The 72,089-nt window shown below is 38.2% G+C and overlaps 2 long non-coding RNA genes across 2 annotated transcripts in view; both read right to left on the bottom strand.

The window, feature by feature from the left end:
* Positions 1-4,641, bottom strand: part of LOC146322958 (uncharacterized) — a 22,274-nt gene extending 17,633 nt beyond the window's left edge. The window contains exon 1 of the long non-coding RNA XR_014771279.1: positions 4,479-4,641. This is a non-coding gene — a long non-coding RNA (uncharacterized LOC146322958). The remainder of the gene's footprint in view (positions 1-4,478) is intronic.
* A 38,903-nt stretch (positions 4,642-43,544) lies between these two features.
* Positions 43,545-70,134, bottom strand: LOC146322957 (uncharacterized). Its single transcript, XR_014771341.1, has 2 exons — positions 70,057-70,134; positions 43,545-43,612 (listed from the first exon to the last, which is right to left on the bottom strand). It is a non-coding gene; the product is annotated as an uncharacterized LOC146322957 (long non-coding RNA).
* Positions 70,135-72,089: the final 1,955 nt, after the last annotated feature.

The raw sequence follows: 72,089 nt of genomic DNA, 5'->3' as shown, positions 1-72,089 counted from the left end.
TAATGTATTACTGATGCCTCCATATGACCTCCATAAGTAAACAAGACCATTAGTGATGAGACTGGCTGTTTCTATATAGTTATTCTTAATGCCTGCCACTGGGAAATCAGATGAAACAAGCCTGTGTTTACATTTTTCCAGTCAACGTTACATAAAGTAGTAAAAGAAGCATGGGGAGATTTTATGCTATATTTTGTGGTTATTACAGTAGAAACACTACATCACATTGCACACATATATATATATATATATATATTTATTTTTTTTTTACAAAAGTCTGTATATGAAACTAATTCAAAAAATACATTTTTTGTCCTCAGTCAAAAATTGTAGGCTACTTAATAGGCCAAACCTCTGTGACCTCTCCAGCTCTGTAACCAGGAATCATTATTACTTGAAGTGTGTATAAGCTTACTCTGTTGGGTTGTTAAAAGAAAAAGGGTTAAGCAAGAAAAGAGACATTTACCAAATGTAAAGGGTCTAAGGATAGAAACAGTTATAACTAATGTTATTTTTTGACAATAAAGCTTTGGAATGACTCCCTTATTCTTTTGCTGTGTGTGCATATGTGTGGGTGGGGGTTGGGGTGGTTTGGGGGGGGGGCAGCTTTTCTTAGATACAAAAAGCAGGGGCTTTAGGAAAAAAAGGTTGGCAACTACTATCTTAGGGAATAATATATTTGCTGTCTAATCTATAGCTTCCGGTTTCCAGAATTTAAGTTTAGTAAACATTAGAATATACATCAGAAGACACTGCAAACCTTGTGGCTTGTAATGACATCGCTGTCATGAGACGACCAGAGTATAGGGGCCGTGGCCTTTTCGTCTGGTCGGCGTCTGTCATCTCCAAGATGGCGCCGCTTCTGCCTCGGCTTTATTTGCATTGGCTTTTTGCATACGTCTGCGTTGCTGCAAGCATCCTGACTCCACAAATTCAAAACAAAGGGGAAGAGCCAGGAGTGACACCACAGTCCTGCCTCACACAGATACATTCAGCTCAGGGGGAATGACGAGGCTGTATCAGTGCAGTGTTTGGATGCCTTTTTAAGCGAGCAGGCAGTGGGAGGGTCTGATATTCCTGGGGGTGAAAGGGTTAGAGGGGTGTGTGTGTCTGTGTTACCAGTCACCTGCTGCTAAATCCTATTAGCCAGGCCTGGGGGTTAAACCAACCATCACCATTAAAGGCCTGTCAGGGGAAAGCCCACAAATAATAGGGCTGATCGCTACAACTCACAAATAATAAGGTGCTTTGATAGAAGATAATCAATTAGTGATAATAGGAAGAGGCTTGACATTCTGGAAATGCCTCTGAAAGGGAAAAAATAGTGACATAAAGACAAAAACAAAACACTGGAGAGAAATGAGAATTTAGACTTCAGACTTTATTTTAAGGTCTGCACCATTAAAATCACATAAAACAGATTTTGGGGGAAATTTCCTCCTTTTTTTTTTACTTTATTTTTATTTTTCTCATTTTGAAATTGACAGACTGGGATGTAATATAGACCTATAATAAATACTGAATCAATATTTAAACTGTAATTTCTTGACCATGTGTGCACACGATGTTATGATCTGTTAAATATTTGCTTTGATCTTTACTATTCAGCTGTTATTGGTGATGTGTAGGGCTACAAATAACAATTATTTTCAATATGAATTATTCTGATGATTTTCCTGATTAATCGTTTACTCTATAAAATGACAAAACATTGTGAAAAACGCTCTGCACAATTTCCCAGAGCACAAAGTGACATCTTCTAATTGTTTCTTTTGTCCAACCAACAGTCCAAACCCCCAAGACTCCTCATTTACAGCCATAAATGTCAGTAAAGAAAAACAGCAGATCATCACATTTAAGAAGCTGGAACCTGCAAATGTTTGACATCATTGCTTGAAAAAAATTTGAACGACTCATCGACTAATTGTTGCAGTTCTAACAATGTATTAGTTATTCATGAGGTAAAAAATAAAGAGTGGGTTTCAATGCTAACTTCAGGTCACATGTTTGCTCAGCTGGCCAAACTTTGGATGTTTGGACTATCTAATGTTAACTTTCCTCAGTTATACTGCAGCAATTTTTCACATTAAACTCACCACAGCTGTATTCAGACTGTGAACAAACAGTAGAGGTGTCTGTTGACTTTTCAGCGAACTCAAGGACAAAACAGTGCTCTCTTTGTAGGCCTTATCTCCTCTAGGAAAAAAACTACATATGAAAGTCATAAAGCAGATATTGTTATTCGAGGATTAGAGTGTCAGCCAAAACATTTCCATATGTTTTCTAAAGCGAGGAAAACGAGGTGAGAAAAAATTGGCAAAGCAAGTGTTAAATGAGATGAGAAGTGACAGTTTACATCTCCAGCCACAATTAACACGTTGATGGCGTTTTTCGCCGGGCCCCTCACAGTGATAATGCCTGTTGTCAAATCTGTTTAGCACGCCAAATCTCCTGGAGCCTTCAGCTAGGCAGCAAGCTTTTGACAGATTGAAGGTTCAGAGATAGGCTATCATGACAGATGGAAGCTGGCATCGATGTTCAGCTCTCGCCAATCACAGGGGACCTGCCCCCCTTATTCTGCGGGGCGCAGCTCCGCAACCTTCCCCCCTCTGATGGGAGCAGGGGATGGCATTGTTAAGCAGTGCATCTGTGAGACTCAGTCTCCTCTGATGGAAGCATAAGGCAAAGAGCTCTCAAGCAAAAGACGGCCACTGCTGTAAGCGCATTTCAGATATGATGGGAGGCTAGCTCAAGGGAATTGTGGAAGAGAAAAAGTTTGAAACATTTTGAGGAGCAGAGGAAGGACCCAGGAGAGAAAAGAACGACTGCAGCAAGCCTCAGCTATTCAGTAATGCCATAATTAAATTTGATTATTACCTAAATGCTTTGCACAGTCACAGCACAGTGGAGAAACATTTTCCTGATCAGTCTTTAGATCTGATTAGCAGAATGACATTTTTATTCTGACCAACAGAAATCGCACCTGTTAAATACTCAATACTGAGAGAGGAAATCAATTTAGATAGCCTTGGCTTGTGTGTAAAGTCCTCCTTAGAACTCATACTACAGTATGATTACCCTTAATGAGATCCACCTGAAACAGTGGCACAGGAGAAACTCATTAAACTGAGCTTGTTCTAATCAGACAGGCTTATATGGATTTTGCAGACATCAGAAATTGTTCTGAAAAAGAAAAATACACCAGGGCCTCTGAAACAGAAGAAGGGATCCGATAATTAAGTGTCTGCCATGCGCTGATGATATCACGAGTGTTAATGATCACTATAATGACAGTTCACGCTGCACCCAGTTGATTTACAATACACCTACTGCGAGGCACCACTGCGACAAACACTGCAGCAAACACACCCAAGCGAAAACAGTTTAGTGTAGACTAAAAAGCCATAAGTTAGACCCAATAGGCACTTTCACAGAAAGGAATTAAATGCTTACTTGCACAATAAAATTTCTGCAGGTAGATAACTTTGAGATGCAGTGTTGTTGGTTTACTTGCTGGCAGACAGCCCTCTAAGTTGTTTGGTCTCTCCCTCCCTGTTTAGGCGAACACATTGTTGATTCAGACCCATCATGTTGAGGCTTGAGGTCACCCTGTCTCAGGCTTGGCTAGTTAGCAGCAGCCCACCTGATGGCCCAGAGGAAATCACAGCAGCCGCACTCACAGGAGAGGGCCTGACAGCCAGGCCCCGCACCAGAGAGAGGGGTCCAGCCAGGGGGGTGGAGAGAGGAGGGTCAGTACGACGGGGGGAGGGAGGCAGAGGGTTCTAGAGAGGAGGGGGGGTCCTTCAAACATAGGGAGGGATGAGAGACGGCTAAAGAGGGCGCGATGGTGAGCTGTGTTGTGATCGCTGCTGCATTAAGTGAGAAAGTCTCGTAAAGAAAACGTTGAGAGGCCTCAATGATGAAAGATGGATGTAAGAAGAGAAACAGCATGGATAAAGGGACTGATGCTCACTTGCTGGGTGGTATACTGGAGCAGAAAAAGAGAGGTGAGAAATAAGGAAGATAGTTCCTGGCTTAAAGCGATAGTTTGGATTATTTGAAGTGGGGTTGTATGAGGTACTTTACTATCATCTGTATCAGTGTACAAAGCTAAGCAAGGTACTGGTGGGGACAGGGTCAGCTGAAACGAATTTTAGCTACGTAGAAAAAGTCGCACCTAAAAAGATCTATGGCTGCCCCAACTAAAGATTTTCCTAGTGGCCGAGTAGTTGCCAGCTTAAGCCATTTGTCAACTAGTCATATATTTTTGGGCCACAAAGTGAGCCGCATGTTAAATACTAATGGCTAAAAGGGGCTTGACTCTGAATGTGCCGAAAGAACCAGCAGGAGACTAAAGACATTCATTTATTTCAACACAGACTGCTTTAAAAGACAGTAATTAATATTTTCCAACTTCACAAAAAAAAAAAAAAAAAACACTTGCAGAGTAATCAACACAATGCGTGATGTGTACTTACAAATTAAGTCGCTTAAGTTCCAAACTCGCTCCTCAACAGCTTCATGCCGCCTGTCCCACCTGAACACACCACGTCTTCACTGTCCCTGGAGTCACAGTCCGATTGGAGTCACGGTTTCGTTGAATCCCCTCAGATGCTATATTCCCTGTTAAACCAGCCTCCTTTTCTCTGCGACAAATGAATAAACAAAAACGTGGTCAACTAAGACTCCTGACTCCTGAACTCAGTGGCAACCCTAAAAAGATCAGTATCATTTTAAGTGTACCCTACATTTGGAATATTTTCACCGCCGTATCTTCATATCATATCATATCTGTCTATCTCCATCAGACAGCTGGAAAAATCTGCTATTTTACATTGCAGAACATGGAAGGTGTACTGCTGCCTCAATGTGTTTGTTTGTTTGTGTTATTGTGCTACTTCTGTGTTTTAAAAAGGTTAGTTCAGTTTCACCGAGGTCACACAATTACAGAAACTAAAAGATCAAGGAGGCGGTCAACCAGCAACTCCAATGTGTTCTTCGATGTAAAATGACTGTTTTTGCCAAAGGAGTCTGGTTGAGAATGACAGTGACATTTGACTTATATAACAGAGGTTTCCTGTCAAAAAAAAGATAAAGTGGTGAAAATATTCTAAATATAGCATGCACTTAAACAAAAATACATATTTTTTTAGGTGGACCTTGTTATAAATGGCTAAAATCCATTTTGCTGCTGCTATTCCTCTCTGTTTCTTAAAACTGGGGGCATATCGACTGCCATCTACTCAACTGACTATCCATAAGTACCTCATACAACCCCACTTCAAACAGTGCAAACTATCTCTGTAAGCTGTACAAAACGGAGCAGAGCAAGGTCAAGTCAGTGTTAGAGAGTGATGAGGATCTTCATTCACAAAGACGGATGCTTGATATTTTGGGAAGAAGGATTTCTGTTCAGTGGTGTATATGGATCTATACGGGGGGCTGGTCTCGTGGTCTAGTTGTCTAGTTTTTTTCAACACCTAACAGCAGTTTCTGCTCAAGCAGAAGCAAAACTGCACTGTGTAAATGAAGTGAGGCATCAGTGTAAGTTATCCTGGGGCAGTGATGCTGCTCTTGCAGAGAAAACGTTGGCTGTAAAATGCTGTGATGAACAGCAGACATTTCCAGTTCACAAGTCTCCCAGTCTCTCCTGAGAGTCTGCTTCATCCCTATTATAGCCAATAATAGCCCATTGTAGTCATATGCTCTTTCTCTTCACTGTGACTGAATGAGGACACATTATTTACTGAGAAGAGACAACAGCTAATACGCCGCTGCAGAAAACTGCTGACGGGAAGAGGGCAAAAATCAGAGGTTTTCCCTCCTAGAGGACGTTACACTTCTTTATATTTATATTTATGTTTAATACCATTCCACTATCTTCCAATACACCTCCAGACAACCTCCACAGTCGCTCTCACTGCAGGTTCAGGTACAAAATGGTAAGATGAGGGGATAGAAATCAATGTTTTATTTCCACTTTCTACAGTTTGTGTACAATGACACTGTTAGGAAAGATGAGAAGAGATGAAATAGGCCTCTTCAAAATGGTAAATATTAGGGCTTGGTGATATATTGATATATTGATTGATATAGTAATCAAATTGGGATATGAGACTAGATATTGTCTTAAATTTTGGATATCATTATATTGTGATATGGCATAAGTGCTGTATTTTCCTGGTTGCAATATCGATATAAAAAGTACTTGGTCAAAAATATTGTGACATATGCTTGACACAAAAGCTACATAATGCTTAATGCATAACCACACTGTTTTTTCAGATTGAAAGTTAAAGATTACAACAATTTCAAACAAAATGCTACAAAATTATGCTTCACAAAAAATGTCTTCTTATATGGGTAGGCGGCTTAAATTTACCACTACAGTTTGTACAGGTCATGAGCAGTGCGCAAATTAAAATGTAAAAAGGAACTAATTAAATGAGTCTTTTAATACTCGTTAAAATGTAATGTCAATGGTTAAAGGCCCTCTCTTCTGGAGCATTTTAACAGGGCAATAACTGCAAAATGCAGATCAAAACCTCGCTGTATCCATGTGCCTTTGAACACGGTTTCTTTAGGTTTTCATTTTGTGCTTATGTCCAAAGGCATCCGGAGACAAATGCCTCACCACAAAGTCATACACCATTAATGCAGTCAGTGGTGCTGTAGCCTCAGAATCTTATTATCTTAGTTGGTTCAGCCTCATTAGCTGTTCTATGCATATTAATGGATGGGAAATGGAAAACTATACCCCATTTAAGAACAAAACATGCTCAAAGTACTCGCTGCTTCGAGGTTATAGGACATAACTCACTCTGCAAATTGCTATCATCGGGCTCCTGGCAGAACCCTGCTGTTTTCTTTACCCAAAAGCCCCTGGTTCCCTCGCAGAGACAGAGTTTCATTAACCTGCACTGCATTCAGATGCCATTATGGCTCTAATTATGGCACATGCTCTTGTGAGGAACTGCCTGGGTTATCGAAGACTTTTATGTCCAGCTGTCCTGTCGCCAAGGCCAGGGTCGTCCCCGCAGCTGCCCAGCAGTTCCAGATAGGGAAGATGTGCTAATCTCAGATGCATTGAAGCTGGCTTTGTAGACTTATGCTGGCTTATCTATCATGGTCACGACTGCATTAGACGTAAGACCTTAAGTTTGCGGGCACTGAAGTAGAAAGGAGAGCAAATTAAATTCTTCTCATCTACCTCCTCAGCTGTGTCCAGATTGCATCAGTCAAAAGAAACAAAAAAAACAAAAAAAAAAACAACTTGTACTCTTGAGGATAATACCAGCACCTAGCAGTGCAGAGGTAGCCTTTATGTTCTATCTATTTGCCATAATAGAAATGCTGTAATCTATTGTAGCAATCTGCATTTAACGATAAGAAAAGCAAGATAATGATAGCGTGTTTGCCATTCTAGACTCAGCACATCTGCCAACAGACCGATGGAGACCTTAGCTTGGGAAACAAATAAAACCTCTGTCCAGTGTCTCATTATCCATGAAAGTATCTCCTCGGCTTCCTCTGTCTAATCAAAGAGAAAGGAAACACAGGAACAAGCTGAAAAATTCCAGCATGAGGGAGATTGAAACGGTTCCCTCAGCGTTGAGCATTGCTCACTCACAGCAGATAGTGAAGGTAAGAAGATCCTTTGGCAGGTACTGCGGGCTGTCAGAGCTGTAGATGAGCTCTGCTGCTGGATAACATCTTGCCAAATGCTCGAAGCTTGTCAGTTAACAGTCTGCCAGAAAAAGGTGGACAGCTACTAACCTCTCGGAGAAAAAACAAAGACCAACAGTAAGTTCCAAGCCCAGAAAAGAAAAGTTTAGAGCTCCCTGAGGGCAATTACCAGTATTGTCACAAAGGTGAGCCACTTTGACATGCGATGTGTTTTAATGCATTTAATGCAAATACTGCAACAAGGGTGCATTAATGCTGCCTGTCAGACACTTGAACAAAAAGAGAGAGCCGAAACAGTTCTTCTGTTCGGAAGTCACTGGTTTTAAAAGTGATTAGATATTGTTTTAAAGGTCCATCCTTCCAAGCATGTAGAAGAACCTACAGTGGCTGCAAAAACTCGTGCAAACTGTGAGAGGCCAAATCTGGAACCAGTGTTTAAAACACACATATGCACAAGACCCATAAACACGTAGTTATTTGGGAGAAATGTTAGAGTGGGGGATGCCCCATATGTATAGTTAGGCAGTGCCTTGTTCAATGACGGTTCAATATGGCAGCCTCAGTAGGACTAAGCCACTCATTCTAAGGGAACAAAAGCACAATTCTTATTTTAAGGTGATAAGACACTAATGAAAACACACTTATGAATATTATATTCCATTTCTACAAAGACATCAAAGAATACAAATTTTGTTTGGTTTAACTTCCTCTTTTTGTTTGTCAGCTGCTTTAATAATTCATAATCATTCTCCAAACAGTAACATGGTGTGAATTACAATTTAAAACAACAAACACAACAAAAACAGCAGCAGGAAAAGGTAGTTTAGTTTAAACATCCAACATCCAATTCTGTTGGCCAGTGGACACTGCTGGATCAATGATGAGGAGACAGGCACCAGTTAAATGGTTAAACAATACTTACAAAGTTAAAGGTTTTCTAGAATAACAAACTGTACCGGGAAGAACTGAAGTCTTTACACACCAACAGCAACACAAATAAACAGCACAAAATTGTGAATATTTTGAAATTTCGATGCACCTGACTATTCACATCTAGCACGAGGCATTTTTCCAAATAAATGACTAAGCTCCTAAAACAAATCACACTGTGGCTAAAATGATGTAATCAGCATCAAGTGATGATGAAAAATTAGAAATTAGAAAAATAAAACAGACCTGGGTACACTAAAAATTGAAAAAGAGAAGAGGACTTGGTGTTGGAGTTTCATTGCTTGGTTTGGGAGCTCAAACTGTACCACAGTCGCTTTGCGATGGATCTCATTGCTGCAACATTTGACTCCAAGTTCGAAGAGGCAGGAGTCATTTCAGAGAGTAGATTGACCTGGCGCAAGAACTAGCTGTATGTCCGAGGTAAGATATATTCACAGTGTGCATTTGGTTCATTCATACTCTTCAGGAGGGGGTTGAAAATCTAAACAAAGACATCTTCTGCCAACTGTTGAAGCTTAATAAACACTCTGTCATCATACTGTAGCTCATTTGCTATTCCTCTCCATCATTGTCTTTGAAGTCTCTGTAATTCTTTTATCATATAAAACAAAGTTTTGTGAAAAAAGAGAGCCACCACAATAAATGTTAAAAGAAACGTATCTGGTGTGCAACTGTGTGTCACTCTGAGAATCAGCACCTGTAGAGCTTTAAGATACCTTCAGCTAATTGGTTTTGGCTTGCTGATTAAGATGCTAGCTTTAACCATCTATACACTACAAGCCCAGTATGAGGAGCAAAATCACATAAATGGCTGCTGAAGAAAGTTTAATGTGGATCAAAGAGAGGAGACCCAGATGTTTTTTTCAGGAGTTGGTGGACCAAACCAAAGAATACTAGACTGCTGCTTGACAGGTAGCAAGAAAGAACAAGAAGCCCATGCTGTTCTGTTTCTGTTGGATTTCTAATTAGGCATTTGTTTGTGATCGATTTAGCTATAAGAACCTGATAAGCTGAGGCAGTATGATAGTGGATTGCTGTGAGTGGAAGTCTTTCCATCTACAACTGTTGCTGAATGCAGCTTTACCAGAAAATGCTGACAAAGGTGAATCAAGTTAAGGATTTGCAGGCTAATTTTAAAGACCCCCTTTGACATCTTTAAATTGGAAATGGACACCTTTTTGCTTTATCTTTTCATTATGAAATTATTGTTGTTTGCATGGTGTAATGGCTATACAACCATCCACATTTTGATTGGTTCTTGATGAACCTCACTTTCCTCACTGGCTGTGTTTTTCCCAGAAAAATTCTATATTATTACAATGAAGCGCACACTATTACAATAGCTTATGCCTGCTCCCAGATTCTAAGTGTGTTCCCCAAATAGTTGCCTACAGCAGTGCATTGCACAGGGTGGGTTATGTTTAGTAAAGTAAGGGGGAACACATATCAATGTGGAAACAGATTTTGCACAAAACCTGTTGTCTGTGCCACAGTGGCACAACAATCATACCACTTAAAAACACTAGGGGGCTGAAAAGTTGTGTTTCCACTTTAAGACATAAAAATATTTTTTACTTATATCCCTGTAGTGACTGTAGAGTTTGAGTGGTTAAACTTCTCACCTTGCTGCAATGATGTGCAAGTGAACTACAGATCACAGGTTAAACAGACTTGTAAATTTCAACTGGACACTGCAGCTCAGCCTCTCATTAAGTCACTCTTTAAACAGGATTTGGGTTACGCTAAAATATAAAATGTTGGATGAAAATAAAAATTTTACTCTCAGCAGAAGTCATCAAACTGCTAAGAGCATCACTGTGTGGCTCCTGGTGTAACAGATTAAACCTTAAAGGGAAGGTAAAATATGTATAATGTACATTACGTGTGATTTACATATTGGTTTTATATATTAAAACTCTGCAACTCATACCAAACTATCTAGATGGATAAATAGCATTACAGGCAAGAGAAAAAAATGTATTTTGATGTGGGGGTCCACTGTCCCTTTAAATTAGAAAACTTAAAGTCAGGGCACCCTGTAGCTCAGTTGGGAGAGCTTGTGTCCGATGTACAGAGGCCCTCAGTCCTCTGCAGTGGCTGCTGGTTCAACTCCCACCTGTGGCCATTTCCTGCCTATCAACCCCCACCCCCCACCCTTTCCTGTCTGCTCTTGTCTTGTCCAATAAAGGCAAAAGCCCAAAAAATAACCTTTAATACCGGAAAACAGTCACAGTAAAGATTTGACAGACCACAGCAGCATTAGTATGGACAGTGTAATTTTGCTCTGTAGTACACATCTAGTGGAAGGTAAAACTGAAAAAAGTTCAGTGTTGCAGCTGCAGTATACAAGTTCTCCTGGGAGAAGCTCAGAACCCCTTAAAGGTGCTAAACAGCATTTTTTATTTACAGTGTACAGGTAGGTGTAGTTTTCTTTTTTCAGCATATTTAATATCCAGCTGAAGAAGTCCCATGAGATCTCAAAGGTGACCTCACCTGTAAAGCAGAAGTATCTCAGGTAAGCTCAACCCCTGCTTTCAATCAATCCTATCTATTGTCGAAATAAAGTAATTTATCAAGTTAAAATTCAAAACATTAGCTGGTTTTGAGCTGCTTACCATTGCTTGCTTTCCTCTACATCATATCACTAATTGATTAATAATGATAATAATAATGAATAGATAAACTGATAATGGAAATAATCATTATCAACTTTCACTTAAAGTATTTTTTGTCACACAAATGGTATGTGACTAATTCATGTTTCCATGGACTACAGCAATGAATCTGACTTATTGAACTATTTTAATATGGCCACAAGAGTGAATAGATCTCAAAGGCTTTACATATAGAATATGGCGAGTGTTATTGATCCTTCAGCATGAGCAGGATGAGCCCGTAAATCTGTCTGTAATAAGTCTGTCTGTAAACCACTCCAGTCAACGCTCAACATTTGTGAATATTTAAGCGGTTTAACAGATCAGCTGTAGTAAGAGGATGCCTTTCTGTTCATTTCCTTTCCTAATAGAAACAAGCACTTGAATTAATGTGGCCTCATGATTGAAAACACAGTTGAAGTGTACACGCTTGGAATGTGCAACACTAATTCCAATAAACTCCTTCCCTAAATAATCTAAATAATTTTGCTTTAATTATAACCACCATAACAATGAGCCACAGTGAGATAAATAAATAACTTCACTGTCCTCCCTGGAATTGTGCTGATGCGGAGGCCTGCCTAGGCATTATAAACCTAATTAGCAGAAGATTACTATGCAGTGTGCAAGGCTGTGGTCCAGAAAGACATCATTAGGTCTTCTGATGGGGATATGCCTTCAGCACATTGATTCTTTTTCGCTCCAAGAACAATGCAGATTGCAGACTTTATAATTGGGCTTTCAGGTCACTTGTGACTTCACTTCCACCATGTGTGGCTGGTGATCTCCATTCGAACAAAAGAAGCCAATAACAAAAAGACATTCCCGCTGAGTTCAAGAAATGAAGAGGATGTTCATGGATTATGAGATGCACCAATGAGACTTGGATAAATAAAAACCATGCGAGCAATACATGCTGTAGGACTACACAACTGTTCTACAGAAAAAATGCTAAAATTTTAGATCCAATCAGATGTTCTAGAAAAAAATAATTTAGCATAATGGATCTTAAAGGGGCTGTAATTTTAGCAATTTGAGCACCACAAGCTGAGTGCCATTTAGTTCCAATATATTCAAGAGAAGGCAGACATCTCTATGGCCAATATCTCCAAAACTCTGCTATTCACACCAAAAGAGTCTAGATGGATGAACAGTATTACAGGTTGGAGGAAAAATGTATTTTTGATTTCTGGGATGAACTGTCTCTTTGAAATTATGGCTCTTCAGTCTTTCAATGGGAGTTACTGATAAAAGTGGTACATCTTCAAGCAGTCTGTTTCAGCAAACATAGACGTAGCGTGTAAAGCAGAGAGAAACCAGTGGACATTAAGGACATTGGACTACAGTTGCAAGAAACTCCGACTAGGAAATACACAATCCAGACTCCAAAAACCTTCTACTTCTTCTACCTTCTTTTATGGCCACAGGCTGGCCATAATAACGCAGATTTTGCAACAGAATCTGAATCCAGGGTAAACCTGGCACTTCTCTCCTCCACCGACTATTTTTTTGTCTCCCAGAATTTTGTGACTTACATGTACAGGTGGAGCTTGTGGTGTTTCATAGACTCATTGTAACATAATATGAGGCAGTCTGCAACTATATTGGTATCGAGGGATATCCAAATTCTGGCATTGGAATTGGATCAAACTGAAAAAAGTGGACTATATATCTTTAAAAAAAACATTAGTTAAGTATAACTCTTCTGTGACATTGAGATTTTCTGTCATTAAAGCGTTATTGACACTGCAGGTTCATCTTTGCACAAGACAGGCATGGAAACTGATACGACTATGCCTAAACTGTTAATCTTACCGGTCAAACACTCTAGTTTTCTTTAAGTTTTTGGTTTTGACCCAAGAATTGTTTACAAGTTAATTTAGCATACCATCCATTGATCCATTTTCAGCCCAGGTTTCCTTCTCATCAGCTACCTTATGTCCATCAGCTCCTCCTGGGCTGGTGGGACACATAATCTCTCTGGTGTTCTGGGTCTGCCCCAGATATCTGAGCTGCTCAGCCTTTCACAAAGAGACAGCGCAAAGATGCTGTGAAGGAAAATGATTTCGGCCACTTATTTTTGGATCTCATTCTTCCTGTCACTACCAAAAGCTTATGACCATTGCGGTAGTAAAGCATTTTCTGCTCCACCTGGCCATTCAACACTCCGATCTTACCCTTCCTTGTGAACCTGCATGTTACCTCAACACATTCACTCTGGGCAGCAACTGACTCCCAACTCAAATGGGGAGGTCATGGTTGTGATGAAATCAACAAAACAACATCATCTGCAAAAGGCTGAGATCTAATCCTGTGGTTGCCAGGCTGGACAGTCTTCAAACTTTGCCAAGCATTACACCCAAAAAGAAAGCGAGTTCCTGATTTGTTGAAAGATTTCACAGCCACCACGGTCTCACTCCAGTTACACAAGGAGATGGCTTGTTGCAATGATCCTGCAACCCTCAACAACTCCCTCAAAAAAACATAGAGAGGAATATGGTCCCAAATAAGTCAGCAGAGTAAATGGTTGGCCTCTGTTCCACCAAGACAGAGTCAAAGTCTCTTTTCGGGCACCATAGCATAAACTTTCATGTGGATTCATGTGATATAACTACAGAAGTGCACCTACTGAGTTATCATATAAATGGCAACAACCACCACAATCTGCCAGTCCAGAAATAAATGTCCCTGACATCCGTGCAATACTACTTGTCAACCAAGATAACCCAACAATATTATTCAGCATCTCAGGGTGTATCTCATCCATATCATATCTCATCCATATCAGGTGTCTTGCCACGGCAGACTTATGCAGTTGAATTCAAGAGTTCCCCAAAAGCCACATTCCCAACTAAAGTCCGAGAAGCACAATGAACATAAAAACAAACTGTTATGGAGCTGCAGATTGTTTAAAATGGGAGCTGACACAAAATGCTGCTGTTACTTCAGAAAAGTGCAGAGCTGCTAGCCCTACTCACAAAGTTGCTGTACTTTTGTAAAGTACTACTCCTCAAGCAGGGACTTTCAGGGGGGTAAAATAATGTTCCCAGAACTTAATGTAGACCTCGGCCCTTGTGGTGGAAATGAGTTTTTCAAAGGTTTGTAATCTCTGGGGATGCACTGGAAACATGGCTAAAGTGTTTCCTCCACCACGCAACAATATGCCAATTTGAAGTCAGCAGTTCTTGCTGAGAACAGCCTGGGCAAAACCCTGGACCAGAACCAATGGCCAGTCCTTTGCTATGGCTTCCCTTAATGGGTTTTTTGCGTATTGAAACCCATAAGGCCTTCTTCTTCAGCTTGAAAGTGGGTGGTTCTTAGGTTGTCACCGTGACAGGTACTGACAATCTTCTGCCCACAAGTGAGAATACTGCCTCTGTGATGGGGGCTTCAAACGAGGGTCATTTAAATTCCATGTACTTACTCCATCTTGGCTGTTCCTCCCAGTCACCCCCCTCAAGGTTTGCCCATTGTTACCCACATGAGCACTTTAGTCCCCGGCAGAATTATGGGGTCCCTATGTGGCAACCTTTCCAGGTGTCTATGACACCAGTCTTATGCTAGAGTGAGATAATCATCCTGATTTGATTTATGCACCTCTTCTCTGCTGTAGGTCAATTGGGCACTTTTTGAATAAAATCATTAACTCCGTCAAAGAAAATACACAAACACCAAAATCACAATTTTTGCGCTAGTTGCCTAGGTTTTTGTTTTTTGTTTTTAATCTTGAATGTGAGGATAACATAATAACACCGAAATTTACACTTCGAGGTTGTAAGGCTATATGAGTTAAAAAAAAAAAAAAAAAAGACTATGATAACCATAAATATTCTAATGCCCTCTTCTATCTCCTGCTTGGGTTGCGTTTTGTTTGCTTACTTTGCATTCCTCTATGTGTGTCCATAAGAGAGCTTTTTTTAATCAGCTTTGCTCGCTGCCTTCCTATCTGGACTCGTCCGTCGTACGCCTGTCTCCTGCACCTCGTTCTCTCTGGCTGGCGTTTGTAACAGAGCACTACAGCCCCATTTGAGGTATGATAATCAGCTGATTAGCCAGCAAAGTCCTTTTCCCAGAGGCTCCTTTGTGTGCAAAATCCTCACACTCATTTGACATGTGGACATCATCAAGCTGATGAAATGCAATTGTAATGAACAAGTGAGGCATAGCATCTGCAGTGGGACCCTGAACGAAAAGGACCCTTCCCTCCTGACATGCTAATGCTGAAAGCTGCTCTCTGCCTGTACTCCCGGTGGGTCCCTCATGGAAATGTGAAGAGATGCATATTCAAACCAGCGCCTTCTGAGGGGGCTAGATGTACGGAAGAGAGAGATGGGAGAAAAAACCCTGTGTGGACTTGGCCAAATGTTAATTCTGAGACAGATTATATTGCATCACGCGCAGTAATGATCTGACAGTTCATTTGTGAGGAGAGTTCAGGATCTGAGGTTTAATGCTTGGGTGGACGCAGGTGCTGAGCCCCAGCTCCTCAGAGCTGTCAGAGGAAGGCAGGGGGCTGCTGTCAAATTATCCCAGTTAAAAAGGCTGAGGCGCCTGCAAATATGAAAGACATTTAAGAAATTAATGCATTCGTATTCAACACATATTGCAACAGTGTTTCATTAGAGGTGCTCTAGTCATATTAAAACTGACATCTGACCTTTCACATTTCTCTGAGGCACTCTGGAACATTCTTATTACATACATGCTAAAGTCAAAGAGAAGGTAATTGTGATAACTAGCAATAATTAAACAAACTGACATTTTTGCACCATCATTTTCCCTTTTATTTCTGTTCTTTGGTACTTCACAGCAGAATGATTACAAAAGCCATGTTTGTGTGAGTAAGTTTATTTTAGATGAAAAGATATGAATTGTGAAAAATCTGGAGGCTATGAGACTATCACTTACTGCCTAAGTATACCATCATTTCATCTCTTAGTTGTTTTCTGTTATCAAGGAGACTTATTGTATTACCAGTGCTGCTTTGTTACTGCATAATCTTGCTGTGATTATGATAAGCACGCATAATGGAGACAAATTCCATACAATTTCCCTGATCAACATTTTCTGCTTTCATGCATAAAACATTCATCATAAACAGATACAAGGAGGGAAGTCATGGAGACTATCAAAGTCAGGATTTCATAAATTACAGCAAGACAATTTCTCAACACCATCCTTCCAGCTGTGGTGTCACACGGCAGCTTGCAAAGTTTATCTGAGTAAATGAGACTTTTTGTAAACAAACTAAATCTTTTGGATATTCCAGAGAACAGAGTTGTCCTGTGAAATGTAGGGCTGGATCTAACTATCATTTTCATTATCAATTAATCTGTGGATTGTTTTCTTGATTAACTGATTAGTTGTTTGGTTTATAAAGTGTGAAAATGGTGAAAATTAAAAAAAAATGTTTCCAAAAGCCCAAGATGATCCTCAAATGTATTGTTTTGTCCACAACCCAAAGATATTCAGTTCACTGTCATAGAGGAGTAAAGAAACCAGAAAATATTTACATTTGAGAAGCTGACTGCAGAGAATCTTACACATGAACTTAATAAATGACTCAAAATAATTAACTGATTATCAAACTAGTAGGAGATTAATTTAATAATCAGTTGATAATTGATTAAATGTTGCAGCTCTAATGAAATATAAGTGCAGTTGCTAGAGGTCGAGCCAGATAAACAGACTGATGATCCCATACATATTGTTCTATATGGATAGATGTAGGTCATTACACCTATGGCCTCCAGCTGAGCTGCTGTGTGATGACAGGACCTCTGGGCTTGGACCTAAGAGACAGAGCAAATGGGCAGTCAGCAGGCCCCCTGCTTTCTGAGCCTTTTGGGTCGCTGAGGTGTCAGGGGCTGAGGGGGTCATAGACCCTGAAATCTAGCCTCACACACCTCAACACTATCCCTAACCCGGTGTAAGCACGACTAGACCCTAGGCTCTGAGGTGGGCTTCCTCCCACCAGGTGTTCGGGATGGCATACATGTCTTCAGGGTATGGAGTGCCGCTGGCCGCCCAGGACTACACATGGTGCTGGGGGTCAAACATGGAGCCATGCTGGACCAGCTGTCGCTTTGCTGTTCGCCCCAGCTCTGAGCCAGGCCCGCTGGAGAGGGCCAGATGCGCACACTCAGTCACTCTTCTGCAGCTTACAGCAACATGGGTCTCACTATCTGACCTCAGTGCTTTGGCATTATTTTAGCAAGATCATTGCAGGAAAGTGAGCAACACTACCATGGGAGGAAAAAAAAATCCAACTTTGGTTCTCCACACAACAGCACAGAAAGTGTGCAAACACTTCCTTAGTATTCCCCCAATAATTGGCAGGGTCACTGTTCTGTGTTCCTATTCAGCATACAAGGGCATCCATTAATTTGAAAAGGCTAAGCTACCATGCTCACACATGTACGCACCCAGATCACAGACTCGGCACTGCTTTGGAAGCAGCAGCACTCCATCTTCTGTCTAACTGCAGCTAAAAGCATGAAAGCAGCAGTGAGATTTCATTTGGCTAACTGACTGAAGGCACTGAGGGAGTAAAGCTCGCTGGAGAGATTTATACACCCAGCCTGATGTCTCCTGCTCCCTATAATAGAACAAAAGCTTGTTGTCTCTTCCAATTACAGATGTCAAAACGCTTATTTTGAGGGTTGTGATCTTTTCCCTTTTAATCTGCAAAGATAAAAGGTCTCAGCTTCATTAGCATGTGTTCTCTCCCCCCAGACTCAGATTCCCTGCAAGCAGCCAGCTCAGCCTTACAGCCTATTACCCACTCTTGGGGCCATTAAGGTCTAACATTAATGATGTGTAATTAGCATATGATGACAAATAATAACAATGCACTCCCATTCGATGTAATGGGGGGTAGGATAATAACATGGAATCCCACTGTTTCAACCCTACATAAAGCTCACAATATCTATGTTTTATTGCCCACTCTGTTGTTCAAAGGTATAATGGAGTGGGATGTAGTACGTGTGCATAAATTATTCAAATTAATATGTTTATCGAGAAAATCACAATTACAATACATCAATAAGTCAAAGTGCTTAATCTGCACAAAGCCCAACTCTAGTTTAATCATGCTCAGTGACAATGGATGTAAATTTGAATATATTTCTGAAGGCTAGAGCTTTTTTATGTTTGTGTGAGAAATACGTGAGAATATTGTAACCTTAAAGTCCACAGAAATCTTTATATCCACTTGATTAGCCAAATGAGCAAATGATTAGGCTTCTTTACCTCTCTTCACATCTTACCTATATCCCTCATTTATAAATTCTACAAATGAATCTATTAAAGTTAATGACAGCGAAAACTCGAGTTAAATGGAGGGGTATTAGTAGACAAGTGATATGCTTAGAACAGAGGCAAAGCAATCAGAAGTGACAGACCGTCTTCAAACGGCTCTTCTCATCCATTAAACAGGCTGCCTGTTTGTGTCAGCTGTGGGTCTGGAAGAAAACCATACAATTAAAGAGACCCCGCATGTTTACGCACACACATTCATATGCAGCTCCAACATGGAGCATCTTGTATTGTGTTTTGTGTAATGCAGCCCACACTACTTTTTTTTTTTTTTTAGTTTTCACATCTGTCACAAAACAACCCATCACCAATTATACTGAAGCACAAACACGGCCGTTTTCAAATTTGTTGGTTACCTCCTGTAAAGAGGATGGTGGGGCATCTCAGAATCAAACTAATCAAAGCACCTCAAAAGTAGAAACTGAATGAATATATTGACAATCACAAAAGTGAGGTGCTGTTGAGATAAACAAGTGTGAGATGTTGTGAGACATCCTACTGTCTTTGTGTTTTAAATGTGGGCAGTAAATCGGGTTAAAAAAAAAATTGGTATCCTTTTCTCAACCATAAAAATCCAGCATGGAGGGTCGCTCTATATAATTGTTAGGGTATTCTGTCTGTAGATTACTTGAAAACCATTACAATGCTAATAACAAGTCTTTGTAATTCAACATAAGTTATATCCAAAGAGTGTCAAAGATCTCATTGAAAATATTGAAAAGGATAAAATACAAAATATATAAAGTGCATGAATTAAAGAGTGCAAATAGAAAACGTTATATTTAAGCTGTTTCAAATTGAATTTGCTCTCTGGAAACACAGACGTTCTCTGTTTTCAAGCGAGCAACGCAGAGCTATTCGAAACCCTGTTTACAGCACCCAGATCTCAAATTGACTTGCTAATGTTAACTTTTATTCCGTTGCCATGGGTTACCATGTCGTGTGATTTGACACCGAGCTACAGACACTGCTGATTAGTAGCATCCAGTTCTGTCCATCTCTGTGCATCACTGAACCATCTGGTCATTTATTCACTAATAAGCCCCTAATGGCCCAAATATTCAGCGGCCTGTCATTGTGACATGGCAGAAAATGCCTACATCTTTCAACTCGCCTTGACATGTTGCTTGTTTCACATCAAAACTCGTCATTTACAGGAGAGAAACTCAGAGGGGTAAAAACTTGACCTAATCTGCAGTGTTAACACTGAGGCAGGGAGCTTTGTTATCTGCTAGACTGACTGAAAGGATGTTAATGCATTCATCCTTCCCCACTTCAAGATCTTCTTTTCTGCCACAGGGAGAAGGATATGAGTGCTGTCAATAGGAATTTGATTATGCACACATTGATTCCGCGCTCAAAAATGAAAGATTATGCACAGCCCAGACTGCGAGATGGTGTGAGAGAATGCAACATGCGGCTCGTGGTTCTGCAATGTGTTCACGTCCAACCTGTCATTTGTCGCCCAAAACATTGACTTTTTGCCATAAATATTTCCAGATGAACAAAGCCAGCTGGGACCGTAATTGGTGACATGCAACCATAAATTTAACCTTTCCTGGGACACTGGTGGCAACCAATTAACTAGCCATTGAATAAAAAATATCCTCAATTATCTATCTCATTATGGCTACGTTGGCCTGCATGTACAAAGAGCGAAAAGAGAGAGAGAAAAGAAGATGGGCAACAAAAACAAGCTTCCATTGATTTTCTTTTTCCTCATGTTGACTTTTTATATTTTATATTTAAAGCTATAATAATGTAACATTGCTGCATTAAAGTGTCTAATAATGCTAGACATATGTTATATACTTTGTTGAACACTTAAAATATCACAAATATTTCAAACAATGTTCAAATTGTCTCAATTCTAAAAAGACCACAATTCAACTTTAAATTTTACGATGATTTGATTTTCTTTTTAGCACTGACAGCTATGCTATTGCTAGATTATAAAGTCTTGCTTTGTGAAGATCAACAGATCATTTTATTTATTTTCAAATTCTTGTTTAAAGCTACTACAAGGAACTTTGATATTTTCTTGATTTTTGGAGGCCCCTGTGGACAAAAGTGGTAGTGTTCTCACTGATATAACCACAAAATGTAACATCAAAATTATGTTAAGAAAAATGTGCTTCTTTTTAACTGGCTTCTGTACTAGTCACTGTAATTTTGCCTAAGAAAATGTCCACAAAGACTCGTTTAATCTGATTTCAAGGAGTATCTGACCAGCATTAAGAATAATTAACACAAATAACTACAACAAAGCTGATCTTCTCGTGGATGGTCTTGTATTCTTATGTTGGTCATTTAGAGAAAACAGTAATAAACTGAGACTGTTTGAGTTACCAGTTAAATACACCTTGTAGTAATTTTAAAAACACTTAAAAAGTGTAGCTGCAAGCTAATGTTAAGCCATGCTATGCCATCTTCGACACTGTGTTGAAGTGTTTTTTGTTGTTGTTTTCCTTCTTACATTTACTGGATGCTGGAAAGAGGGTGGATGTTGAGGAAAAAAATAAGAGAATTGCTGATACTGCTTTTGGTTTCAATACATTTTCGATTTAGTTCATTTTGACTGATTTCAAAATCATGACACCCCTCAGTCAAACCTAGAGAATGCCATAATTAACTCAAAGTAAGGCTGCATTTTCTACTAACCGCTATAACTTCCCGCAAAACACAGGATACATTGGATAAATTTTAGACAGTGAGGGAGGAAGTGTGCAAACTTAACAACAAAATGTAATACATCACCTCATCCATGAAGCAGCCCATCCTCACCAGATAAACATTGCGTGTTGTTCGAATATACAAGCAGCTTATTCCGACCAATATGTCTATTTATTGATAGGTGGCGCCCCCTCATGGACATAATAAGTATGAGAGGAGAAGTAGGAGGACATAGTCCACATTTTGGTCGTGCTAGCGACATTGCTTACATACGTACAATAGTTTTTTTAACCCAAACCCTGATCTTTTCCTTTTCCTAACCAGCAGCTTTATTGCCTAAACCTAACCAAGCAATACACCATACAACTTAAACCACATGTGTAATGCAACATTACTTTTTTTAGCATAGCTGGTAAGCCTGTTGCTGCTGGTACTCTCCACCAGTAATATATGTTGTTTTGGGAGCAGCTGGCAATTGACCTATTATGTTGTGTAGGTATGACATTGTGTTGCCATGAACATTATTTCTGCCTAACTTCTGCATTTATGCTTAAGTATGAAGACAACAACTCCCATGATCCCATCCTACTTTACATATCATCAAACTATGTCTTTTGTTATTGTTTTGATGCGAGAAAGACCCCTAGCTGCACAACTTACATTGTGTGCATTTAAGAGCTTACAGTGGATAGAAATTAATTTCTAATTTATTATAATCATGGCAAGAAGCATTAAAAAGTAGCTAAGGCAATTTATCATTATCATCATTTATCTGATGTGTGAGAAAACATGAAGGCAACCAAATTGCTGTAAAAGAATAAACACTTTAATGCAAAATTCTAAATGAGATTCTGAAACAGCCCTTTTCTCTATCATTGGTCTGATTGGAGTGTGAATGAGCTTCATGTTGACCGACTGGTTGCAGAACCTCTCTGTCAACTTAACTAGCAGCCCCTGGATGGTGTGAATGTATACTTAACTCCCTGTCACTTAGCAAGGCATGCACCCTGAGTCTCCATCAAGACGAGCTAAGTAAGATGGAAGACGAGCAGGCTTTGGCTGGAAAGGAGACGGGAAATGCCACCTTTGGTGAACTCGCCTGGAACCAAAATCTCTCGACTTATTTGAATGTTGTGCTAAGGGTGAGAGGATACAGAGTGTGTGTCTTTTACACACTTAATATAATTTCTATTGTAGAAATGTTAGGGTATGGCTGTTGAGGGATTTACTTCGCACTTGAAGCATTCACAGGAAAATCCCTATTCTAGCTCATCTTTTCCCTTTTTAAATCTCCTGCCATGCATTGGCATTGCAAACTACACCACAAGCAGAGGAAATCAAATCATCTATGTCTTAAACCATCAAGCTTCATACAGAAATAAAGTTGAAACCAAAGGCATTTGATACAGGAAAGCGAGGGGAAAATGTTTTATGTATGCAGCACAGATTCTGGACTGAATTCGAAGCAGACTATATATTTTGAGCCCACTTTTTTTAGCACTTCTAATTAGCCAAAGTATTCAAATACAAACAGTCAAGCCTGTCTGATGCCACTGCAGATCTGTGGTCTAATTTATGTAAACCTGTTCCATTATATAGGCTGCTGAGAGTATCATTAAGGTTCGGCTTGGTTTTGGGGGCTCTTTTAGAGCAAAACCTAAAATAAAGCACAGCCAGCTCGTCTCATTTGCTCCGTGTGTTGGATGTGTATTCTAATGAACGGCTTACAACAATGCGACCTGCCAGTGCAAATAATTAACCTTAAGTGAAACCAATTACATACTTTTCTGCCATCGCAAAACGCCTGCAAAAGCAATCATGTATAGCTTTCTCTAGGAATGTTTTGCTGATAAAGAAACTAAGTAGAGGATTCTGTGCTATTCTGTAGCAACAAATGAACACTGAGAAGTCTCTTTATGCTCAGAGAGATATCTAAAGAGGAAGAAGATAAACAACAATTATACTGCTCTCCCTGTCAGCACAGCATGCCTCGGGTCAGTCCATTAGAGATCACTGTTTGGTGCACTCTTGTGCTGGAATAAGAAGTGCACCCGTTTGCGGCCAGGCTTTTGACTGGCAGTTGGGACCTGGAGACTGTGTGTGTGTTGTGAGCTGCCTGCGAATGCAGACGGGGTGGTGGGGTGGGGGGGGCGCTATCCAGACATAAACTTCCGCTGTCAGCATGGGCAATCATGGCACTTCATTGTCCAGCAGCATCATTACAATATGGTTATCATCTGAGCTTGAGTCTGACACCTTCTCCAGGACCTCTCCAATCACCCCCCATAGTAGGCTTCAGTACCAGGCAGTCAGGGCAAATCTCTGCTTTGTGCTTGTCTGCCTTAATAGACTGGATGTCACTTCTGCCTGTGGAATGTGCCCGGTCTTCAGCTGTCAGTCAGAGGCGCGGGTGTCAGGCCGGAGCGTGGCTGGAGCCGTCTGGATTAGAGGGTAGTTACCATAGCTGTCAGATTACTGACAGCCTGACACCCCCTCTCCCAACTTCCTCTTATTGTTTCTTTGTTTCTCTCAAACATCCTCCAGATGGGAGAATTACCAACCAGAAGAGAGAGGAGAGAGATGGAGAGAGGGGGTGAGGAAGATACAAAAGCCGAGGCGGGTTTTAAAAGTTCTATGCCACGTTAGCTTTGTGATGAAGTAAAGCGTGCTCGGTAGATTCCCATAGAGAGGGAAGGAAGCGAACAGAGAGGATGAAAGAGAGAGCATTACACCTATTCCCACCTCTCCTTGTTATCTTTGGTATTCATGTCAAGATAGGTGATTGTGTTGGTCATTAGTGTTCCTATACCCAACAGAGTGTCTTAGTTAGTACCTTTGAGTAAAGCTCCATCTTCACTGAATATTCACCTCTATGACTGTACCTGTCTCATTCATCTGGAGAAATGTTGGAAACGTTCTTTAATTTCTCTTTTCTTTTTAAGACAAATGAGCCAGCTTAATGTGGAGATGTAGACAGGCATGATAAGAAAAATCACTTAGGCACTCTAACCTATAATGAATTATGGAATCATCCATGGTTTCTGGAAGTATTTTAATGATTGAAGAAGCTGTGGGCAGGCTACGGGTCAGCACTTGTCTTTACATTTCTCATCCCTCTCATTTCAGTGACCCCGCACGGGTGACACTGGCATGCTGCCATTTTTAAATGAGCACTGGACTAACAGCAGACTGTACATGAGAGAGGGAGAGAGAGAGAGAGAGAGAGAGAGAGAGAGAGAGAGAGAGAGAGAGAGAGAGAGAGAGAGAGAGAGAGAGAGAGGTGAGGGCCACTGACATGGAAATCCACATCTCATTGTCTGCTCAGCTTTCCATTTAAGAGACAGCATGAAAGGCAGATTCATCTGTATGTTAAATAAATGATTGATTCGACCAAGTTGGGCAAATATTTACAAAAAGTAATTTTCAGCATAGTTTTTGCAACATTTTTTCACTGACAAAAACAAGTAATTTATGATGACAAAAACTAAATTATGTATATAAAATCTACTGACGCTAACATTACCAAATAAACACAAGACAAAAATGTTAGGGAAGGAAAGAGCTGGGAAGAGATCAGAGAGGTTAGACGCACAAAACTGGATATTTCTAATCTATTCTTTAAGTCAACTAGCATGCACTTACTGCGTGTCTCAAAAACTGTACAGAAATGTCAGTGTTTGGAAGAAAAAGAAGAAAAGAAGCATGGACAAATTTAACAAATTTAGATGGGCTTGTTACTTGTTGGTTTTGTTTCGTGTGAAAACAGCAGACAGATGCATCCTATCCCCTGATCTATGATCTAAAGTCACCTGACCTTATAGCAGCACAAGACAGTTCAGGCAATGTCAGCTTGCTTTTCGTCATACCATACCATAAACTGTTTATCATATAATTACTTATTAACCACAGTCAAAATATTTGGTTAACATATATATCTAACACAAGCTGTGTTCTCCTTCTAGCAAATCCTACTGTCTAAATCATATATAAAATTGTACCTTACGCGTAAGAACAGAAGTCACTGCTGCCCTCTAGTGGTAATAAGTATGAACAAGTACAATCAGGGATAATGGGTACAACAACAGATAAAAAATTGACAGTTTCAACTAAAATAATCTAGCTACAATAAAATAAGAAAGCTATGGGTGCATTAACAAGATAGTTAAAGCAGACATTTAAAAGTAACCAAAACTTACTTTCCCGCAGTCATTGGTAAAGTAATTCACTTTTGGGAGAAGTAACTAGTAACTACATCTACGGATGCACAATAAATATCAGAGCAGATAAATGATCAACTAATATTAGCCTATCACAGCTATATCGACCTATAGCAGTATTAAAATACACTTTGTCCGACATGATTTGTGAATTTTTTTTAATTTAGTTGTTTCAAAAAATAAAACACCAGTTAAAGTTGTCTCAGTGTTCTGAAGCCATTTTGGACAATAACGTTTAATGATAACTTTAAAATATCCTTGTTAATAACCATAGCTGAGAAATCATTGTTTGTGTGTTTGTGTTTATGTTTACATTTCAGGAACGCACAATAAATATCAGGGTTGATAAATTATGGGAAATTTATGTTATTTATTATTCTGAAATTTATATTCCAGCTATAATAATATCTGATTTGACAGATTATATCAAAACATTTCATTTGAATTCTTGACCAAACTCTATAAACTCTATAAAATACAAAGTATATTTCTGGAAAAAATTGTGCATCCCTCACTGTAACTAAGTACAAAATTTCAGTAACTTATTCTAGGATGAGTACAGCCTATTTAATAATGGGAGAGAAGAGCAGAAATGCATCATACTAAATTTTAATGTTAATAACAGGTTAACAGATTATAATGAGTTTGAAATTTCTACAGAAACATTTAAATAATGTATTACACCTCATCTGAATCTGTACTACTGTAGAAGTAGTCAACTAAAATCGTATGTTAATTAGTCAACTAAAACTAAAACAATTCAGATAACTAAAATAACAAAACAAATATTGAAAAACAAATCAAAATTTGCTGTCAAAATTAACAGCGCATGGCAAGACATATAGAAAACAATTTCTATATTGAAATAATAGATTCCTAACCTGCCCCAACTTCCAACAGCCCCGAGCAGCCAACTTCAGAAACAATTACACGGATGTAAAATGAAAGGAAATGAGGTGTTATGTTTGTAAAATACACTGATACACCACTTCAGCCCCTGGCCGTCGAGTTCTACCATAAAAATAACCAAAGGCAGATTACAGTTTGCCCTGACCTCCAATCTCCTCTAACAAGCCCGGCTACTAAAATCAGCTGCACCGTCATGTACGGGTAAAGATAATGAGGGCGGCTGCCTGAGGAGAGACCGAATGCAAAACAATTATAGTTAGTTACAGGAGCACAGGTTAATATTCTCTCATGTCCCTCTTCTCGCGCACATTCCCTTTTGTCCTACATCAATCTTAATGAAAGTTATGAGACCTGTCCGCAATGATAAGCAGCCACTCAGGCGTACTCTGTGTCAAGGCTCCCACATTATGCCTCCCCTTCAGCCTATGTTTTGCATAGCCTAAAGCATCTATTAAAATCCCCTTGTAAAATTCATAAAACAAAAATGTGGTGGGTCAAGTCTAGAGGGAGCCAAAGTAAGCTGCTTATTAGCAGGGAGTCGAAAACACAGATCCAATTACAGATCCTGAACAAGGAGCACTAAGAATCAGCATTGGGGAATAAGTATTTTCCTTTTTCTCTCCCCTTCAATTGGCCTAGGTACAGAGGAGAGAGAGGGAGGTATCAGAGAGCAGGATCCACGAATGGTAATTACAGTGGGAGTGTTTAGTGCATGAAGCTAGAGTTGGAGCCATTCAAGTACAAACTCATGTAAATCTTCACTTTGCTTCAGATAGTAAATTGGTCGGGTTTAAGAGGAATCCCAGAAGGAGAGGAGGAGAGGGGCTGCGCCGAGAGGAGCCATGAGCTCCAGAGATATGTAAAGAATCTCTGTCTGGAATTTAAAGGGCTACAAATTAGACCAGACATTAGCCTTTTTCTTTTACAGAGCCAGCAGAATGTGAATGAAACAGAATAAATAACTATAAGACGGCTTTTCCCCCCTTCTTATAAGATGACATTAATCCTTTCATGTGCAATGACAGCTTACAGGGTCTGACCCTCTCCCCAGACAGCCATATAAAGCCAGGAGATTTCTTAAGATCCCACCACGAGCATGCTTCTGTTAATAAGAGGTCCTGATAGAGGTCTCCACCCCACATTTAATACTCTAGTTTACACCAACTCACCCCGCTCAACACGCTCAACAGATGGCTCTTGTTAAACCAATCAACAATATTGTGAGATTTAATTCCATTTCATACGTTTGCTCTTAATTTGAATCACTCCATATCTGTAACAAGCGGACGGCACTTTTACATTTTTTTCTTCCTGGCTAGTGAAGGCTGAAGTGTCTCTCAAGCGTACAAAAGCGTGAGCATTTGAGCCCTTTGAAAGAAAAAAGATCAAAGGCGGCAAGTCCTCCTGCTGCTGCTGGGTTTAAGCTGTAACCAGCACAGACCCCGCTCTCCACATCTCGGATAGCGCATAGTGGTGGGTGGCGAGCTGACTGATTGCCAGGAGTGTACTGTCAGCATCACTCTCTCCACAGAGGACCATGATGGGGGACAGTGTTCGGGCAGCCCATGTGGATCACCTCACCCCACACCAAAACCATCAGCTCTGCAGAGAGACGGTGGCAGCCTGCATCTCCTATAATGACCTCAGTGGGTAATGTGCTACACTAATATCTAGACAGGGTAATTCATTTGCACAAATGGACAATCCATCACGTTTTTGCAGACAATGAATTCTGCGCCGAGCTGAATGGATGCCGCATTTGGTTTTCAATACATTCCTGAAAAATAATTGGGTGTTTTCAAAAAGAAATCAATAGGAATACGCTGTAATTTCTATAAGTGATATTTACTAAGATGCAATATTAATGCATTTCCAGAAGTTAATAACCTCATTTGAAGGTAGGAGCAAAATCTAAGATAAATTATTATAAATGGGAAAGATTCATTTGAACATAATTTAACATGCAATTCACTGGAAACCCAAGCAGTAAGTTGTAATTGTATGAATAATTAGTCAGTGGTTATAGCTACAGTATACTAGACCAAGACTAATTTCATCAACCTGATACTGGGTTCAATACGCAGTGATATGAAAACTATTATTTATTTATATAACCTACTGCATATATATTATTTTCATTGTCGATTAATCTGTTTATAATTTTTCGATAAGTTGTTTGGTCAATGAAATGTTAGAATATGTTGAAAAATGACAATCACCGTTTCCCAAAGTCCAAGATGATGCCCTTAAATATCTTGTTTTGCCCACAACTCAGTGATATTCAGTTTACTGTCATAGAGCAGTAAAGAAACCAGAAAATACTCACAATTAAGAAGCTGAAATCATAGAACTTTGACTTTTTTCCCCTTTCTTTTAGAGTTGGTCATTAATTTCATAATTGATTCATGATCAATTTATCATCTTATTTTTAGTTATTTATAATCATTAAAAATGGCAGCAAGAGTTTACTGCTTTAGTATACTGATGTTATGTATTTTTGAACAATAAAGTATATTGTTAAACTGTTAAATATCTTACCTGCACAACCACATTTTAAGGGATCATTATAAACAATGTCTTTATATTATATATTCTGTCTGTACTCTCTGTAAAAAATATCACACACTGTAATTTTTTGTATCCCTAATATCTGTATCAACATTGGAACACAAAGATCCAGTATCGGTCTGACTCTGCAGTATAATCCATATAGTCACCACAGAAATACCAGAGGTTAAGAATGTTAATAATGAAATTATTAAAAAAAACAACAACATGTGCATGGCTCAGTGGACTAGTAGGGGACATACCATGTGCTTTGTGTTGTTGTGGTTTCAGGTCTGGCTTGTGGCCTATGTTGTGTGTCATCTCTCTTTTCTCTCCGTCTAACCTCACTATCCAGCTACACTCTGATAAAATGACATAAATTACATTATCTCAGTCTCCTTACTGTGTTATTTTCATTACAGCTGGACACATCGGAGTTATGTCAGAGGCTAAACTAAGTGCAAGGTCCTCACATCCTTAAATAAATGTTAACACAGAGGTATGAGTTAACAGACATTCCTGTACAATTACCAGCCGGTGTTACACCGCTGACATTATCAGGAGGGAACCTACATTACAAATGGTCCTCCTTTTGAAAACAGCAGCAAAGTGGCCACTTTATATTCCATCACCTTAGATTTTTTTCTCCCCCGCCGCCCCTTATTTCCCCTCTTTCCAATCAATTCCATCTGCTGCCAATGGACTGATACAAACACAATTTCTATTTACGCAACAGGATCAGACACAAAGCAAATAAAATCTGCAAGATATGCAGTCCAAAACAACATCTGCTAGTCAGTGTATGCAGATTAATTGAAAGTCTTTGTGCTGTCATTTCAGTTGAGTGCAGTTTGACTAACATCTTAACCTACTTAGTGCAATTAGTGCTTCATTAGAGAGGCTAACTAACTATTGCTTCTCTCCATAATGATGTGCAAGAGTGTAGACATAAAAGTACATAATCAATGGTTTCCAATTACTCCACAAGTGCAACCACTATTTCAAATAAACTGGATAATAATATAGAGCCATTACAAAGTCTAAGGTAGCAGAACCATTTAATTGCAGTGCAGTTCTTCTCAGCTCCAAGATTTTTTCACACTAATGAAGTGTCATACAAAAAAAGGCTGTATTGATTTTTTCACCACACAGCCTCCACCACAAATATGTAATTATCCTTTTTATATCTGGCAGGGGATTAAAGTAATCTATAGTATCTAGCCTTTGCGCTTCCCTGACAGGGTTGTGTGGGGCTTTTACCCTTTTCAAAATATGCAGCTTTTTGATGAATGAACTTTAGACAAAATGCTGTTCTGTTCTATATTGTTTTGTCTAAAAACCTGTATTCTGAAGACATCATGCAGCATGTACAGCTGCCTGAGCCTTCAGTACACAATCATGGCATTTCAAGCCCTGTCATCTATGAGCCCAGGCAGTTAGAGCTAACCATCAGCTAACGCACACACATACAGACACAGACAGATCAGCTCCACAATCAAACACAAAAATAGAAACAGCCGCACGCTTTCACACACTTGTACAATTTCTTTGGAGATCTCTGTGAAGCGGTGAGCTCAATAGAATTCATCACAGCTGGTTAATAAGGTTAATTTAATCCAATAATGTGTCCATGAAAATCACTACTTCCTCGGGAGCAGCACACAAAAGCTCCCTGCTGTTCACTGTCAAACACACAACACATCCACACTCATCCTCAGGCTTCACATAATAACAGCCCAGTCCATTTAAACTTTAGGCCAGCTACTCTTCTCCTCTCTCTCCCTCTCTGTCTGTCTTTGTGTCTCCAGACCTGAGATGGACGAGCAACCTTAAGACTACCCCACGCTGGGCTGCCCTTCACGATAATAAAAAGCCATTACCTTGACCGCTGACACGAGGCCAAGTGTGAGGGTCAGAGTGATATTTATTGATGAAACTCTGAGCTCCCAATCTGCTGCACTCAGTGCGCATCATACAGCTGTCAGCACAGACAGGGATCAGGCAGCATGATGGCCCTCGACATGGCCCATCTATAATTTATGAACTACACAGAAAACAACCAGGAGACAACAGAGAAGCCCCGGCTGCCCAGGGATTACCCTCCAGCCCAGCTAAAGAGATCTGAACGAGAACCATCTAAGGGCCACTGTGGGCCACGCTGATATGGGGCAGCAGGTAAGCACAATAGCTGGTGTTCCATATTCAGAGGGGCCTCACCGGGATCCATCTCTCTGGAGGACACTGTTGTGAATAATATAATAGACAGTGTTTACAGTGGGGATGTAAAGTGAGTGCGCTGGTGCATCACACACCCCAGCACACTTCAGCTGAGCCCTGTAAATGAGCTAACACCGGGGCAGAAGATGTAAAGTTTCACACTTTATTCCTCAAATAGCTCTGGGACAGTCAAAGATGACCACTACAGGTTGAGGATATTTTGTTATTTTTTATATTATTTTTCAATATTATTAGTATTTCTTAAATTGTGAAATTTAATGGGTCAAATGTTGAGCTTCAATAACAATAATTTTCCAATTTTTTTCCAATCCTTAGCAGGGCTGCACAATTAAATATATTATTAGATGAGACAGTAAGGATATCGAAAGTACTGATACTTCAATACTTTTTCAATACCATATTTCAAAACAATACAATACTAACATTCCATAGTATCGAAAGTACTAAACAAGCAAACAAAAAGAAAAAAGAGAAAGAACCAAGTATTCCTTCAAGACCTCAGTTCAGTCGCGTCTTTATCATCCTGGCTGACATTGGTCTCACAGCAAAACTTTTTCTGTACCATCACTGTGTGCAGATTGTTAATTTAAAAACAGAAAATAATTATCCCACATGCAAAAATGATGCTTCGCACTAACTGTAAACCTTATCCCAATCGCAATATCTCTCAAAATAATCACCATTTGATTTTTCATTATTTTTTTGAGTAACAGAGGAATCACTTGATCTATAAAACGAGTGAAAACTGCTTGTCACAATTTCCTCAAGCCAAGATGACATCTTCATATTTTTGTCCAAAACCTAAAAATATTCAGTATACAATAATGTCAAATACAAAAAGCTGGAACCAGAGAATGATAATTACTTCATTACCAAAATAGTTATCAGAACATTTTCTATTGATTGTTGTTTCAGCTCTCACCAAATGCCGGATAACTTGTGCTTGCAAAACATAGTTACAGGAGGGTTAATCAACTATGGTTAGTATCAAAGCTGATGTTACAATCATGTTAAAAAATAGTGATGATAATAATTATTCATTAATCAATAATCGAAGAAGAATTTAACCAATTAAAACTTTAGTACCTGTTAAATGTATGTTTTGGGTACCATTTCTCAGGATTTCAAGTGAGACTCATTTTTTAAATAAAATTATAAAATTTTAAATTGTTTATGCTTTAGAAATTTATGTTTCACGTAACTCATGTTTCACTAGAATCATTTAAATAAAACTTAAAACTGAGAAAAAGATGTGTGTTTTGTATCTTATTAATTAATAAGAACAAACCAATTATTGATTGTTAACATGTTCAACTATCAGTTAAGGAAAATGCACAAAATTTGCAACCCTATCCAAAACCCAAAATTGACCCAGAGCAAAGTAGAAAATCCTCAGAATTGTCAGTCTGGAAATGCAAGAATGACAATTCATTCATTAATCTTTTTTTTGTTTGTTTGTTTTTTACTAACTATGGTTAGTAACAAAACTGATGTTTCATTAATGTGTAAAAAATGGTGATGTCAATGTTTTATTTATTAACTGATAATGTTTGTTTTGTTTATCGTTTCTCCACAGCTCAGGTTTTTAGGTGGACATAAGCAGCCATTATGAGCAGGAATGTTATTTTTAAAATTTTCCATTTGTTTAAATTGATTGTGCCTCATGAATTTTCACGTATCTAACGTGGCACTAGAATATTTAAAATGAAACTTGAAAAATATGTCTGTTTTGTATCTTGCAACCCCATCCAAAGTCCTAAATGATGTAAAACACAAAACATAGCAAAAAATCGCCGACCTGGGAGGAGGGAATGAGAATGTATTCATTATCAAAATAGTTATTAACTCATTTTATATTGATTGTTGCTTGAGCTCTTGTCAAATGTCAGCTAACGTGTGCCCGCGGAGCGTAGTGTCAGGAAGTTTGTGGCTATTAGCAAAACAACCTGCAGTAGTCTTATCACTAATTTTTTTAATTATGGTTAGTCACTAAACTGATACTACATAGATGTTTAAAAAACCCGCCAATCTGAGAAAATATTATGCTTTAGTGAGATCACGATCTTTCTGTTGTTAATTATTACTTCAGATCTTAACAAGATAAACACAGGTTACAGTAGATGGGCGGTATTTTTTTTTACTCTTCTTAGAAACATTTTTTTCCCCCCTGGTTTATTTCAGTATTGTTATGCTTTTTTTCCCTCCTCATTTCAAATCCCACTTGACAGTTCTTTGTGGAAAACTTTAATTGCAAATACTCTCCTGGCCCATTTTTTTAACACAAGGGTGTTCTGTCTCCATTCTTGAATTCCCACCCAGATCAAATGCAATCCTTCATCGGCCAATTTCCCTGACACTTTCTTTTTATCCTCTGAATTCATCTTTACATGCTGCAGACAGACATATATTGTTTCTGATCAATAAATAACCATATAATTGAATACTGCTGCATCCCAAATGAAGCCCTCATTTACCAAGCTTCAGTAAACAGGCTGGATTCTTTGCCTATCTAACGCTGACATTTCAGAATTCAAACACATTCAGGGCAGTGTCAGTGCACAGAGCTCCTGTATCCCACTTAGGCTCTCTTTTCAATATGGAACTATCTCCACCCAATAAATTATTCTGGGCATCTCCAAAGTCATTACACATTTATTTTGATCTCGCATCATAATTCACAGCTTGGCGCACAATGCATTTTCTCAAAATGCATGGTAATTCCTTGGTGCAGAGCAAAGTTATGATTCATTTATACTGGAGTGACAGCATAATGCAGAGACGTCAAAATCCATTAAACTGTTCAATGTCTTGGGGTTTATTTTTAGATCCAATTGAGATTTAACTGATGGTGAAAAATATACAGTCAGGTGTGTTTACCTCACCTTTAGAGAGAATGTGTTATGGTTCCAATTAATTTGTTATTCCTGTCACTAAAGGCATTGTCTATGTCAAAACTGTCACCGCGCTTTGGGCTTTGTTTTCTGGAGAATGGCATTTAATTTCACCGTATACTTTCATAACTAGACTCATTTAAAAGGTGTGCATTTTATTTGGAGCCACTTACACTAAATACATGCTAATTTGATTGCTCATCACAATGGCAGATTGCAAAATTGCTGGCTGTTGCCTTGACCACTGAGCTAGTTAAATGATCATCCGCAGTTTAAAAGACATTCAATTATCTTATGGGCGCCTCCAGAGATGGGTGTTGAGAGGAGGGTTTTGCAGTCTGAGCGGATGCTAAATTGCATTACTGTGGACATAATACTATCATTTAACACTGTTACCTTTGTGAATACTTTTCAGTGTAAAACAGTGTATAAGCCAACACTGCGCTGTTGTACTGCACACATAAGTTCTACTGAAACATGTCAGGCATGTCAAGCCTAAAGGAAATATCTGAGTAATAATAACTGTCAAGTGGTTAATAATTTTTTGTTTTTTTAAATGTAATATTCCACTTTATTTGCAGGTTTCAACGTTAATGTTTTTTTCATGTTTTCTTAGCAGTTATCAAATAACAAAAATTGCAGTTAATTTAATTTAATTTAATCTAGAGCTGCAATGTCTCAAAAAAAAAAGGCAGGAAAATACCAAGGTGATGTCTTTAAAAGTTTTGTTTTGTCAGTCTAAAATCGTTCAGTTTAATATGATAATAAATGAAGAAAAGTGGAAACAGCATTTTCTGCCATTTAGCATGAAAAATGATGTTAACAGTTAGCCTAATATTCCATTTCTTTTAACTGCTTACCCAGTAATGCAAGTAAATTGCCAGATTTACTCACCTGACACGGCATTTTACTTGCCCTGAGCAATCCTTATTGTTGAGCCCATTTGTAAATTATGTTTTAGGTGACTGAACCAGGGCTGCAGCTCACGATTATTTTCATTAATCTGTCGACCTTTTCTTTCGCTTAATCCATTAGTTGTTTGGTCTGTAAAATGTAAGAAAATGGTGAAAAATGATGATCAGTGTTTACCAAAGCCCAAGCCAGCATCCTCAAATGTCTTGATTTGTCCAGAACCCAAAGATAATCAGTTTTCTGTCATAGAGGACTAAAGAAACCAGAAAATAATCTTATTTAAGTTACTGAAATCAGAGTTTGGACATTTTTTCTTTACAAAAAAAACCTTAATATGATTAATCAATAATCAAAATAGTTTGCAATTAATTTAATAGTTGACAGCCAGTCGATTCTGTTGTTGCAGCTCCAGATTAGACCACTGTAAACTCCACAGTGCTTTGGTTCCTCTGTGTGGAAGCCCACAAATGCAGTGGGTATGGCTAGCTGCTCACTGTCTGAGATGGGGAAAGGCAGGCAGGAGGGATTTTTTTTTTCTCTTTCTTCTACAAGGATTTTTTTGTGTGCAGTTATGGTCCATCATTATTAAATGTCTCTTGTTGGATGGGAGAGGCGCTTTATCAAAAACAGCCATTCATCAGGCGCTGTGCAAGACAGCTCACATCTGACCTCTGCGGCAATAATGCCGCATCAAGTAGGCCAACTACCTAGTTTAGCGGCAGAGCAGGGAGCAGGGGCCGGCTCCAAGATTAAGTGCGCTGTTTCAGGTTTTCATTCCCAGGGGCTCTGCTGGCTGATGTTGTATTGATTGCAAAAGTTTACCAGTAAGTATCACAAACAACAATAGCCAGGTCAACGATTGGTGATGCCTGAACCGCTATTCCCCGGCGGGGGGCTACACGTTCAGGGCTAAAGCACTGCCATCATCATAGCTGTGCGCAGGGTGCAGAGAGGGCTCTCCTGAGCTGGGGGAAGAGAAGTGCACTGGCTGTTCCTACTGACATTTAGGAAAGCAATATGTCAGTGTGAAATGAGCGAGCGTGAGATAATTATAAGCCTTTGCATTATAAAAGGCTGCATCGACAAACTGTCGGATTGGCCTTCCACAGAGGCACCCAGCCCTGTTAGGTACTCCGGCATGAGCTACTCCTTATCCCATTTAATGGTTTGGTAATTTTTTTTAACATCTACTGTAAGGACCCCTGTCTTTCTGCAAACATATGTGACAGATCCAAGCTTTAAATGTGAGCCAAATGAATCACAGTACATTCTATTTCCAAACGACTCACTTCCCATGTTTATGATAGCATGTCCAAGAAAGAAAGTGCTACCAATAAGCAATATTTTTCAAAGGAAACTGCAGTGCTACACTCTAACATAAGTGAAAGGGCTGAGCAGTAAAGAACACGATTCACCCTAAGGCCATCTCCGGCAGGCTGAATGATGGTGCATCCTTGGCCCTGCATGGAGGACAGCACACAACCCTCCATCACAGTGCCACCGGACCATTACCCAGGGACTGCGACGGCCAGCCGCAACCAAGCAGGCCTCCTCCACTGCCCCATGAAGCTAATCATGTGATTTGATGCAATGACAGAGTAATGACACAGATTGGTGGTGTGTTCAGCTTCCCCCTGCTGGAGACTACAGAGGAGGTGGTGAACACACAGGACTGCCCCCGAGCCAGAGCAAAGAGCCGGAGAGATACCACATTACAGAGCGAGTTGCAGAAGATATCCAAGTACTCTCACAAGTGAAATCAAGATTAATGGTGCTGCTGAGGGATTCTTTTATGTCCTTGAGTAACTATATTTCACTTAATGAGGGACATTAGCCGTAATAAAACTACTCAGAAGTACAAGCCGTTAATTAATGCCTCCACATTACCAGTGAATGAGAATAACTGAGTTGTAGGACCCATTGGACCAAATATTAAAGGTGCAATCTGTGGGCTCATAATTTCCACTGCTCTGTGCCAATTCATCATTTCACATACATCCCAGTGCTAAATTTCTAAACCAGTATTGTGAAACTTTGATTACTGTACTGCTGCACATCATTCCTTATTACATTCTGTCTTCAGCAACGTTTTAAATGACTGTATTTGTTTACCTCTTATTATTATGTATGGTGGCACTGAACATAATTACAGCAAGGCAGCTTTTAAAGGAACAGCTCACCCAAAAAACAAAAATGTGTATTTTTTTTCTCTGGCTTGTAGTGCCATTTATCCATCTAGATAGTTTTGGTTGCGAGTTGGCAAGTTTTGAAGATATCGTCCATACAGATACCCACCTATAGGGTATAATAGGACAAAATGGTGCAAAAGAATACATTTGAAAAATTTTACACTACGCCCGCGACTAATGATTATTTCATAATCGATCAGTCTATCAATTGTTTACACGATCAATCAAGAATCGTGTTTGGTCCATAAAATGGTCAGAAAATGGTGAAAAATGTTCATCACTTTTATCAAAATCCAAAGGCAATGTCCTGTTTTATTCACAACACAAAGACATTCTGTTTAATGTTATACAGCAGTACTACTATCTACTTTCTTTTTAAATTCTTTTTTTTCTTTGTAGTATAAAGAAAGTGATTCTGATACTGCGGAAAGAAATTAGTCCCGCTAGCTACAAAGACAACAGTTCCTGCATGAAACTGCTCACAACAAAGAAAGTGCATTATCTTGAGTAAGCGGGTCATGATCTCTGGAAAGAGACACTGTTTTTTGCTGCTCTGAGCACCACAAGCTGAGTCTAGTTACAAAAATAGTACTACGAACCAGAGGAAACAGTACGTATTTTTGATTTTGGAGTAAACTCTTCCTTTAAGATACTAAGGACTTTTGTGCGAACTTGAATCTAAACAGTTAAATTAAATACTACTTCAAATTAACCGTTTTACTCTAGTTTAGTCTTTTTGTGTCTGTTCCTGCATCAGGCGTTCGAAAAATTACTTCCAGATCTTGGCCTAGCTCAACAGCACAGAAATACATCTCACTAACCTCCCTCTAAGAGCACCTTTATCTGGGCTATAATCCTGGCTGTAATGTGCCCTCGTTAGGAGAGCACTGCTGGCCCACACCAGTAGCAACACGGGGAAGGCCTCAGGCACCACTGGAATTAATTACAGACAAAAGCGATGGTGTTCGCAATTGTCATGCCAAATTTATCACTAGCCACTTAATGTGCCTCATCTGAACTGATCCACACTAGCTGAATTGCCCCGGGGCATCTATTCTTCCTCTTCCAGGGGTGGGGTGGTAGTAGTAGTAAGGGAGCGTGCCTGCGTGTCTGTGTGCGTGTGTGTGTGTGTACAAGGCATCTGCTGGGGGCCTGCCTAAGTCCTGGGCTGGAGGCGGTGTGTGCTAACAATGCCCCCAGCAAATACAGAGTGTAGAAATCTATAACAAATGTAAACACCCCTCCCTACCCGTTCGTTCTCCACCCACCCAGCTACGTCTCCAGAGAGGGGTTCAAAGCCAATCTTGACATCTTTAATTCTGTCATTTTTGTGATGATAATCCTTGATGTGCTTGGATGTGGTGTCAGTAGTCATTTGTTCCAAGCCAAAGTACATCTCTACACAGGCTTGTAGAACACAAAAATCCTTAGCTCAATGAAGTATTTTTGATAGACTTTATCGATAAAAGCAAACAAATAAAACCTAGTTGAAAGTAGAAGTGCAGCTATTATTCATTAATGCAGTATACAGCTGCAATGCTCAAATGCTCAAATACTGATTGGTTGTTAACTATTAAATTAATCACGAAATATTTTGGTAATTAATTAACCGTTTTGAGTCATTTGATTAAAGAAAAAATCCAAATTCTGTGATTTCAGCTTCTCCAATGAGAATATTTTTTGGTTGTGGACAAAACAAGACATTTGAGGATGTCTTCCTGGGCTTTGGGAAACAATGACCAATATTTTTCATATATATATATATATATATATATATATATATATATATACATACATACATACATATATATATAAATATACATATACATATATATATATATATATATATATATATATATATATATATATATATATATATATATATATATATATATATATATACATATATATACATATATATATACACACATTATACACACACATTATATCCCGTATAATGAACATTGGCTGATAAATGGATATCAGAATGTTTTACTCCCTAATACTGGTATTAGCACCGACAGTCCTATTGTTGTTAGTTAATTTTCTGTCAATCAACATATTGATAACCCGACTACTCATTTCAGCTTTAGATAGACACTTGTCTACTATTTAAGCATATTATAAATATGAGTTGCAACACTTTTATCACTCAAGGTGAAATACAGTTGGCATCATTTAGCTTTTGTCTTTAATCCTGTCATTTATATAGCTGTTTATATCAAAAGGACAAAGGCTGTCCCAAATGCACACTTACACATAAGCCACCATTATCTTTCTGCTTGTGCAGCTGAAAACCTAATACCTTAGTTCAATAATAATGCAGAGGGGACAGCTCATTGGTAGCCCAGTGGTACAACAGAATAATAGCTCCAGAGGAGTCATGCCTCTCTAAAACAAATATGCAGGTGCTTCAGTTCAACTTAGGAAAAATGCAGCAAAATATTGTATCCACAAGTGCATAATGTCTCATCAACACCGATCGGTTATCAATTAAAGCAAAACCATCTCATTATATTAATGAATGGCCTCAGCTAGTAATAGCCTGTCTTATTGATGTTTGAACAAGGTAAGCACAAACCCCCTTACACAGCACTGAGATCTACAGTATCAGCAGCTGAGAGCAGATTTGCAAGGAAGAGGAAAACAAAAAAAAAAGGAAAAGCAAAGAGGAACTGAAGGACACAACAGGCTACTCTCAGAGGGACTGCATTTTTTCCAGCAATTGTCATGCAAGCCTTGTTGTAAGTAATAATGTGGCCTTTAATGACGGAATGATGGACCTGCCAAACACTGCCTCTGCCATATACTGTCTGCATGTCCCCGCCGTCCGCTTCTCACATAGCCATCTGGGACATATTAGCATATCCTCGTCAATTCACAGCCCATTTTAACATAATCCATATTTGTTGGGTAAAGTCCAACAGCAAGCCTCCCGTACAGCGGTCATATGATGCTATGACACACTTCAAGAGCCTGGCCCACATAAAGCATGCTTGGGCAGCTAAGCAATTCAGAAATGCAAAATAGCAGGGCATACCATTCCCTACCTTGTACCTAGAGGGACAAATCCCTTTTGGCCAGACATCTCCAGACTGTTACCTTGGTATTTCTCCACAACAGTACTTGTGATTTTTATTCTAAGTGTTCAGGAAAGAGGAGAAAAAGAACAAAAGGGAGTCTGCTGTCATGGCTGGCAGTGAGTGTGTAGAATACATTGAGTTGCTGAGGCATGTCAAAGTATGTATGCTTCACCTATCAGGGAATAATGCCATATTTTGATACACATTTGCTTGGTAAATATTCTTACTCTTTAGAAAAAAAAATGGGTGGACTGCACAGGCTTAAAATAACCTTGAAATAATCTGTCATTTAAAAGTAACTGCAAATAATAAGAATGCTTATTTCTATAGTGAAATTGGGCAGCTGTGTACATGTAATGTAGTTCATTACTGTATTATGCAATGTATACATATTTGTGCAAGTATACACCTGCATCTATATTAAGAAACAGCTACTATAAATGGTGTGAGGTAAATACAGTCACGGGAAATGATGCCACTGTGATGACTTTACTCCTGAATGCATATGCAGGGTTCAGTGTTCATTTTTTTTTTTTCTATTTGCCCAGTCGAATGGCTGAGAAATCTACTTCTAACTTGCCCCTATATAAATTATTTTATTTATTAGTGGTTATCAAATCATAACAAAGACTAATGTTAATTAACATGTTTATTCTAACATTGGAATGTCTATGAAATATGATGAAAATGTCCATCCTAGTTTCTCAAGGTCAAAGGTCTTTACATGTCTGGTTTTGTCAGTGAAAAAAACAGTTGGATATTCAGTTTAACACGATAATAAACAGAGAAAAGCAGAAATCTCTATATTCGAGAGGATTAAATAGATGTGCTTACCAGTTTTTCATGAAAAATTACCTTAACCATTAATCAATTATCAAAATAGTTTAATAGTTTAATTTGAGATTTACTAGCCCAACATTTTTCTTGCTTTGGGAAAGCAGGCAATCCTTATTGTTGAGCCCTGAACAAGCATAATAAGTGACCAAGAGCAGGCGAATGGAAATGCATCTCTAATGTCCTGGCATTTATTGACATTGAAATGTAAGTGTAGATTTTATTGAGTGCACTCTGGAAACAGTTTAAAAGAAAATCAATTGATTTAAATCAAACAGTGAATCCAATCAGAAGGTGCAAAGGTAAAAAAAATAACTACTAATTAACTACCTGAGTAATATTAAATCCCTATATTTATGTTTCATTGATGCAATTCTTTCAAGTTGTCTGCAGGAGAGACATTCAGCAGAATTCCTTCACCCACTTGAAAGCAATACCTGTCATGAACCATCATCACAGAAGCCTTCTGAGATATAATCTCAGAGAACTTTTAACCCAGGAATTTCAAACCCTCCTGTCAAAGAGAAAGCAGAGATCTTGGGATCATGACACTCAGTCAGCAGCAGTCACACAGCTCTGGGCCGGGTGCTTCTCAAGTGCTGGACTATCTTGGCAGCCAGCAGGGCCAGAGGCTGAATTTCACATAGTAGTTAGTTAAATACAAGTCCAATGGAATCCACACACTGTACCGCGGCGTACATGAAACTGTGTACGAATACATCAAGGCTCGCTGCGTGCTACTTTTCATCAAATTCATAAAAAAAAAAATCTACCACCACTGTTGGGAGGTAAACAGAGTGGAGCAAATCGTAAACATCAAGGCTATAAATATTTCAGCCGTGTCAGTTGTCAGACCCACCTAGTGTTCAGGCCAGAGACATCTAGTTATGGCTGAATTCTAACTGAGGTTGACTTATGATAATAAGATTCATTCACAGCACGATCTACTGTATGTATACAGGACGCCTCCTTCATTTCACTAAGTTGAGGAAGTTTCTGGTTTGGCTCCTTCCTACCTTCAAAGAAAATCTGTTACGCATGACTTAAATTTTTATGAAAAATTACACAGAGCAAACACACCCCTCCCCGAATCACACACCAATTTGATTTGTGCTCCAGAGAGGTCAGCGAGGGATCCTGCAGTTCACACATCCCCCCTGACCGAAACCCCCCAATGAGGCTGTGAGCGGGACGCTTCTCCGAGGGATGTCATGCTGCATGTCATCAGCCTGGTTAAATTGCACTGCCAGTGGGTAAGCAGCAGGGGTCACATGAGGCTCAGTGTGGACTGCAACATGTATCGCATGGCAGACCACAGTCTGAAGGCTGGCCAGTAATGACTCCAAAACATCCCGATAAAGATTGAGGGGCAGCTGTTTTCATCTGAAACAACTCATCGCAGACACACATGTGCGCATGCAATGGATAAAAAGGCCATGTAAAGCTCTGCAGCAACAACCTTAAAAAGGGCTGTAAGGTTTTGGCTGTTTGCACTACAGAAATCAATATGTCAATACTGCGTCAATAGAATCCATCTTTAATTGGGCTATTGTTTGGGGGGATGGTTTTCAAGTGTAGATGACTCTAATTTTAGGAACGATTAAACAAACCAACCTATCAAGTTAAGGAAAATGTCTGTTTTGGGAGCGAGTCCAAGCATTTGCCCTTGTAAACACAAAGCCCACATGTGACTGGGCCTCAGTTGGGCAGACAGCAGAGGGAGTTAACAAAGCTAATTAGGGGAGGCTGACATGTTAAAGTGAGCTGCGGCTCGGGAGTCAGCTCTATCACATATGTTTCCTTTGTGGCGGGTGAAGTGGCTCCTTTGTTTGTGAATTGATGGCGTTTCGCTCCGCCGTCCCTTTGGGTAGAAGCACTGACCTGCGGAGGCCCCGACAGTGAGAGGAGGCTCTTTCTCTGTCTCCCCAATGCCTGCTGCTCCAGCTGTCCCACTCCCTCCCAAACCTAAACCTTCCCAGAGCTGCGGATGCACAGTGAGATGGGCAACACCTGTAAAAGAGCGAGTACCCCCTCAGCCCAGGCACCTCAAAGCAGCCTGCCCACCTGCTACTGAGCTCTCTGGGCCCTGCAGCTTAAACGCTCATTTTGTGCCTCTCAGCACGGGACTTATTGATATAAATAGCTGTGCACAAAGTGCACACTCTGTTTTCTCTTGGTCTGATGCAGTAGGTGTGTATGTGATTATATTCAATGGCAGCCTCTTTCAGGTGGGGATGAAATATGAGCAGTTTGGACACTGGGTAAATGACAATCTCTGCTAGATTCACTGAAAATGATTATAGCACAATTGACATATATCGAAATGGACAACATGATTCTGGCAGCCGTCTTAAACAAGGATTCAATATCTAATATGTAGACACAATATACTCTGTATTAAACATTACAGATACTGCGATAGATTTAATGATGACCTTACCATTTGTCTTGATATAGCTTGTCCTTCCTCAGTGGTGAGATGTAAGGTATGTCCTTGAACAAGACACTCTGTGGGTATAATGAAAAAAGGCAAAGCATAAATTCCACATAGTGCAAACCTGCGACTTATTATTATATGTTAATTGTAACCGAATACACAAATAGTCTATTTATGATTAACTCAGTGAGGTTTACTTTCTATTTAAATCAGACAGAAACAAAACAGTAAAACAAATCTCATCGTACAACATCTGAAAGTGTGAACTTTAAAGCGTTAACTCGCCCTTTGGGGCCACAAACAAAGTTTGGAAAGAGTCAATCTCTTTCGTTCACCTTAGCCTGCATGGCAACAGATTAATCCTCACCCATTAAGATGACAAGACAATTTGTGGAGTAGTTGAGTGTAAATAAATACGTTGAGGAGGAGATAATACATTAGGCTGCTGACCGGGCTATTCCATTACAGCAGCACATTTGTTTCCATACACGGAGGAAGCCATTCAGCGGATGGCGTCTTTCCTTCATGAGGTGAAAGTGGAATCTTGCCTCTGAGAGGAAAATAAGGACATCAGGACTCCCCGACATTAACTTTCATCACAAAAGTCATCTCAGCCAGCAGGAATAGAGGCTCTCTCCAGCTCGCTCATAAAAAGGAAAAGATATAATACACAGCCTTCAGTTTAAGAGGTAACAATAGTTTTGTCTCCATTAGGTGTTATAAAACAACAGCAACAAGAGGTGCATCTGGTGCCTCGCTATTTCAGAAACATGACAGTAAAACACAACCCGGCAATGATTCTCCAGCAACACAAAGGAACCCTAAAAAACTTAATATTTTAGATGCTTTATATGCATCTTTAGATTTACAAGCTTTTTTTTTTACCACTCCAGGTGGAAGTTCTGCTAGAGGAAAAGAGGCAGTGCAAGCCAAGTGGCTGCATTGATTTTGCAGTAATTGATCTGATGGTTCCTTGTGATAATTGACAATTATCCCTGATTACCAGACAGGGGCTTAAAATCAGTCTAAGAAAATGACCGGCATTATGGGATGTTGTACAAAGGCTGAACAAAGATAAATCAATACACCTCAGAAAACTGCTTAGAAAACAAGACAAAAGAGTGTCACACTAGACCACATGCTGCTCTGCCTCTAACAACCCCTGCCATACATTATATGACTACATATACTGCTCCTTGTTACACATATACTAATACTACAAGGAGCTAATATGAACACAATAATCATTTAATAGCAGGAAATAATTAGCTGCAAATTGTAACTGGTTCTGCATGTATGTGTGCATGCTGCAAATCTGTACGTCTGCATCACTGTGTATGTGTGTGTTCCCATATTAAGCATGTGCTCGTGTGTCACTATATGTCTATATTTCTGTTACTATGTGTCTGACCTCAGCTGATTGGTCCTCTTGATTCAACCAGACAGATGCAACTCATTGCAGCTTAATAAATATAGGGGCCCGGGGGATCTCCGCTAAACAGTTCTATTAAGTTGGAAACATGTCAGCCAATATAAAAGCAGCCTGACCCCGGGAAAGGTCAACTGTGACACGCATGTTTACTCAGGAAAACAACCCGAGGCTGGAAGGTCTTGTTTTATCGGATGTCTTCAAAAGAGAGAGAGTGTGTCTGGCTGCCCAATTGTTGGTTTTACGTGATTTTGGGTCTTTGAACTCACACAGGAAAGCGCAGTGTTGTCACTGAGCTTTTTTCTGCACAAGGAAAATGGCAGGTAAACAAGGTTACAGCATGCATTTCTCTAGCTGCAAGAACAGACAGATAGACACATAGACAGATAGACAGATAGACAGATAGATAGATAGATAGATAGATAGATAGATAGATAGATAGATAGATAGATAGATAGCCACTAATATATAGTCAGGAAAATAGTAAACAATTCCCAGTATAATTCCACAGAGCCCGAGGTGGTGCCATACAGGTTTAGTAGTGTAGGGTAGGGCTGGGCAATACGGCTTAAAAATAATATCTTCATTTAATCGATTATCCTCTTTAAAATAGCATATTGTAAATTCTCAAATAGTGCAAACATATAAGGATCTTGTAGAATATGATGCATTGCTATAGATTAAATTACCTAACAGTAGCTAAAATGAGCACAACCTTAAACATATATAGCACTTAAATGTTATGTACACATTCACGCAGCAGTAATTAATCCAAAAACATCAGATATAATAGTAAAGCACTGACAGTGAAACTTTTACGATAAAAGAGATGCTATATTTACTTTTGACACTTTCTGTAAATTTCTTTCCAATACCTACAAAGGAGTATTTCCAATGTGGGGTATTAGTACTTCTGCTTAAGTAATGGACTTGAATTATACACCCACTGAATCCGTGTTACTGTCCGAGCCTTCCCCTTTAAGGAGGTGAGTGTGTGGGTCTAGAGGCATTTGTTGTGAATGTGAGCTAGCTAGTTAGCTATTACAAAACAGACCAAAGATGATTAAAACAGCGTAAAACCAGAGGTCTTCCAGATATGTCTCAGAGCTGGAAGCCACCGGTAGAGTAAAAAACATGATCAGAGGATTACATTTTCTTATGTGATGTGATTGTTTTGTTCTTTTTCTTCTGCGAAAAAAAAAGTCAGAATTACTTGTAGCTGCTAACTAGCTAAGTCAGCTTTTCACAGACCAGCTCTGCTGTGAAGAATACAGGAAGACACTGTAGAAACATTAGATAAACAGAGACTTCTTTATTTCTTTCGAACGAAACACACAGCCTTTTAGCAACTATTATACTGCGATCTGATCTACACTCTTTACAGCTGACTGAAATAAAGCGCCCCTCAGCAGCGACCAGTGGAAACACTGACAACTTGAATATGTCGATATGGTCATCTGCTTTATTGCAAATTAATTCATAATCGAATGTAGGAAATGTAATTGCCCAGTCCTAGTGTAGGGTACAGTACATTTTTTTAACACACTGGTATTGCAGTAATACTCTGTATCAGCTGATACACAAGGTTCAGGTATTGTTATCAGGGAGAAAAAATGGTATCAGAACATCAGAACATCTCTGGATCTAACACTTCCCACGATTCATTTCTAAGATAAACAAACGGACGGATGGATGGACAGACAGACATCTACATACATAGGGATTTTTTCATTTAACACTCCAGTAATGCTGTATGCCATTGCTTTGTAAGGTGTTCCTCTTATTTTGTCCTACCCTGTACTCATATATAGTACATAGTGTGTAAAACAAGAATGTGAAAAAAAGACAACCTGGAACTTGAAAATGTTCAGAGTGAGGGAGGGGGAACAAAAAAAAAAAAAAAGGACATGGCAGTCAGTCACGCTACCTGTGACATGAGTGCAGACTGGACTCGGCTGCACTGAAACAACCACCCTCGTCATTTTTGGCGATTGAAGAGGCGACGGGCGAGAAGCCCTCCACCCACCCACCCCACCCCCCCGCTGCGACAACACACTGAACCCTGTCGCTCAGGAACAGCAGAGGTGAGAGGGCCCTGCTTCTTTTCTTCACTAATCTGCCTCTACAATGTTTAATCAGCACATCAAAACATTGAGGGAGAGGAATTTCCGTGCTTGGTGAGCATATTAGGGATGCAGTCACAGCGTTAACTAGCATTGATGAACTGTTTGCTTATGCAGTAATAATTAACTTCCATTACATTACTTTGTGTGATTACTTTCTTAATTGCCTGAATTATGCATCAATTTAATATCTAATAACCAGTCTCAGACATTAGACACTGTTCAGACACAAATTGCATGTAGTTTCCGAGCTTTAATTAAACACACTAGAATAAATGAAACGATGTAGGATGGATGTCTTGCAGTGATTTCCTGGGTGCTTAAATATGCTATTTATTATAAAAGCACATAAAATTCACTTTCTCCTCAGGAAAGCAAACCACAAGATGCCAATTATAGTATGCAAGTTGCTTTGCCATGGCTTTTTCAGAATCTAGACTAATAAATTTGTTGAGTGGGACTCATTGTTATATTATGCAAATACATTACTATGCCATTTTTTAAGTTTCAAATTTTGTGTGCAGAGCAAAACATGTCCCCAAAGATGATTTTAATTATATAGCAGAATGGGCTCCTTTTTTGCATTGTTATTGTCCTCTAGTAAGGAACCAGTGAGCTGGGACAATAAATGAGAGTCCATGCGGATATTCAAATTATTTTTCATATCACTTAAATGCAACATACTCTCTGCATGAAATATGTGCATGTTCTTACAGGTTGAAGCAAGAAATGAATGGCCTCATCAGAAATATAAAAACACTATAAAGGTATTACAGCCATAGAGCAATTATAAGAATGTTATTTTAGACGTGTCGCGGGTCGCTGCATCAGTGTGAAGAAAAGCATTCTGCCCAAACTAAATGACTTTGCTCATCTCTTGCTATGCAATGCAAAAATAAACATTTTAGAATTAGGCCCATCTTTCTCAATTGTGCCCTTCGTGGTACCTGATTTAAATTTGATTTACAGGTAGTAAAGCAACTGTATGTCACATGAACAGAATATAATTAAAAAGCCAACCCGTGGAAGCATCGGGTCATTCAATGAATTGATATTAACTTTTAGTGCTCTTGTATCATCATTTTACCCTCACTCAAACAGTGACATATCCACTTAAAGAGAAAAATGAACCCTATTTTTCTCATCAGCAGTAGTTTGGCAAACAGGCATGTAACAGAAAAGCAGCACAGACACGCCACTTGTTAAAACAGCAACAGGAAAGCCCTTTAAAATTATGTGATTAAAAAATATGTTTTAAATGAATTATTGAAAATTATGCACGAATTTAAAAAGATGGCAAATGTTGCTATGCGCGAATCATCACCTATGGCTGAAATAAAAATCTATTTAGCTGATCTAAACTCATGCAAATCCTTGTGAGTGGTGTTAGGTCTGGCAGCATCGTTAGTCTGCTTTTTAAATGATCTCTAGAGCTGGTGAGCTGCTGGCAATGCAAGGTTAGACAGAAAATGATGGCAGCACGCGGATGCTTCACAGACCTCATGATAGTTTCCGTCTGTCATTATTTACGTCTGACTAGTCGCGTCATGTCAGCTACCTAGAGAGACACTTTTAATGTGAACCCCCCTCCGTTCTCCTATTGCTTTTCACAAGCAGTGTAGTATACCATTATTTCTTTGCTTCAGTACCTTTAGGTGAAGCTCGCCCTCCCATCAGCTAGAATCAAAGACAGATCCTCCGCTTGATATTATACATGCCCGTGTTTTTACAGAGCTGGCACAGAAGCTACATACCTCAATGAGAAAGGCAATTCCGTATCTCATTTGACTAATTCAATAAAAATGGGAGGAAAAAAAAAACACTGGGTGTTGTGGTGCTTAGGGATTTAAAATCTGGATCTCAAAAGATTTCAGAGGGCACAGCTGCAGCAGAAGCTCCATAATGAATATCTGAAATGTCTCATAGTTACCTTTACACTGTATGCTGCTGTATAATCTGTAGTCATTAGCTAACACAGTATGTTCACACACAATAGGGTGTTATGGGTTATTAAGAAGGATCAACTGATGAAACACTGAGAGCAAAGCCAAAAGGCCTTTCTTATGAGTTCTCTCTCACAACATACAAATTTATTTCACAACAGTTACCCTCAAGCTCGATAAGACAGCCATTTATCACAGCACTACCCATGAATCAAGTCACATTGTAAAATCGATCATTGATTCACCTTATTCCCTTGTTTTTCCATCTAAGCCACATAATGATCATTAAACTGACCACAGCATGTCCAAAAAATGGATTTATAATACACTGAGCTCAGCCTGAAACATCACAAGAATGGTATCATGAGGAAAAGATGACACAGAGAGGCTATAGCATACAAAGAAGAACATTAATTTACTGCATCTTATGACTCCTTCCTGCAGCTTTAAGTACAGTACACTCGGGCTGTGGAGCTAGAAACCACGGGCCCAAGACCTCTTGGCTAGAGTCCATCTCTACGCTTTGTGCACGTGATCCCAGCCTAGATGAGCATGCTGTAATGGGGCTGCTTAGCCCCATCATGACCCAATGAGTGCCGGCTGTGGAGTGGATGTGCTTGGTGCGTGTGTGTGTGTGTGTTCCCAGCAGGGAGACAGTGCCTTATGAAGGTCACAACTGCAGCAGTCTGGGGCTCTCTAAGTGAACCCTGGAGAGGATAACAAGCCACATCTAACGCTCTCTCTTTGTGCTCTCACAGCCACTAATCCACCAGAGAATAGTATAAGCTAAAACACAGTTAGCACAAAGCAAAGCAAAATTCTATCTCGGGATGGCGCGGAAAAACATACATGCAGTTCCTTGTGACGGTGCTGTTTCCTATTACTTGGGAGAATTATTATCTCGCTATCTAAAACATCAGTCTTGACCCAAAATGAGAAATGTGGTGTTTTGAAAAGCAATTCTTGTATAGCCCGTATACAAAAATGGAAAAATGAAGAATACCATTTGCCTCAAGGGAATTTCTGTTCAACCACAGTGTGTGACAGCATTGCCCTGTGTTATGGCCGCCTAATGGACAATGTAGCATTAATTCAGCTTCAGATGAACAGGCAGGACAGCAGAATCAAAAATGAGGTGGGGGCCCTAGGTGTATGAATTATGCATATTACATTACCATAACCGTACAATACACTGTGCGACAAAACAATGCGGTGAAAATTGGGCTTCGACTGAGATATTGAACAATTTCCTACATGGTTCTTGCCTACCTTAGAAGTGAAATTGTATTAAGCTTCTTCAATAACAGCCAAACCCATATGAGATTTGTATGTTAACATCTAGTCCAGTGAACAAAACACTATGTAAACAAGTCAGGGATAATTGAAAAGAAAGTCTCCTGACTGCTTTCCCAGGGACCTATCATTCAGGTAGATGGGAATTTGGTTAAATGGCAGGAGAGAAATTACTTTTTCCATTGATTTTCCTTTAGACATCAAAGGCAGACAAATGAAATGGAGCAATTTACTTTGTCGAGCTCTGAAATGGTATTCAAGCAAAACATGTCAGAAACTATTATTTGCAATCATGTTGCTCTTATTAATCCTGAGGAAAAATGGATAAATGAAAACACACAAAGGGATTTACTGAGCTGCAACACATTTTCACAGTTTGTATTAGACCACAAACAGCGGCCAGAGACACATGCAGTCACACAGTAAATAAAATGAAACATTAAAGTATAACTTGAACAACTGCTTTTGCACTAACATCTTTAGAGAATTTGTTTCTGTGATCATTTTAAGTGATGCAGAAAATAAGTTGTAAGCAATACACTGTAAAAACAAGAGAACTAAACTATTCTCTTCTCATTAACTTTTCTCATTAGCTTAACTAAGTTTTATTTATTCAGGTTAAAAAAAAACTTAAAATTTTAAGTATTTATTTTCAGAACTTATATACATGAGTTCATCTAACCTTTAGTCTTTTGACTTGAAATGATGAGTTTAATGAATGTACTGCACAAAATTCCACTGACTCATTAAATTAAGTTTCTAAAGAAGCATGAGCAGCATATTTGCAGACTTACCCGTATGCACTGTTTCAAAACTTCCATGAAAAAGCTCACCCCAAAATCAAAAATATATATTTTTCCTCTTATATGTAATGCTATTTAGCCATCTCGATAGTTTTGATATGAGAAGCTGAGTTTTGGAGATGTCGACTGTAGAGATGTCTGCCTTCTCTTGAATATAATGGACTTTTCAAACTGAGAAAATTGAATTTGTTTGTAATGCTCGTCAGTGTGACTGACAACTTGATATCTTAAGCTTACTGAACATGTTTCCTCAAGTACCACTGAATTAATCTTATTTAATTAATCAAGTTTATTTGACTGGATATGTTTATTTCTTTTGAATCATTACAAAATTACCACAACTTGTATTTTCAAATTCAGTTAACTTAAAATTATAATGCAGACACTAACTTTTTGAGTTAAAACAAACAGTTCATTTTTACAGTGTATATATGTTACTAGGGGCGTGCCATATCATTTTGTTCACAAATATATCCCTCTAATTTTTTTCATGCTAAAAGAAAAAATCACATGTGATAGTGACCATACTACAACTTGTTGACTGAATGACATCATAACGTTACACACAGCAACAACCAAATATAGCTGGAAGTGAAAGTTACATTGCTACTGACTCCACGGTGGAAGAGTTCGAATAATGATAATATGTGAGAAGTGCAAGAAGACTGTATAAACACACGGGGCAATAAAACAGACTAATTCCACAACCTCAAGCAGAAACACCCAGTTTGAGTGTGAGAAAAACCAACAGCTACTGCTAAACCAAACTAAAACAAGAATATTTTTCAGTATTTTGTCATATCGTCAAGAATATATTCAGAATACTTGAAATATTGTGATATTATTCCTATATTTTAGTATACTGTACAATAAAACAATTCCTCTTTTATTTCCTCTATTTGGCAGGAGATTGAGTCTAAAGCGCAGAACCACTATCACACAATATCCAGGATTTTAAACTTACATTTTCATGTCAATGAAGATCACATTATAGAAAAACAACAATTTTGCTTTTCATTTCAGATAAGTTAATGCTGAGGTTACATCTACTGATTTGTAGATGACTCCTGTAAAGGAGACAGCCTTTAGCTGCAACACACACTTTTCAGTGTGCTGTGTAAAACAGCATGTGGTATTGGTAACTGCTTCTGTTCAAGCCTTGTAATCATTACCTGGCATCTTATTGCCTCTGTGGCTTTTAAAGCTCTTGTCTCACCCCCAGAAAACAGGGAGTTATAGCTGATCTTTTATTAAAACTTTAGGAGAGCGTCCCCCTCCGGAGGGGGCGGAGGAGGAGTGGGACAAATTAGTGTTGACAGTAGACACTTAAAGCAGGAAAATCACAGGCCCACTGGGAGGCAGGAGCCACATGGGGCTCCCCGCCTGTGTAAAGAACACTCCAGATTTCACTTGAGATGCAGTCGCCTTTTAACAGGGCAGGGGGAATGTCAACAGACCCTCTTGAATGAACCAATAAAGCCACTAAAAGGAGAGGATTAACCAGCTGATATCAGGGACAGCGGTTTGTTTTGAATGCCACCCCCCTTTCTCTGGAATAAAGCCTGAAACGCACTGGGCAGAGCATTTCCTTTGCTAAGCATGCTGTTACACAGCCAAAATTGTGTTGTTAATTGTGTTCTTGATTGTGACCACAGTGAAGTTAACCATGTAATTCGGTTCTGACTTAACTCATAATGGATCGGATGTAGTATAAAAATATTACTTTGTATTAATTTATAAGTGATGCAAGTAGAATTTCTTTCTCCTTACCTCAACTTTGGATGTTTCCCTCTTAACTCTTTTGTATGGTAGTTGCTCTATTATTGCTTTTACTGCCCATTTATCAGAGAGCGCTGCTGTTCGTAAGTGAGGCTACACAACATGAAACAGTAATTACAAGACATCAGGGGCTTTCAATCTCCTCTTAATTTCCCAACAGCTGTGATGAAAAGCCCTTAGTCCAATTAATGTGTCAAATATGACCCAACAATGTCATGGCCTTCTCACAACCCCATAAACATCAAATAAAAGACAAGGCTTAAAATAGATGTTATTTGAAGCACGACGACAGTGTTTTAATTTCTATAAACCACCGAACAAACAAGGAAAATTGCCCAGTTAGTTGTTTTTCTCAGGTGTTGAACTTCATTTAACAACTGCAGCTAAATGAGGCAGGTTAAGGAGGGATGCTGTGTTAGTGACATTTGATATGAGGATAAATATATCTCGGCGAGGTGTGAGGCTTTAAAGTTAAGGTCTGTAAATAGAGAGTCTGATGTATAGGCTGCAACATGAGAGGACTGTGATAAATATAGGCTGGGCTCTGCTTAAAAATCACCACATCTTTTACCATTCACTACAAGGCTTACAATGCACAAAAACTGTTTAACAGCAAAGCCTTTTCTTTAGAGTGAATATGCTTAATGTCAGGACAATAAAACATGAAATATTATGACTTAAATCTGATTAGACTGGATCATCCTCTGTGTCTCTTTATATGCAATCCACATGAGGTAAATGATCTGTGATTTTTTTTCATTAATGAAAGTTGATGCTATCATTAGCAGTTAATTCACTGGGTAATATCCAGGCTACAGAACTTTCTATCATGCACCAAGAACTTGTAAACACATAATCCTGTGCATGTCAGCAATGGAGAATTTGCCTGTTCTTCTTTTTAAGTGTGCACACAACTGAACTTTAATTCATTTGACAGTAGTTTAGTGCTCTTGAAGTAACCCTGGGTCCATGCACTCCATAATTAGTTGAGACGCTCAGTGTCATGTTGTATAATTTGAGTCCACACCATACCTTATAATGTGTGGCCTTTTTTTAAGCATTGATAGGTTATGTGGCAATCTGAATACTTAAACACTTTAATTATGCTCCATTAAAAAACATAATCACCAATGTGACTTATTGGGAATGTGAATATTGCAGTTGTTAGGGCTGGGATGATGTAATATGTATTAGGATTCTTAAGTATTGCAATTCTATTATTTTATTAATAATAATTTTATTTCAGCAGCATCATTGCTACACTGCACATAAAAGGGGCAAATAAAAGACTTTTTGAAGTAAACTGACACATTTAACTGTTCCTGTTCAGCAAGCTGGTGCCATAAGAAAATAATAAATAAAAATAAGGTGTTAGGCCAAAATTAAAAGAGCCCCTGGATGTATTTTTTTACACCCAATGGGAATTTTGATCTTGAGCTTTGACCGTTTGATGTTCTGTAGCTGGTCAGTGTGGACCATTGAAGCCAGAGTTGCAAACTGAGTTAGCAAAGTGAAAAGTCAGTAGCTATTAGTTTGATTCCACAGATCAGAGGAAAAATACGCCTGAAAGTACATGTTGTTTTATGGTAAGCATTATGGGACGTTTCACGATTCTCTAAATCCATGATTTGATAAAACTTCCATTTTTTAATTAGATTTTCAATTTTCAATTTCAACTGGACTTTGTTCATTTCGATTTAATTTCAATTAAATATTGATACTGTGACACCCCTATATTAAGCATGTGAAATAAAACAGATCTGTTTATTAAGACAATACTACAGCAACTGCAATGCTAATTTCTGTTCATGCACAATTGTAATTCTCATTATGTATGAGCACTGTGCTAAGAGGACTAAGTGCTCGTTGTTTATATAAAATCATTCAGGAATCGTGGAAAAAAAAAAAAAAAACATGATACGCAATGGAATTAATTTTTTTCTCCCACCCCTAGTAGTTTACAAAAATACAATATTTAGACTAAGGAGCCAAGAATATATAGATGTTGGAATTTCATTTACTCCCTAATAACAATATCAGCATCGGGCTCCACCAAGGACTGCAGAGAGTATAAAATAATAGCCTAACAAATGTCATGTGTTACCTACTATATTTCAAATTACTGAAAACATAGTTGCATGTGAGCTAGTTGAAAAAGGGCAAAGCACAATTAGTATTTTTGAGCATCTATCCCCTTCATTGGAAACTTGTTCTCCTCCAGGTGATGTGAGATGAATTTAGGCATTTGCAATGTGCATCTGATTTATTATGGAGAAGGTGAGGGTAAAACATAGAGGGATTTCCCTTTAATCAGATCTCTTAGGAGTCCATGTAGTGGACCAATACCCCAATGAGTTCCCCTTTAAAAAGCTGGGAATATTAGATTGGCTGCACGCTGCCTCAGTTTGAGCTTCAATCAGAGGGAATTGGGGAGGATTTTGTTAAATCTAAGAACCTTTCACATGTCTGAAAAGTTCATTTCTCTTCATCTATTAACTCTGAATAAAAACCTACCATCACTTATGCATTTGTCCATTTAGAAATCCTTAAGCTCGTGAGCTGTAGATCTGAGCCCAAATTTTGAGCTTACGGATGACCAATCACAGAGGTGCGTGCCTCAGAGCTGAACCACAAATGGGTCCTTCACAGCATTGTAAATCAGGACCTCAAAGAGTATTATTTAGCCTCAAGCAAAGAGTGCTTGTTTATCAGATGGTGCCTGAGTCTAGGATAAAAACCTCCCCATAAATCTGGGTACCTTTTATGTGCTCATGGAGCCTGGCTGCCTCATTCTGAGTTTAAGGCTCTGAAGAATGCAGAGGTAAGCATGGCATTCATGTCAAAGAGCGCACGTTGTATGATGAGTACCTGAAGAGTTTGTTCTAATGGATGTGGTTTATTAGATGTTCAAACATATTCTAATTGGTCTATCTGGTAATGCACTCAGTGAGACCTGCCTGAACTTAGCCATTTGATTCAAGTGCAGACAAACAAACCATAAACCACAAATCAGTGACAAATCATAACACTTAAAGGGTGAATTCAAGGTGAATCTTTGGCTTGGCTAAAGGCTCTGCATTCATGATTTAGTGAGTGTTGTCACTATACAGGTTCAATAAGCATTGTCAATTTTTCACATGAAGTGTCAGTGGGTGCTGCGCCACGTCTGCCCGTGCACTGCATGTAAGTTATCACGACTGCAGCGCTCCAGCGGGTAATTTTCTGAACATTTTATTTTGTTGTCTGATATATTGCCGCTCAGATATGGCAATGCTAAACCCCAGATGATAAATCAAACGTGCAGTGGCTGCCTCTGATAACTCAATAAGCACCTGGACTCCTCCTAACATGTCACACCTGCACTTCTACGTATACCACTCTCATTCTCAGGCCTCACTGGGGGGCTCAATACACCTGCCAAGTGCATTTCAGAAGCCTAGCAGCTGGGAGAGAAACATCATGCATGCTTAATTAGGAGGTTCAGGAACCATGGGAAGTGCTTGGCAATTTTTAATATGCAGCATATATTCCAGGCTATATAAAAAATCCATTCATTCATACAGCATCAGCAAATCAAAAAAAAGTGTGATTTCATTTACGCTATTAATTTATAAACAAAGAAGATTTAATGACTGAAAAATTATAAATGATCACTTACAGAATGAATTCAAATGCCTCTGTTAAAATATTCTTCTCTCACACAGCACTGAGTCTATTCTCTTACAGTATCTTGAACAAAGAACATGAACAATTAAAGCTTATTCTGCTTTCACACTGCAGAGTATTAAATAGACTTGATTTAATGAGCATATTTAACAAGAGAATACCAAAGGGAGACTTTGTTGATCAATATTATTGCATACTTTCTATCCAATCAATTTAGTGTGTCCTTAGCGGCTATTACCAAGTGTAATAAATAGGAGGGTTTGTTTAAGAAAATAATAATATACTGATTCTCAAACCCCGGAGGCATTTATTAAATTGCATGACGAAATGTTCAATGTCACATACGGACAAAGCACAAAAAGGCCATTCAATGGATAGATCGTGAGCTCCCAGACTGTCAACAAGTATTTAAGCCAAGTATTGACTTTCAAAACCCTCCAGCTGAAGTTAAAGGACTTTTCAGTGAATGCATAATCAAGTATCATAAATGTTTAGAGTCAAATTTCTTCTTTATGAATCACTTATCCATTTAAAAATATTCCTTACCACAGCAGGTGGTTTACAATTGAAAGGATAATTGCTTGATAAGTCTAAGAACAAACAAGTAAGGTTGTTAAAAGTATCTAAGTATCAATATTTTTTTCAGTACCATGTGTTTAAGAACAATAACTCAGATTTCATAGTGTTGAAAGTACCAAAGCTATAAAAACAAATGATCAAAGTGCAAGACCTCAGTTCAGCTCAGTCCTGCCTGAAATATACAGGAAGTATACCGTGAGTTTTTCTGTACCAGCACTGTGTGCAGGTTGCTAATTTACAAAAAAGAAGAAAAAATATATTTTGTGTGCCTAGAACGTTATTTTTCTTGTTTCTAAGGTATCGAAAGAGGTATGGAGTATTGTTTTAAAAGTTTAAAATACTGGTATCTTGACAACACCACATACCAGTCGGTTGCTGGCCAGAAAAAAATACTCTGAAGTCAGAGAGAGAGAGATTGAAACTCCAATACAATACTAATATAAAAAAAATGTCACTTAAAGCCTCTTTTGATATCATGACAAAAAGAAATAAAACCCTAGGCCCACAAAATGTTTTCTTTTTTTTTAACAGCCTGCACACAGTGCTGGTATAGAAAAGTCATTGAACACTTTCTGGTTTTTCTGCAAGACAAGTTTCAGACAGGTCAATAAAAACTAAACAGGCTTCTGATGAATGCTATAAAACTTCATAGATTAATCAATTATTAATCAATTACAAAATTAATCACCAACTATTTTGATAATCAATTAATTAATTTGTATATTTTTTTAAGGAAAAAAAGACAAAATTATCTGATTCCATCTTCTTAAATGTGAATATTTTGGGGTTTCTTTACTTCCTTTGACAGTAAAGTGAATATCTTTGGGTTGTGAACAAAACATGACATTTGAGGACATCACTTTGGACTTTGGGAAGCACCAATCAATATTTTTCATAATTTTCCAGTATTTTATAGACCAAACAACTGAATGATTAATCAAGAAAATAACTGACAGATTAACTCACAATGAAAATAATAGTTAGTTGCAGCCCTACAGCACTGAGATTTTTTAACAGCTTTGTATTTTTGATACTTTAACTACATGTACTGTATAATCAAACAAACAAGTAAACAAGGGGTATCGAAAAAGTAGCAATACTTTTGACAAACTTAGTCAGAGATAAAAGTTTGCTTGAGCTGTGATGCCCTGTTGAAAACAACTTACTACAGCTGTGTTATGACCACATGCACAGAGGCAGTAGTGTCTAAGAAGGCATTTCAGACAGGGGGTTACATTTCCAATGAATTTTTTAGTGTTTTACGGGCCCAATCTTCTAGCCAGTCTTAGAGTATTGCTTATAAGGCGTGACTCTTATCAACACTACACAAGCTACGTGTTTATCACAGACTTTGAGTCATACAGCCAAGTCTTATATGAGCTCCAGCATTGCTACAGAGGCTATAAACCCTATAAGGGAGTGAGGAGGGGGAGAGGCAGTATGATAACTCAGAGCGTCCTGCTGTAATTATGGTATTCATGAAAAGATGAAATAGAGTGCAGACTAAATCTGTAGCTTCAGGCAAAATCAACAGCTTGGCATTACGCCGTGACCCCTGCCCATCTTGAGGATACGGCAAACATACCAAAACTTTGCTGCTTTTTTCATCAGTCAAGAGTGAGGGAATGAAGTGCATCGATTGCTTGTGATTATTAACTAGACTGAGATAAGCCCTCTCCTTATTATGCAGATTACTGAGGCTCCCCGCTCCAGCATATTGTACAGATGCAAGGGAGCAGCTGCTCTTACAGATGGTGGGTACACGGATCTATCATTATGCCTCCATTGTCTCCACTTCAATTGTTTGGGGGACAACAGAACTGCATCAAAGAGGAATCCGACTGCAATGAATTAAGAAAGAGAAACGAAAACCATCAACTAAATTTATACACCGGAGGCCGTGGAATGGAGAGGAGCGTAAAGCTGAAGCTATTTCATATATACAACCATGGAGTCGCCCAGTCATGTATACTGTGCCCAAATCTGTTGGATGCAGCACTGTGCACCAAACATATGTTGTTTTTTTTATTAACAAACTGATATTAATTCAGGACACAGATATTAATTCAAATAACAAAAAAACACTTAAAGCAAATAGTCTGCAACCAAATAATTAAATGAATAAATAAATAAGCAATTGGCTCAAAAAATGTGGCAGCTGATTTTTTCCCTCCAAACACTAACATAAAATTTGATTTCACATAGACCCCCTCCTTGTTAGTGTAAATTAAAGAATCAGTCATCATCATGACAGTTATTTGCTTTCAAATACCCCACTGGTGATGGCTCCAGAATTTAAAAAATTTAATCGTCCCACAAGCACAGCGAGGGAGGAATATGCAGACAGCGTCAATTTTGCCCTTAAGGGGAACCTCTGGTTGTCCATTTGACTCGCCACACCTCCTGCTGTGCGCTGCTGAGATCAGGACACTGGTAGCTCCTCTGATCAAACATGACATTACACTAGAGGGAATTACATGCTCAGATTATAACAGAGAAGGTCACAGCAAGTTGTAAGTCATGACAGCAGTCTCGCACTATTCTGCAGATAGCGAGGGGTAATATTACTTTAAGAATTAATGCAGTGACATTAAACTGAGCATAATACAAGTTTCTGACCCTCATCAGGCAGGCTGGGAATTTAAGGTTAGATGGAAATATCCCCACAGTTAAGGCCAGATACGTATATTGGTCAGCTGATATTAGCAGACGATGTGCAAATATGAAAACTTTTTTGTTTGTTTTTTGACAAAACATAATCCAGATTTCTTTCAGTTTTATAGGCAACATTTTATGTATATTTTATCCTTCTTAATTCACTTTATATATATATATATATATATATATATATATATATATATATATATATATTTATAGAGTCAAGGTTGTCATAATGACTCCAGCAGGATGAGGGGAGGAGGACTCTGTTTTTTCATCTATGATGTTTCGTGCTCAGTCAAAGTTGATGCTTCCCTTTCCCAAAAAAAAATGCGCTACAGAATTATTTCCTGGTTGTATATATATATATATATATATACATACATATATATATATATATATATATATATATATATATATATATATATATATATATATATATATATATATATATATATATATATATGTATATATATATAAATATATGTATATACATATATATAAAACACTAACCCTAACCCTACATATATATATGTATTCTCTATCTGCTTATATGTTGAAATCTGTGTGTACTGTGAAGGAACTACAACTCTAATTTTATTATGTCAAGTTGTATAATAGTAATAATAATTACACTGAATCCTGAAATCCTTATTAGATTTTCACAATACAATTATCATGTCCAAAATAATTCATGCTAATACTATTATCATGATATTTACAGAAAATGTAAATGACTGTAAAGAGGTGGAGAGAATGTCTGTAACCATAACTGTAAAAAATTGTACAGAAAAGTGCAAGTGTTTGGGAGGGGTGTTTACAACATTACAAACAGGAAAGGACAGTATGTTTTAGAGGAACTAGATTATTTACATCATATTATCATATGTGTATTATTAACATAATGATCAATATTTCATTTTTAATAATAATGATGACAAAATACCAGTGAAGGTTTGCTGTTTCAATGTCCTGATGTCATTTTGGACAATTAAGTTTATTGTTAAACTGTAAAATATCCTTCTCCATTACATATCTTTGTCACAAGTGTTTGATATGCACATTTGAGGGATCATTTCAATATATCATTCTCGGAACTTTTTACTCACTAATATCATTATTGGCATATACCCCAAAAATCCTGTTTTGGTCGGGCCCTACCTACAATATACAGGAAGTATTTACACATTAAATTATTGGTATATTTTATTGCACATGTGGCTTTAGGGTAGCATAAGGTAATACTGAATGTCAAGCACAGGAGCATGTTAATGAGAAGCTGACTAACTAAAAAGTAAAAGTAAAGTAGGTAGGCCTTGTGCTTCACTCACCAGAAAAAAAAATCTTAGTCTCGAATTAGTCATGGTGTTTTTGATTATTTATTGGGGAGGAAGAGAGAAAGTGAGTGGCAAATGCTCAAAACAGTGTGTACAGTGCAACAAATCCTGGAATGTAACATTTAAAATATGTTTTAAATGTGTTAATAATTTTCACAAACGTAACAATGCTGTGAGACTAAATTGTTGAGGTGGCAAATTGGAGAATAAGGCTCATGAAAAGGTTCAGCCCTCGTTATCCTATCATTTTTGTGCATACCAGTGTCAGTATATAAAATTAAGTTAAACCCTGCATCCATACAAGGCAGCTCAATAATGTCCAAAAGAAATCTGGATTTCATTTTTATTTTGCTATTGCATACAAATATTAAGGATGGCTCTTGAATGATGATGATTTTTGCCTTTTAGTGCATTTATTCTGTGTAACAGTAGCCATTGATTCCAAAGATAGTTAAGCAACAAACGTAAGATGCCCGCCAGCATCCATACAGTAGTATGCAGTAATTCCCCCAAGGCACAGAGAAATAACATTACTTGCTCCAAATAGAAAATCAATTCCTTAGCAAAATATTTTCTGTTTCCAATATCCTAAAGAAGCTGCTGTCTTCAGATGACCTCAGTATAAATTAATAAATCTTCTTTCCTACTATATTTATTCAGTATTGAACTAGAATTCATGGCATAAATACAACTTGCAAACAATTCAGTGCCTCAAAATACACTTTGCATGTGAGTAAAAACACACAAAGGGCGCAGGGGAATAAGTAGCTGCATCCCAGCAGGTCAGAAAGCTATATTTCTACATTAATTCCTTAACTCGTATCTTCCGTATTCAAATAAATAACAGTTTTCCTTTCTTCAGTCATGTGTCATGGGTGGATAGATTGAGCTCCTGTCAGAGCACAAAGCTCCCCTCAGAAGTCCACATTGCCTCGTCTGTTGTTAGGACCTGGTCCACATGGGGCCAAATTTGATTGGAAAGCCCAAAGGGAGGAGTTCCACCAGTCACAGGGGCATTGTTAGCGCCTCAAAAATGGCCAGAGAAGAATGACTGATTATGCAACCACAGCCAGGGTTACTAATAGGAATTCTATTTGAATTTCTAACATAACAGATGTTTGCTGGGCACCTCCATGGAGTGCGCATACACAGTTATGCTAATTCGCCAGTGTTTCCCTTCAAGTTAGCTCAGAGTCATTAGAGCACACAGCTAGCTTGGATCCCTCTGTCAAACTAATAATTGGCCATTATTGATATTAATTAACATTTTTGCTCTCTATGTCCTTTCTGACCCGCTATCTGTTAGTAAATCCAGTTACGGAGTCCTATTAGGGCAATAAAATCCACGGGACTCTATAGTAGTTGCGAGCCATTTATCAGAAGGATAACATAAAGCCAATTAGGAATGGGTGCAGACAGTTGTCTTCATTCTCCACTGACTACTTCTTGATCTCCATTATAAATTGCTAATAGGGCAGATACTGGTTAGCCAAAGGGAGAGGGAGTGGGGGGTTACCATTGCTCACTCCCACCCGTGATGACAGGTGAAAAGGACTGGTAGTATTCTTGCTTGATGAGGCTACACCATCATCAGCTGCTGTTTTGTTTTTTTTTTCTTCAGTCTTTTTGTTGAGGGAAGTCATGGTGCACCTTCCTCTCTACTGCTGGTCAATCATGTTAATTGGCCTGGAAGTAGAGTAATACAGAGAGCCATTAAATTGTTAATCATTCACCCTCTAAAAGTAATAGCTTTTGGTCTCTCTGCTATTATGATGCGATGAGCATCGGAAACACTGTGCACCATAGGTTTATGGGCTCAGATCAAGAAATCCTAATAGGTGTATATTGACTGGTTTATTTTCCACAAAACTCCAAAGGGACTGGTGGTTGCAAGAAAATATATCAAAAAGGCTATCAACAATGGTTGGGTCTTCTGCGTAAAATCAATAGTGAGCCATAGACGGCTTGAGTTTTCACAGTTCTCTCTCGTCATTTAAAAAGACTGTACACTATATGATGCCTGGCTGGACCCATGAGATTCATAACAACCGCGCTATATGTTTGAGAGGACACAGATTAGTAATAACCTAATCTGTTTTACCTTTCTCTGTTGTTTTGAACTTGATAGCAAGTTATTGCTGCTCTAGCCTGACACTTTGAGAATGAATGCTTTAGTTTTCAGGAACAAAAGAGCTCAGCAGCATGAAGGATCATAAGTCGTTGTTTAAGCAGGTAGCCTAACATAACCTATGTGAATAACAACTTATGTTCCTGCTCCCTGAATCCAGATGCTACGGTGGCAGCCTGGGTTTATGACAAGAGGTATAGCAGTCCCTTAAATGAGCAGTATTTAATAGCCTGGATTCAAGTGTAAAGGCTTTCTCCCCTGTGCATTACTCCAAGAACCTAATTACAAGTTTCATCATCAATCATGAGCATTATTTATTCAGTGAAATGAATTTCTAATTAATAACTGATGAGCATTATGGCCTCGAAGACTGTAAAGCAATTAATTATGGCTGGCAACAGGGAATATCCCTGTAAAGGACTATCTGGCGCACAGTCACAACACAGCAGTGCCAACAGGCTAATGTCCACAAAGAGGAGGCACTGGATTGTTTTTGTACCTAGGCTTTATTGAGATAATTACTTTCATGAATGTTGTCTGGGGGCTGTCATACTGCTGGCGATGTAATAAACACTGGAAAACTGTGTTTAAATTTTGTTAAATGCTGTTTTGAACTGCCATTTGCTGCCACCCTCTATCCTCACAGATGTTTTGTTTTGGGGTTTTTTTCCCTTTATTTCTATATTTCAAGAGAGCCCAGAATGCATTCTTTAGGCAACATGCTCTATAATCACACTATAATGTACGGACACTTGAGACTTTTTTAAGCTTAACATTACACGTTAAAACGTCAAGGGCACAATAATTGTTACCATTTCTGCGGTTCTGGATAAATTTTTCCGTAAAGTTTAAAAAATTGCAAAGGGTGGTTTGGTTGTTACTGCAGATGATCAGAGTTGCAGCTCTATCATGGCTTCAGTCTAAACTTAATGATGAATTAACAGTCCCTCCAGGAAGTCGCAGTCGGCAGCAAATTCAGCACAACTTTGCAATTTTGTCAAATCACTGCAACTTTTCTGAAGATCTGACTAAATATTGTTGCGTCCCAAGGGTTCTACAAATAGCAGTCACCCATGTGCATGTCACATACGGCAAAGTGTTTTGTTATTTACTATTTTTATTTTGTCATGGTAGTGAAAAGAACACATGGTTTGTCATTTTTATTGACATTTATTAACGCTGTGTCCTCTTTAATATTTTATCATTTTGTCCTCACTGCGTTGATGGAGTTTGAGCTCCAAAAAGCTTTGTTGAACATCTTTATCAAGTACAAATAAAGTACATTCTGTTAAAATTCTTGTAATCCTGAGGTTTTTAGGAAAAGTTCCTTAGAACACTCTAAGGAAGTTAGAGAAGAGAGTGTGTTTTATTTTCCCTGGAACAAGTTGCCTGTAATGAATTACTTTTTTCTTCTTTTTTCTGTCTTTTTTTTTTTTTTTGCAATTTTCACTTGCTCTGGCATTTTCAGTGGAAAAAGTCATAAAAAACATTGCAGTGTGCACCACAATTTTTTTTAGAAAATCTGCTGTCAAATCCAACATTTTTGGCCACAACAATCTTTAAAAAAGCCAGTGAAATCTAAATTACACTGATTCATAAATTAACAAAACTTGCACCGCCTCACATCATTAATTAATTAATATGCATATGTTATGTTAATGTGCATATGCATGTTACATTGTTATTTTCTAATGTTATTCTATTGTAATTACATCAGTTTAGTCGTAGTTTCAATGAGTGCATTTGCCCTGTATTTAGGGCTGCATGATATGCTAAATATACATATATATATTGCAGAGCTAGAATACATTCCAATTAATTGATCTACCTGTGTTTATGCAACTTTTTTGCTTTCTTTGGTACAGCTGCTCACTATACCTAATCTACATGTGAATCAGTCCATGAACGTTACAAAGACATGATATTTCTTGCCGACAAAATTCCGGAAAGGGCAGATATGATTTATAACATACCTATTATATTTTATGTAAACACTATAAATTTACTCCTTGTAGTTCGCAACAAGAGCTGATGCAATGTTTTTTATGTTTAAACATTAAAGTTTTAAAGAGTCATTAAAGTATTCTGAAGTCAAGTTTAAAATTTTGACAAATTGTGAGCTTAGAAATCTAGGGCTGAGGTTTGTGTTTTGTTAAACAAAACTGATTTTTCCATTATCAATGAAGGATGTTTAATGCTTGCTTAAAAATAAAAGTCTGGGTGTTATAATTAATAATAACAGAGTGTGTAGGAGTTTTGCTTGTTTAATAATAATCCTATATCAATCACTATGTAATTCTGCACTCGCAAATGTCATAACACATTGCGATTGTTAACTGTAGTTAAATCTATCATTAATTCATATTTGTTTATACGTATACTTCAGTGTTAACTATTTAGTGTTTAGAAGTGTGTCAAAGGGTCACACAAGAAAAGCAGAAACAGGAGGCACAGAAACACTGGTGAAAATATACACAGAATTACATAAGAGCTAACAGTGTGACTGTATGTAATTGTGTAATTGTAATTGCAATACACTAAAATTAATACAGTTATTATTTTCTGTATTCTGTCATGTGCAAGTTACTGATGGCTATTTTGTTGGTATTTTTAATGCATATTCTCACAATTATCACAGCCATATAAATTCCATCAACAAAGCATGGAGCACACTTACTCCATCACTGTTACTTGACCCTAATTTATTGAGTACATACAGTGTATAGTGGCACAGACTCAAATCTCCACATGACTGTAATTGTGCTGTATTGTTATTAGTATTAAGTCTTTTCGAGCTTAATTTCAGTTATATCTTTGTAAAAAAATCATGGGTCAAACAGAGATTGGTTAAAATGACAGTAGATTAGTGTACATCTTCATCCAGACATTACAATAAAATAAACACATTATGTAAGAGACCCAGAGAAAGTCAAAATGATAATAAAGAACCATGAGAAGCTGTGATTCTTTCATTTAGAAAATGGAAATCAGTGAAGCAGCGCTTTAATTTATCTGTTTTTTCTATTCAGCATAATTTTTTTTTTTTTTTTGCACATTTGTGGCAGTTTTTTTGCATATATTCATCTCACAAGCAACTCTCTCTGCACAAAACAGAGATGGATTGAGTCATGCATGGCTGTTTGAGCTATCCAGAGTAAACGTAATAAATGTGCATGACTATAATGCTGAATTGCAGCACCGTCTTAATGTATGTGACTGCTTCCTTATGGGTTGAAAGCCAATACAGGATTTGTGGAGGTCTTTTAATTAAGTATAAAGTTAGTTGTTGTGAGTATATGGCACGTGCCGATGTGGTACGTGGCTTGTGTCAAGTTACATGGAACTGAGATTGAGACATATGTCTGTTTGAACAGTTTCCATTTAGATTTAAGACAATTCAGTGAGCTCATTTTGGGTGTGCCTCTGTGTGCACACTGGCTTATTCAAAATCTGTCATTCCTTTTTTTCTTTCAGTTTCGTATTGAACAATAGCACACGAACACTGAATTGACATCATGTCCTTTGGGATTTGTTTTCATCATTTCATTAATTTTCTTTACACATGCTTTTTTTCAGGGTCACAGGTTAATGCAGTTCATGCCAAAGTGCTTTGGTCACGCCCTTTGTCCAAACTATAACACTTAAAAACCATCCATTACATACTAAATTATGTTCTGTACTACTTCATTCTGTACTACTTTATTCTAACAGCACAAAAAATTCCGCCAAGTTTAAATTTAAAATCATCACATGAATCCAGTGAAATAAAATTATCTTTAAATTATACATTTCTCAATTTTGGGAACTGTCTCCTGAACTGTCATGTCGCATCTATTATCTTTGTCTAATTTCACTGCTGTGAGAACATTTTTTATTTCCGTTGTCATTGCAATGAGGAACGACAACTTCCTTAAGCACACAAGTTAGGATTTTTTTAAATATCATTTCGATCATTAACATGTCCTATAGGTTCTGTTTTTTTTCTTCCAAGACTCCTTACGTGATAAGAAATATATTGTCATATTAAAACATAATATCATATATATATATAAATATATATATACAGTGTCTTGTGTCCTTTGGATTGTTTCCACTATTAATGGATGAGGTGTGCTTGACTGGTGAGAGAAGAAGAGAGTTATAAATTGTTATATCAGAACATAATCATTATTGAACTATGGAATTTTTTGTAAAATAAATGAATGAATGAATGAATTTGAAAACTTTTCACAGACCCCTGGCAGAGACCATTATTTATGGACCACTGTAACTACGGTCTGTTGTAGCTACTCAACAATAACTTTAATGATATTTTTCCATATGATATCAGTATAATATTAAAAGGTCTGTGCATGTTCTCTGGAGGCTCTGCAGATAACAGGGGAGGGAAGATGGGATATTTATAACACACCCACATCAGGATTTCCACACACACTTCGGCTGTGTGAACCAGCGCACACAGGAGATTCCGGTAAGACAAGAATGAACATACCCTGCTGGTTACCCAGTAGTTTACCAGCATTAAACCAGAGGCCTAAATCTTCCTATCACAATGCTGCTAATGCGTCCACCGTATGTAAAGTTCTGTTGGCACAATTGGCAGTCACTGTGATAAGCCAAATGTCCTGTTAACAATGGTTTGTCAGAAAACAAAGCCAACTTGTAGAGGCTATACACACATACCTGCTCAAAAATCATTAGCGATGCACTGATTGCAGAATTTCCAATTGCCAATTCTGATTTCCAATTATTTAAACTGACCGGCCGATTCTAATTTTAGCTGACTGCAATTTTCTTTCTTTCAAAGAAATACGAATGACGGCACACACAAACCTTTTTTGTAACTTTTTTTAATAGGAATTTTAATTGTAAATTAATAAAAAACTCTAATTATTACACTACTAACAACATTTTCTCCTAAAGTGCTCCAGGTTATTGCCAGGCCTTGTCCTATTTTCTCTCTCCCTCTCAACATTTTCTTGCCCTCTCTACTTATCTCCACTGATTCTTCACTTTATCTAGTTCTTGGCCAATGTCATGCTAGCATGCTCATAGGTGTGGCTGTGACAAGCACTGTTGAATATTGCTGAGAGTCTCAGCAATATTCAACATTACAATCAATTGATCGGTACATCTTTAGTAGTATGTTTTTGCTCAAGCACGATCTCTCAAACCAGACATGAGGAATGTATCTTATATTGCGTGTATGTTAAACAAACAAAAGTAAGTTTGGTTTCATTCCAGATGCCATAAGACTTGAGAACAGCCAAGGTTAAAGGGAGGGTCAGTGTACTTTATTGATTGATCCACTTGGAACATGCACATGTCTTTGTAGTATTGCAGTAGTATTGTAGTATAAGCTTTGTAGACAGTTTGTCAGCAAAGAGTTGGCAACTGGTTTCTTTTGTCTTTTAATTTTGCTTTTATTATACTTTTATTGCCACAATAACATTTTGTGTTTTACATTGTTGTTATGTTTGTGAATGAATTATTTGGTTTTGTTTGCAAACCGGCTTGCCTTAAATTGCCACTCAGGGGACGAACAAAGTATTTGAATTTAAAAGGGAGCTCACTGGAACGCACAAGAGTGAGTACATAAGCAAAAATCCAGAAATAAACAAACCAAAATGTACTTTATTTGGTCCTTATTTTGTTGTTGTTATTTGCTAACACAGAGAGACAAAGTCAGTGATAAAGGAAAGTCAAAAACCAAGCATGTTTGATAATGAGGGGACCCCATCCACAGGTGCAGTTATCAGTATGAGTCAGACCAAATGTGTAAACTATTCTGTAACTTCGTTCATTGAACCCATCAGGCACTTCCTATTCTCTTTAGGCAATGGCCAGTTTTATTGAGGATTCATACCAATTTCAGCACTATATTAAAATGGCTACATATGCTGGCTGTGTTGCTTCAGGTACAGGTAAGACAATGTAATGCAATCCATCAAATCCCATTGAAGTAAGAGACCCATGAGTTTGCAAAATGCTACAAAGTTAATATTAGGGATATTAATGATTAATCCTTAATCGATTCTTTGCCTTTAAGACTTCACCTTTAAGACTTAATTAAAAATGTATTTACCAACAATGTATAATTTGTGCGTCATTTCTCCAGTGCTCACAGGTTTTCTCGTGGTTTGGTTTGGTCTGCCTTCTTAATCTAAAAATGGCATTAATTGCTTTGATGTTGTTTTGTTTGGTGGAGCCTTTTGTTAAATAAATACATGAGGACAAGAGCAGCCGTTTCAAGCACGAGGCTTATTTTCTGTTTGTTTAAATTGTTTGTGCTTCATTAATCAATGTTTGACTAAACAAATGTGCCGTTAGAATTGTTTAAAGAAAACCTTGAAGTGAGAAAAAGACATGCACCAATGTCTCATATTGATTATTAATGATTCACTGACTACTGAATGTTAAAAAGTTCAATTATCACTTAAGGAAAATCACTAAATTTGCAACATAGGCTTGAATCAGCAAGTTTTTCACATTTTTGCTAGAAAAACAACTGAAACATTTGAATAATTAATTAAATACAATAATTAATGATGATTAAGTAATTATAAAAGTAGTTGGTGACTAATTTTCTTTTGATCAGCTAATTGATTATTCTACTAATGACTGCAGCTCTAATACTATATGAATTTTAAGCCACAAACAGTCTGACCGCAGCCTAAATCTGATTTTAATATATACTGTTTACAATGCCACAGGCTACATTTGTTGTAACTTTACAAGCAAAGACACAAGCGCTTTGAGAAATCTGTGTTTACTTACTTCTGCCACTGCGCTGACGTTACAGGAAGTACTGGCCTCAGGAGGCTACTGGAGGAGGTCCTCCGCTCCTCATTGACTAAAAGGGTGAAATGTAAAGGACAAATTCACTCACAGTAAGTAACCAACAGCTAAGTTATAGTCATCTAAATTCACTCAAATTACCTTTTAGTTGTCTCCAGGTGAAAAGCACTGCAGTATATCTGCTCCACCTGTTGAGCTAGCAAGCTAGCGTTAGCGATTTATCTTAAGCTAGCTAACTAGCAGTAATATATATAACTACGGTTATTTTTCTCCCGTTGGACTTATTTCTCTCTTCACTCTCTTATGTTACCGTGGTATTAGCTTTATCACATTAAAGACAATGTTAACTGGCGGACTTTCCTACTGTGATTATGATAAGCATCAACACTTAACTACCGTTTGTGGACAGAGTCGTGCGCTGATTGGATGCCGAGGTGACTGAAATCCAGCGCTCCTATTGGTTGATCTTATCTTAAGCGTGTTCCGATGTTTCCTTGATGCATATACTGCATATAGCTTGTGTATATGTTTGTTTGTTTTTTTAGATTTTGTTTAATTTGTATTTTTTATTTATCACTCACTCTTTCTTTCTTAAAATCTGTATTTAACGTTACATTCCTTACAACATGTGAATGCAGAAAAAAAACAAGAACTTTTAGGCACCATAGAAAATAAAGCCATAACCTTCTTTTCAAGTATTGTTACAATCAACATGTTACTAATATGTGCAGTAAATGTGAAATAAAAAATAGATAATACATGATAAATAATAACAATAAGAAGAAGAAAGGATAAAGAAATAATAATACAGTAAATAAGTTTTTTTTTTCAAGTAAACTCTGGTATCATAGTAGCTATATACTCATGTTTTTCCACCTCTATTTTTGATCCTTGCTGCTGTAATGAGTCAAGTTTCCTAGAAAAATAGAGGGATCAGTAAAGTTTATCTTATCTTAAATTATCTTATCTTATCTTATCTTATCTTATCTTCCAGTGTTAGTATGGAACACATTCAGTATTCAGTTCATACAGATTTAGTATTTATACAGACTACGTTTCACCAGAGCAGTGTGTGTTGCCGTCATGTGTGATAACAGTTGTATTTGCCCTTTTCTCTTAATGGATTACACATGATTGGTTGAATGAACTGGTTGTCGAACTAGCCAGGAGTCAGCGGGTCAGTTCATTATACATTATTCCACTTTTACAGCACTGCCAGCTCACCGCTGAAAGTAGCTACTCTGTGTCATCCTTCAAGATGAGTGAGACACATAGCAGAGACAGGACTGTGCACATCTTATAACTGTCCTCTGCAGGTCTTCAACACACACATACACACACGCACACGTAGCGAAAGCTCTCGTCTTTCCATCTGGTAAAGTGGGCTGTTGTGATTGATTTGTGGATTTGCTCCCTCTTTTTTTCTCTCCATTTAAGTGAAATAATGTATGGAAGCAATCTGGCGACAGACATTTTGGAAAATCTATTTGAAATCATTTCAGCTGAAGCCATGGCAGTTTGTCTTCTTAGGGGAGAGGAGCAAAGTATAATTGTCTGCAGTCTAGTAAAACACAGTATAACTGCCATCACACTTGACTGAGCTTATAGCCAGCTAGTCCCATGGCCTCTAGAAGATAGAGCAGTTAATGTTCCCTTTTATTTTAGAGGATATGTCACTTGTATCGTAGATTTATACCATGATACAGCAATTTTGTCCAAACAGATGGATAATGGTGTCACCAGCAAAAAGCCCTGTTTTTATTGAGTTTAGAGCATATTGTTTAGATAGGAGCCTGTGCTGAACAGCTCTGCCAGCGCTTTCTCTCTTTATCTCTCTAATCTTGCCAGTATTAGATTTGATCATTTTTGTTTGAAGGAGGAAAATGTGGCTGTAATGGCTTCCTAATAGCAAACACAGGGGATACAAATCCAGAGACCCTGTTCTGTAGTGCTTCCATAAGCACCACTGATTTATAGAGGTCTTTATGACAGAAAGGAAAATGATCTGCTGC

This window comes from Lutjanus erythropterus, chromosome 8 (assembly GCF_056507025.1).
Source record: "Lutjanus erythropterus isolate fLutEry1 chromosome 8, fLutEry1.hap2, whole genome shotgun sequence".
NCBI lineage: Eukaryota > Metazoa > Chordata > Actinopteri > Lutjaniformes > Lutjanidae > Lutjanus > Lutjanus erythropterus.
This window is presented reverse-complemented; position numbering and strand designations above follow the sequence as displayed.